This window comes from Mixophyes fleayi, chromosome 2 (assembly GCF_038048845.1).
Source record: "Mixophyes fleayi isolate aMixFle1 chromosome 2, aMixFle1.hap1, whole genome shotgun sequence".
In the NCBI taxonomy this organism is placed as follows: domain Eukaryota; kingdom Metazoa; phylum Chordata; class Amphibia; order Anura; family Limnodynastidae; genus Mixophyes; species Mixophyes fleayi.
In genome coordinates, this window is record NC_134403.1 from 367,417,324 (window position 1) to 367,487,149 (window position 69,826).

The 69,826-nt window shown below is 41.8% G+C and overlaps 1 protein-coding gene across 1 annotated transcript; it reads right to left on the reverse strand.

Annotated features, from left to right (window-relative positions):
- Positions 1-9,616: 9,616 nt before the first annotated feature.
- Positions 9,617-36,000, reverse strand: TMEM39A (transmembrane protein 39A). The gene is made up of 9 exons (XM_075197372.1): positions 35,707-36,000; positions 18,855-19,042; positions 17,725-17,947; positions 17,196-17,279; positions 16,092-16,246; positions 15,176-15,524; positions 12,117-12,304; positions 10,942-11,062; positions 9,617-10,307 (listed from the first exon to the last, which is right to left on the reverse strand). Exons 2-9 carry the CDS (start codon positions 18,965-18,967, stop codon positions 10,074-10,076), a joined length of 1,467 nt encoding a protein of 488 aa, XP_075053473.1. The 5' UTR covers positions 18,968-19,042; positions 35,707-36,000; the 3' UTR covers positions 9,617-10,073.
- Between the last annotated feature and the right edge of the window lie 33,826 nt (positions 36,001-69,826).

Below are 69,826 nucleotides of genomic sequence, written 5' to 3' on the forward strand. Positions count from 1 at the left end.
TCTACCGTTCCTCTCCTGATCTCTCTCCCTCCCTCCTCTCCAGGGTGTCCGCCTGCCTCTCTGCCATCTCCTCCTGGATGTCCTCTAAATTTCTCAAACTTAATCTTGCTAAAACCGAACTTATTGTCTTTCCTCCCGCTCATTCCCCTGCCCTTCCGACCTCTCTATCACTGTACTCAACTCCTTTCTTTCCCCTGTTCCTCAACTTCGCTGCCTCGGTGTCATCCTCGACTCCTCTCTCTCCTTTGCCCCTCACATTCTCTCTCTTGCTAAATCTTACCGCTTCCAGCTGCGCAACATCGCACGCATTCGGCCCTTCCTCTCCCAAGATGCCACTAAAGCTCTTGTCCACTCTCTTATCATCTCCCGCTTAGACTACTGCAACCTTCTCCTTACTGGCCTCCCCCGCTCTCATCTCGCTCCCCTTCGCTCCGTACTCAATGCTGCCGCTCGGCTCATTTTCCTCTCTCGCGCTCCTCCTCTGTCTCCCCCCTCTACCAATCCCTTCACTGGATTCCCTTCCCCTACAGAATCGTATTCAAGCTCCTTACACTTACCTTCAAGGCCCTCTCCAACTCCACTGCTCCCTACATCTCCAGCCTCATCTCCATTCATGCTCCATCCCGCCCTCTGCGTTCGGCCAATGACTGACGCCTCTCTTCCCCCTGGTCACCTCCTCCCATGCTCGCATCCAAGACTTCTTCTGTGCTGCCCCCCTCCGTGGAACCAGCTCCCCCGCTCCATCAGAACTTCACCCAACTTGTCCAGCTTTAAACGGGCCTTAAAAACCCACCTCTTCCTTATAGCCTTCCAGTCCCCCACTTAACTGCCCTCCTTCCAGTCTCCCACCTACCTCCCTCCTCGTCGCTCTCCTCTCCCCCCTCTCCGTCCTTGCCTCCGCTCTCCCCCTTTCCTCCTCCTACCCTTGCGTCTCTGTCCGTCCTACCCTCCCCTTAGATTGTACGCTCCTTCGAGCAGGGCCTCCTCTCCTCCTGTTCTCCACAACCTTAACTCTGCTCTCCGGCTCCTTGTCTCTTCCGTGAGGCCCTTCTACCCCTCTCTCGACCGCCGGGGCCTCTCACCTTCCATCTAGCTGTACTTTGAGCTTCCGAGTTACTGTGCTTTTTGTTAACTGTTCCGTGCTGTCTCACCCTGTACCGTGTTTCTGTCTGTCCGTGTACGGCGCTACGGAGACCTAGTGGCGCCCTATAAATAAATACTAATAATAATAATAATACATGTCTAATTATAATTGTTAATACATTATACCATAAGACAATCTTCCAGGGTCAATATAAACAAAGTGTCATTAATATAACGATGAATATGATTTCTCCCGCACAAGTTGGCATAGCCGGGATAACTTCATTGTATTTGAGATGCCTTTAAACTTGGGAGCTCTGTAAAATTGTAGTTAATGTTGCAACAATACAGAACGGACTTTTCCTGGCAACTGGTGATGTCATCATGGTGTTCTTCCTGTGGTTGGCTGAACTATATAAAATTAGCATTAACATCTGCAGAATTAAGCTGCACGTCAATATAAAGTAAACTAATATTATTTAATGCAAAATATCAGTCATTAGTATCTGAGACAGATGCTTCTATCTGTTGTAGGCTCCATATATGTTACACAGAGCTGTCCCCATTTGTTTATCATCAGACTTAAGCATTCCTCAGCGGCTAAGGCCTTACCATATCTACTTCCTATACTCCACCAGTGACCGTTACAGAAGTGGACACTGGAGTTTGATGTGCTTTATAAATAGACGCTTCTATAGTGTCATCCTGCAATACTCAGGGAATACTCAGCTTCTCTGTCACAGGGAAGCGTTTCAGCTGTGAGAATGCTGAATGCAGCGTTATCATAGCTCCAGCGCTACGGTGTAACAAGGAAGCAGAGCTTTTCTTCACTGCAAGGGGTCATGGGAGCTCCCAGGAAGCCACATTGTACGGGCTGGGGGTCCTAGACGCCTGTGTGACACTAGCTTTTGAGTTGCCGAATGCAGAACCTACCGGTTGGCGATATTTGCTCACATTGTAATACCCGGAAATGCGCAGATCACGCAACACTCAGTCGGGACTTCACATGTAACGGAATTGCCCCCATACACAGAATTGAAACTAAAATGATAATGGTGACCAAACACCCTGTAAGAAGCAATCATACAGTTCTTTAGGGGTTAATACATACCTCCCAGTATCAGCCCAGAGGTAAACCGGACAAATTTTGCGCGTTAAATGCAAAAAGGGGTTAAGTTTGCTAAATAGACCATGAGATACTTAAGTTATTGGGGTATTAAGAGGTACAATATAGAATAAATTGCAAAAGATGAAAAATTAGGGTGTTACTTTATATAAAGGAAACTTGTATTATCTATTGTCTGCAGTGACTATAAAGTGAAGTAAATTCAGTCTAATAAACCCTTTAACACATCATACAGCACTGATTCTATTTACACTTAATCCTGTAAAACAGCGCCACCCAGTGTTCATCCACAGATATGCTTGTCACAGGATTACGCAAAATGTAAGTATGTCAAATCATGACACAATACTCAAAAGGTAAGTCTCTAACTACAAAACAAATAATATAGTAAAGCACTATCTCATAGTGTTTATAACAATGTCTTAAAGGCTTAAAAATGTCTTACAGAAAATGTTTTGGCCATAGTAAATTGGTCCTTTATAATAAAAAAAAAAAAAAAAAAATTGTTAAAATTCAGTTCATGTTATTCTGAAAGGCCCCTCTTTTAAAGCCATAAAACATTTGAAATCATGTTCATTGCTATACCAAATGAGCTTAAGTCATCAATATACATCTTATATAACTTATTCATATACGGTGTGACATCATCATAAATAAACTTCTGCTCCCAAAATCCCATAAAGGTTGGCATTGCTTGGAACAAATATTGAACCCATCGCTGTGCCAAAACATGTGAAACCATGACCTGGTGGAATATTGCAGGCTTAGAGATATATGTTATAGAATGTAGGACATCATTTATCACCCCTGGTGACTTGTTCATCCCACTGCTTTGATGAAGCGTGTCTGCCTGCGGTGGGTTACAGTACAAGTAGTGTTTCTGACGTTGTCCTGGTGATGTTTTCTGTACATGCCTACACACAAGCAGTTACACATTCTTCACACCATTGCTTCCAACCAGTACAGACTGTATGCGCTATGGTAATGAGTATACTAATAGGATGCAGCAACATTTATCCACAAGGAAGTCACTTATCTGACGCCAGGTTGAGGGTGATGGAAACCATCTCAGTCAGCAATCCAGAATATCCCACAACTGCTCGTCAATGCCATGTTCATCAAACCATTAGGTGACCACACGTGCACTGTAGACGGGGCTACAGTCATCCTGGAAGACAATGCTTCTATCAGGAAACATGCTGTACCATTGTTGATTAGCATTGACCTTACCTTCTAAGGGAATGACCCAAACATTGCAAAAAACTACAGCCCACATCATCACAGAACAACACTGTTGGAAACCCAACATTCAGGGCTGTAGAGTTCTTTAGGTGGACCCCACACATTCACTGTTTGTCAAGAATATGGAGAAGAATGATTTATCGGACCATATCACCTCCCTCCACTCCTAAGAAGTTCTGTACTTATGCAATGCTGAACTCCCAAAATGTTAATTGCCAGGTGTGATGAGCAGTTTATATCCAGAATCCAAGACTTCTCCCGCGCTGCCCCCCTTCACTGGAACGACCTCTCTCACCCAATCTGTGCTCCTTCAAGCGGGCACTTAAAACTCACCTGTTCCTTAAGGCCTACCAACCATCCAGGGGGGGGGGGCTTAATATAGTGTGGGAGGTAGGCTATTTAATGGTGCAGGTGGGGGTTAATTATTTAATGGGTACTATTTTATTTGTGGGGTGATGGGGCAATTTAATTTATTGGTGGGGCTATTTAATATTGGGTCCTATTAATTTAAGGTGAAATGGTTTGGGACTACTTTTAATTGCATATGTGACTGATTTTGGGGAAGAGGGCTATTTATTAATTGTAAATATTTGATTTATTGCTGGGACTGTTTGGAGAGAGGAAAAAGCATTATGTAATAAAATGGGAATACTATTAATTTAATATTGGGGCTGGTTGGAGGGAAAGAAAACTATTTAGCAAATGTGAATATTATTATTTTAATGTGGCTGGAGGGAGGCCTAATTAAAAAAACATGGGTGCTATATTGATTTAACACTGGGACTGGTTGGAGTTTTCTAAATTTGATGTACCCATTTTTTTCCCCAAATAGGGCCTCCAATATTCCAGGATCCAGACAACCAGCAAATGAGTTAAAGTAACCAGCAGCCACAAGTGGTGACAGTGACAAGAACAGGTAGGAGAGAGCAGGACAGTCTGTCAACTGCCCTGAATCTGGTGGGACAGTCCCGAATTTGGGTGACTGTTTTGCTTAGGACAGTTGGGAGGTATGTCCCACTTCACCGTGTACTGCTTGTGAAGGCAGAACTGTGTGCACCTAACAATAGTGCACAGTATTGCCTGTGTATTTGTCTAAACTGATAACCATGTTACATCATAGGGGGTTACCCTGTCTAAACACTGGGGTAGAGTCCACGTCAGGGCCGTCTTTTCCACTGGGCAGTTGCCCGGGGGCCCCACGGGCAAGGGGGTCCCATAGGCAGGGTTCTTAATTAGAATAAATAATCCTGCAAAAAAAAATAAATCCTGCAAAAAAACCACAACTTACCTTTTGCGGCCACGTCCGGTAGTGATCCGGCTCCCTCCCTGTTCCTCTCCTCCGTGCTGCACTCGCATTGTATGTCGGACGTGATGTCATTACGCCCGACATTTTCTTTGAGAACCGCAGCATGGAGGAGCCACGGTCCGAGAAACCACGGAGAAGCAAGCGACAGCGAGGATTCATAAGAGCAGAAGACACAGAATAAGAAAAAAAGAGAAGGGGATGTAATTGGAGAACAGGGTGATTGAAAGGTAAGTGAAGAGGGGGGGGATTTCATTTTTTTGTTGCTGTACTTCAAGAGTCACTGAGCGAGTACATCTAAAAGAAAAGGTGATTTTATGGGCCCCCGGGCACTGCTTTGCCCGGGGGCCCATAGTGTTGTTAAGATGGCCCTGGTCCACGCCCCTGTATGCATTAGTCTTCGACTGAAGTAATCCGCTACATGCAACACTGAGAGGCTTCAGGTTTTCCTCCAGCCCAAGGTATGAAATTCACTACTTTCACCATCATGGTTCTACTTCTGGTAACTCCCTAGCGATTTCTGAAGGCCACATTCATCCTGTTGTCTGAAAATATGCCGAGGTGCTTCCCTTTTCATTGAAGATTAAAGTGCTGAACTGATATCCACACTTCTCTATGGTCATGAGAAAATCCCCTTTGCTGATTGCTGTTAAGATAGAATTCACAGATTCTATGTAAAAGTGTCTGACACGGACAAACCTGTTGAGCTTCCTCAAATCCAGAACAGTGCGAAATGGCGACTTTCTGAAGAGGAAGAGCCTGGAATAAAAACTTGTGCCCTCTGGATCTGACCAAATAAGTTAAATTGTTTGGGCCTCCTTTAAAGTTTCCAGACTGTTGTCTAAAGCTTCTTTCTCTGCTGAGGTTGATGGAGTTTTGGATGAGACAAAGCAGTTTCAACATGAATATCTGGAATCCAATGTCAAAAACCCACTGATCTGCGATTGTGTGATACTGCATTCCCTGTGCGAGTAGAGTAATAGAGTTCTAGTATATTCGGGAGTTCTTTATTTTTTTTAATAAAAATCTTGTGTTCTGGTGCAAGATAGTTTATACCCATGTTAGTGGTCCGGGTTAAAAGGGGAAGGCTATAGAATAAGCCTGGTGGGGTCGTTCAGCGCTGTAATCACTGTTGGTATAGTACAGGAGCATTTTGCACAGTTTGGCACTGACTTAGAGCCAGCAGAACCGATACACTGACAGCCAGTATTTCACAGGATAGTGCTGTTTCTGCATGCAAGGAGGTACAGCCTAGCATAAATATATTTTCTTCTTTAGCTATAACGCACAGAGCACTGAGAAAAATCAGGAAAGCTCAGGCCTCTCTGAGAGCAATCACCATCATACTGGCTAGACAATTTGGTTCACTCCGCTTCTGCGGAGCCAAACTATCCCAAACATCAGGAATTTGAGCTCCCAAGGCAGAATCTTCCCACATGTAAAAAGTCTTTACTAGCAGATGGAGAATAACAAGTCCATAATAAAGGACTGGAGGCTGAAGGAAAAGGTTATAGACACACTAATATATTCTAGGAAGATCTTGACGGCTGAAAACTTTGCAGGCACGGCTCAACAAAAACAGGATTCAGAGGAGAGATATTTAAACTACAGTCACTTCGGAATTTCTGCAGGATGGTGTTGACAGATACTTAAGGCGTAATGCGATTAGCACCTTCCTGCATAAAGATCAAGGGCTAGATTTACTAAACTGCGGGTTTGAAAAAGTGGAGATGTTGTATAGCAACCAATCAGATTCTAGTTATCATTTATTTAATGCATTCTGCAAAATGATAGCTAGAATCTGTTTGGTTGCTACAGGCAACATCTCCACTTTTTCAAACCCTCAGTTTAGTAAATATACCTCCAAGTCTGCTTAGAATCTAAGACCTAAGCAGGTTAATGCTCCCTAAGCGGGATCTCAACATAACCTAGGAATAGCTTCTACTCCAGCCCGTTTGACACGCTCAAGGAAACAGAGCTGAAGACTGTTTCATATAAGGCTTTATCTCTCTTGTGGTCTGTACATCAGCAAAGAACTCTGAACAGCAGCTAAACATCCTTAAATCTCCTTTCAAGAGAAAGCTGTTCTAAGGAATGTTCCACAGTGCAGGCGGAAAGTTCTGTCTACAAGTAATATTTTGCCTAATTTTTCTCCAACAGCAGAGGAAAGTAAGAAGTTAAGGTCTTTGGGTCTCGACAGGTGCCTAAAAAAAAAAATAAATATTGTTTTTCTGGAATATAAAGAAGCATAAATGAAATGAACCATCAATACGTGAAATGATCTCGCAGGAAGAACCTCTCCTCTGGCCCTAAAAGCTAAGAATGTCGGCTAAATTTAACTCTGGCTATCGCAGCTTCATGGGTAGAAAGTGACACGGTGAACACACAGGACGCAGAATGATGCACGTTTTGGGAGTAACATCCTTTTAAGCAACCTTAACAGCTAAATCTTATCTGACCAAACAAATTCTGGCTACTTCGCATGGTGTGCTGTCCAAGGAGAGGAAAAATAATGTATGCAGGTATGATTTTTCTTTTCCTTCGTAAAGACAGCACAATACTCCCCACCCAATAAAATGTTTAAGTTGCTTTCTTTAGATTATTTACTGGGAAGCAATGAGGCACCCCAACCTCCAGCTAGGGACTAGTAAATAAAAAATAACAGCTCGAACGAGCAGTGAAGATAGCAAGGCATGCTGGGAAGAAGAAAAACCGTAAAGCAGCAGCAGTTGCAAGAAGAGGTAAAGGAGCATTGAGGAGAGGACATAGATTTAAACAAGGGCTACGGCGATGATGAGACCAGTGCTATATAGACAGAGGTGAGTGACATAACAGGGGGTACAATGAGCTAAGCTGCTGAGAGGTCTGAACAGAGGAGCAAAGAGCGAGAGAGAAAGTCTGATAAGTACCAATGTTTCTTATATTGTTCATGCGCTTGGCCTGAGCCATATTTGTTAGTTAGTTAGATAGGGTTTGGTGGGTAGCCCTGAAGGACTGATATATTATTACAAGGGTGAGGATAGGGATCGCTAGCTAGAGTGATTGGACTGAATCAAATCAAGAGAAAGCATCGAAACTCTTCTGTTATTCATGTAATATTTTTATTTTATTTCTTTATTGGATGTCACCGTTTGTCATGTCTGCAAAAGAAAGTCAGTAAACTGGAGGAAAACGGACATTATTGTGGATGTTACCAAAGCCCAAAAACTCAACCGCTCACAAGTGAGTGTGACTTAGCCGGGAATAGCCCATAAAGTTATTGGTGTGAGTTCTAAGGTCAGGAGTTGAGTGGATTGTGACATTGTCTGACACTTCAGCCTGCAAACTGCTTTATATTGGAGCCAAAAAGGAAAAGGGCCTATATTCAAACTATCTTATGATAAAGCTGTTTAACCATATAGATACACTGTATATGTATACGCTTCTTCAGGACTGTAGCGCTATTTTAAGTGTTTATAGATGTTTAAATACAGATATCTGTCTGAATCACTTTAGATTTATACCAATATTTTAGTCTAACAAGTATTCTAGAAGTGGTAATAGAGGTGCCTCTACTTTATGATATGTCAGAGACCTGTTTCAGGTGTTATATAAGAAATGTTGTAGTGTGCGTTTTGTTACGGTTATGCCATTGTCTTGTTCACACTATAATAGTCTAATTTTATATCAAATTGAAAAAAAAGCTTTCACCTCAGCAATAAATGTCCCGTTGTGGCTTCTAAATTCAGTTCATTGTGATTACATTTTATGTGTGTGCCTGAGGTCCAGAAAAGGGGGGGGGGGGGGGGGGGGGGGCGGAGGGCTCCTTAATCCAGGACAATAGCCAATGAAAACCCTGGGTGTGATTTGTCTAAGGTGCAGTGGCGACATAGGACGACATGTGTCAAGAGTCTAATATGTTATGCACCTATGTAAAGGTGACCGTGTCCATTTAAATCCTCTCTTTACATTTGCATGTTCATTCATTGGGGCATATTCAATTAGCTTTTTGATTCGCGGTAACGCGCCGGAACAGCCGCGAAACGTAATACACGGTACCGCAATAACGTGGATTTTCGTTCGCAGCCCATAGGGTTGCGAACGAAAATCCGCGTTAATGCGGTACCGTAATACCCGCAAGAACGCGCACTTTTCGCGGCAACGCGCGTTACCGCGAATCAAAAAGCTAATTGAATATGCCCCATTGAGTGAATTAAGACAACTAACCCCGAAAGTTAAACCACCCCCCCCTCCCAAAAAAAAAGTGGCATCCAGCAACATAGTGAGAAGTCACTGTCCTCTAGTAACCGCTGTCTTAGGCAAGGACGTGATTAAACAGGCTCCCTAAAAGGGAAGTCAAGTGCGCACAAGAGAAATGCCTCCCCCTTAAAAGGGTTTTCTACCTCCAGATCATTTTAACTTTTTGGTTTGTATAGGACATTGATGATTGAATGCAATTAGTCGCGGAGTGTCTCTGGCACCTTCGAGAGGTACAATTCCGGTACCCATAGAGGTTCCTCAATTGTCAGCAATGTGCACAGGTGTTTGTCAGTGCGCCACATCGCCTCCAATTGAATTTCCCCCAAGTAATTATCATTAAATACATTGCCGTTTCCTTCCGTACTTTCCACTGGCTATGACCATTGCCATGGTATAAGACACACAGCTTCTCCCTGGATACAAGTGTTTGCGCTGCAGAGAGGAAAGCAGAGCTGTGTCGTATCTGAGGACAACGAATATATAACTCTAAAAGTTGTGAGGACGCACACAAGTCTGAAATTTACACTGAATTCTAGCGTTTTACATCTCTATTTCTGAAGAACACCTCTATTGAGGCATTTTATTTACTTGCTCCTCTCAAACAGAGAATACCAACACAAATATGAAAATGAAATATTTTTTTTTTTTTTTATTGTTCTTGTCAATACTATCAAGCTCTGCGATCATTAACACAGGCGAGTGGCACTGGAATCTGGTGAACAGAAGGACAGCCGCCAGGGGGCGCTAGAAACACCTCGTCGTCCTACCCCCTTTTTAAGATGGTACAAGGGGCTGTATAGGACCTGCACATATACCCATACTGTATACGTATACGATAATACCTGCGCTATCAAACCGAAGACATTTTGGTATGCCGGTGGCAGCTCTGTCCAACAGGTGAACACAAGAGAAAAAAAAAAAAAAAAAAATAGTATACAAAATATAAAATATCTTAAATATTTATAAACATTGGCAGAAAAAAATAGAACTGTATGAAAATAGTTTTTTTTCTTGTTTTCCCCCCTCCTCTGCGGTTACGCTGTTCCCCGATCTGTCCGGTTTGGCAGGGCTTCCTCGGAGTCAGTGGGGCTTCAGTCCAGAGCTGTTGAGGGGATAAGAATAAGCCCGTCCCAATACTATTCTGTCCCGTAACAGTTTGAACAAGACGTAGTAGTTGCAGAACAAGATGAGCGCCATGGAGAGGGTGTGGTTCCATTTCTCTGCGCGGAGCAGGGAGTAGAGCTGGTAGAGCACCAGGCCGCCCTCCAACGCCACCAGCACATTCAGTAACCGTAACGGCCGGTGAAACAGGAACTGCGGGGAGAAAAGAGAAAAGACGTCTTTCAGAATGACCACGGTTGGCATTTCCCGGCACAATCCCCACCCGCTGAATGATTGTCGCTGCCAAAAACAAACCAGAGGGGGGGGATTAATTTCACGGCCCGGACACTTTCAGCTTGGATCGGGGGGCGAGTCAACTACCTATAAATCTGCCGCTCAGGAATAGCTAAGAGCTTCATATATTTTACGTTTTGTAGATGTTTAGCCCATTAGGCGGTGTCAGTCTTCATTAGGAAGTATCCTAACGACTCAGGAACTGACAACGTTACTCAGTCATGAAATACGTGACACGAACATTCTAAAAATCGAGAATTCCACCCAAAATAACATTTTCACATTGAAAACATATCCAGGAGTTATGCTGCCCTCTGACCATCGGCATGTGAACTCTGACCTCCTTTAAAGGAGAACCCAAATCCGCTGTACAAAGGATGGCTGTAGCTCTCAAGAGGCTAAAAGCTATCATAAAAACGGTACTGAAGAGATAATTCGTGTTTTACATGTGAAAATTTTATTTCAGGAGAACAGTCCAAATAAAACTTGCATAGAACGGTGTCAGAAAAAGGTGGATGGTATCCAGCAGATCTACTGGGTAGGTTGTACTTACATAAAATCTGGCGTGGGAGAAGTCTGAAGGCACTGCTACATTATATGGCCCCATGGCTTTGTATAAACTGCGATTGTGTCGTACCAGGACGCCCTGTGGCCAGACTGTGCCGTCCGACCAGCTGGGGGGACAAGAAGACCACATGTAAGACGGAATCCTCATACAAGCATAGTGCAATGAAGAAATATATTCTCCTTTCTGCTGAGCTTACCTATACGGTGGCTTTACCTTCTGATTAAGTTGCCGATTCCAATAAAACATCACAGTATGTGTTTACTTTTTTCTATTAATGCTACAGTTAACATTTCATTAAAAAGGGGGACAGGTTACCCTAAAAACATGCATTATTATAACCCTTCCACCAGCAGTAGTCCAAGACAAAATTATAACACTCTGCGCCCCCCCCCCCCATTTCCTTATTGCTGTGGTTTCCGAGGGAATAACTAATATTATATTTCTTTGTTTTTTTTTTTACACAATTAATTCAAGCCATTATTTACTTCTTAAGCTTACAAAGGATAGCAGTTAGGTGTACTTTATTAGATTGGTTTGGTGTATGTTTGGGCCAAATTGTACAATAAATCTAAAATGTCTTTTTTAAAACAAAAAACCCCCAACTTTTTTACCAATTTACTTTAACTGGTAAAGCATATTTTAACATGCAATACCAGGAGATTGGATGCTACAGCTTATGTCAGAGCAAGTAAACACTAGGGGCGCTGTGGCAGAGGCGATCTGGATTTCCCGTGTTCAACACTACAGTAGGAATCTGCAGGGAGCACTCAGGAAACACTGGTGACCAGAGCAAAGGGAGAAAGATGTTTCTCAGACTCTGCCACAAATTATGTCTGACGTGCCTCACGTCTCGGTGATATCACCAATTCCTGGTGAATTATGGTAAATAACACAAAAGGCCTGTCCGCACAGCAGAGGTCTCTCAGCGGAATAAAAATAATAAAAGACTATCAATACGTTGGTCTCTGAGCAGTCTAAATGTGGCTACTCGATAAACCAAAACTTTATCCTTTCCTTGATAATTTGGCCACTAGGGGGCACCAATATATGGGAGCCTAGGACATTACTAACACGCGGGATATATAAAGTTATACATCATTATTCTGATTTTTTTCTTCTTTTTTTTAAAAAATAAATAAATATATAAAAAGGACTCTCACATGTGCTGCGGAGCATTGCTGTAAGCCCCGTGCTCCAATTTCTGCCACTTGCCGAGGTGGGACGCAGACCTATGGAGCAAGTCACAATACTTGGATGGCAACAGCTGTGTGGTTAGCATGACGAAGGCATTGATCCACACCATGATGAGGTGCTCACACGACCAGCGCATGTCATAATACTGAGTGCTCTAAAAGACAAGATACCGTGGTCAGGCAACATGATATAGATAGATATTTATTTGTTAACAGATGTACAACTATATATGGAGAAAAACAAAATCAGAAACATGTAGGAATATTGGAGAACCTCTGTTCCATGGGGGACACATTTATCAATGCATCACAGATTTCCTGTGTCCAACACTACAGAAGTAATCTGCAGGGAGCACTCAGAATTATTTACGGCATAAGACACGAATGTAGTTGATTGAATGAGAGATGAGTAACTCCACAACTACAGGGGATTTCAAGGGTGGAACACATATGGCTTTAGAGTTGGGGTAAGCAAGGGGGTTTATAAGAAAGGTGTTAGCAGATTAAAGTCCTATTTTAAATTTAGTGAGAACTTTGAGAATATAACGAGATAAGAATGACTATAGTTCCCTTATACCCATTTACCCCAAATGAAATCATGATTTGTAAGCATTATTATATCTTTTTTCTGTGTTACAAAAAATATATGTACAGCAGGTGAAATACGTATAGAACACCACATCAACATTTTTCTCACTAAATATATATTTAAAGTGGCTATTTTAGCAAATTTTACACCAAAATTGTCAGCAACAACCCTTGCAAACCACACATGCAAAGACATCAAACCACAGATGTCTATAATTTAAGTTTTGTGTAATAATGTGAAATGACACAGGGAAAAAGTATTGAACACATGATGAAAGTGAGGTGCAAAAAGACATGGAAAGCCAAGACACCAGCTGAAATCTATCAGTAGTAATTAGAAAGCAATCCTGGCAGCTGGTTCAGCCATAACTGATGGCCTATAAAAAGGTGTCACACAAGAAACATCTCATGATGGGTAAAAGCATAGAGCTCTCTCTCAAGACCTTCGCTACCTTATTGCTGCAAAACAAACATACTGATAGCATTGGTTACAGAAGGATCTCTAAACTGCACTGAGCTCTGTTGGGGCCATAATACGGAAGTGTAAAGAACATAATTTCACCATAAACCGGCCACGACCAGGTTCACCGCGCAGGATTTCTTACAAAGGAGTGAAAAAAATGATCAGAAGAGTTGTCCAAGAACCAAGGACCACTTGTGGAGAGCTTCAGAAAGACCTGGAATTAGCAGGTTCAATTGTTTCAAAGAAAACGATAAATAATGTGTACTTAACCGCCATGGCCTGTATGTACGCTCACCACACAAGACTCCTTTGCTGAAGAAAAAACATGTTCAAGCTTGTTTAAAGTTTGCTGCACAACATTTGGACAAGAATGTGAAATACTGGGAGAATATAGTGTGGTCAGATAAGAGCCAAATTGAACTCTTTGGATGCCATAATACACACCATGTTTGGAGAAGTGGCGCTGCACATCACCCCAAAAACACCAACACCACAAAAACACCATACCAACGGTGAAGTTTTGGAGGTGGGAACATCATGGAGTGGGGCTGTTTTTCTGCACACGGTACTGGCAGACTGCATATAATTGAAGGAAGGATGAATGGAAAAATGTACTGAGACATCTGCTGCCATCTACCAGGATGCTGAAGATGAAACGAGGGTGAACATTTCAGCGAGACAATGATCCCAAACACACAGCCAAGGACACTCTCAATTGGTTTCAGAGAAAGAAAATAAAGCTGCTAGAATGGCCCAGCCAATCACCTGACTTGAATCCAATTTTGAAAATCTATGGAAAGAACTAAAGATCAGAGTTCATAGAAGAAGCCCACGGAACCTTCAAGATTTGAAGACTATTTGCGTTGATGAATGGGGCAAAACCCCACCTGAGCAATGTATGCGACTAGTTTCTCCATACAGGAGGCGTCTTGAAGCTGTCATTACCAACAAAACAAAGGCTTTTGTACAAAGTGTTAAATAAATTTCAGGAAGCGTGTTCAATACTTTTTCCCTGTGTCATTTCACATTGTTACACAAAACAAAACTTAAATTATGGACTATCTATGGTTAGATTTCTTTGCATTTGTGGATTGCAAGGGTTGTTGCTGACAATTGGTATACATTTCATTACTATAGCCACATAAAATATATATTTACCGAGAAAAATATTCAATACTTATTTCACCCTCTGTATTTAAAGTTATCTACCTATCTGCAGTTCTAGGATTAACGGTTTTCAAATTGCATTAAAATTGTTTCAACAATGCAAAACAAAATATCAGTAATACAAGTCTGTCATCCAAGTCCTATTCTAGTGAATAGTGAAAAAGAGCGATTATAGAGCTCAGACAATTATCTTCTGAAACTCACTTAGCTGCAATCGCAAGCACACAACTAGATAGGTTAAAAATATCAAAAAAATCACCTTATCGACTGAATGTTGGTTCCACATAACGCAATACATATTAAGCGGACCAACTCACACCAAAATACTCTCCCAGCTGTAGCAGTTGTTAGACAAGTAGGGACACGTTGGATAGAGAGGGGAACTACAATAAGTAGTTAATAAGTATTGTCCCCTGTCACAAGTATTTAATGAACATAAAGTGAAATCTCGGGTCATTGAATCTCTCAGTGTATTAGCTGCTTGGGGAGTACTTGCCTTTTAAATCAGAGTGCAGGTATGACTCAACCTAGTTAAACAAACGTAGCAATGATCGTGCTGAAATCCAGACTGATTCATGTTTATAGTTAGTGTAGGACATGGTGCGAGTTTCTCAGCTTAATAACTATTGCAAACTGCAGCCATTTAGGGTACACTCAGTCCCTAACCCCCTGCACATAGAATAAGAGGCTGTGCTCTGGTAGAAGTGAGAGGAGCTTTGTAGGTATAAGCAGAGAGCCTGGGAGAATTCTAGGTAAGTTGCAGAAGTTTATAGTACTTATAGTTTAGCGGTTGATAACACAGACGTACTTTTACAAAGCACAGAGGCAGAATAGCCACATAATAGGCACTAAAGAGGGAGTTGAAGAGAACTTCCTTGATCCTGCGGTTGAAGTCCGCTTTCAGACACTCCACTTCGTTGCGTATGAGGTCCGGGGAGAGCGGGCAGCTGTGTGAGGGGATGGGTGGGGGAGAGTGAAACTGTTCCCTCAGAGACTCGCGCAGGAGGGAGAGGAAGTCTTTGGGTCTGACCAGGCCGGTCACGCCGTTAGCACCGTCCTCCACTAAGGAGTCCTGTACGAGGTATCCGCAGTCCGTGGGCAGAGGTTGGGACCGGTTGTCTTGGTGGAAGCAGCAGAGAGGTACATATACTCCGAACCTGGGGAGAGGGGCAAAGACGGGGGCAAGATTAGCAGCGGAATAAATACAGCAGCAGGCAGCGTCTCAAAGTACAGGGTGCAGGAATACGGCTCTCAAATAAGGAACACTAAATGTAGAATACATGGTGCCTTATGCAAGACAACGGTGACAAACGGTAACATTCACCAATATAATGTATGCAATATATTATATATATATTCCAGCGGCAGATGTTACAGATAAATTCATTGGGGAGGGGGAATTTTCTGCGTCATTTACTCCACCCCGCTACACTCCACCCCGCTACACTCCACCCTAGATTCAAGGTCTTGGCAGGTGTGTAGGGAAAACAATCTACGCCCATAATAATAGTTTAGATGTCAAATATTTGCAACCATGTTAAAAACCATTTAGATTTATAGACAAGAAGCTTTTCATACTGGATAAAGCTGTATTACAGTGGCCCTCCGTCCGTCTCTGTATAATCTATAGGGAGCAGGAGAGCATTATACTCCTATATCGATCTTTAATTCTACGCCCTTACGGCATTTGCTGCGTGCGCACAGAGGAGGAAGCGGTAACTCACGGGTAGCCCAGGAACAGGAGGTTCAGAACCGAATGGTTGCGGAACAGGCTGACGAGGGTCCAGCAGAAGACCCACCCGCACAGCGTGAGCAGGACCAGGCGGGCGGCGATCAGAGCGCTGTAATGGACCATGGACGCCGAACCTACCTGAGAGGCCTGAAGGAGAGAAGCAGAGATTACAGCGCGTTAAACCTGGAGAGAAGTCATTAAACACATGACGGGGGTTCTGTGCCTGTGGAACGTGGGAGTAACCTTTCGCTTTACGCTGCCAATTGAGTGACCATTGTCCAATCAGAAGCGGCAGATTACTTCTGGGTTCCAAATACAGAATGTCTGGTCAATCGAGCTTAAGTCTGCACAAACCTCCCTTTGGGGGCTCTGTTAAGAGAATGTTGATGACAATGGTGTGGTTTGCACCTGCTTGTCTATAAAAGGGGGCAGCCTCTGTTTAATGGGACCACATTCTATTAAGTGGAGACTGCAAATAATGATTAGAAAATGTATTAATGTTGGGGATAAAGAAAATTATCTTCAAAAATGAGGGATATTTCTGCAAAAAGTTCCGTAACACAACAAAAAAAACATAATAAAAGGCAAATCAGACGATTTTAAAAAATGTCAAATATAGCTTTATTTTTATGTTCCTACAGACATTTACGATTAGCAAAGTAATTTGGTTTAAAAAAATAAATAAATAAATAAAAAATAAACAAATCTATACTGGATTGTAGGATATCATGACAATTATCTATCTTTATATGCTAGGACTTCATGAACGTTTGGATGCGATAACTACATGCAAGTAAAAAAAAAAAAAAAAAGTCTGACTTCTACAATCCCTCCGTATTCTGTTTATTAAAGCAAAGTTCTAATAGAAAATCAGTGTTACAATTAACATCGCATTATGCTTCATAAAAGATCCTAACTGAGTATCCTTTAAGGGAAACTTGAGTATATATCGAAACTCATACAACCTATTTATGTTCCAATTTAAACAGATTTATGATACGTGTCCCTTTAAACATGCTCCATATAAACACACATTTCTTTATCTGTAGTCTACAGCCCAAGAAATACCAAGGTAAGACCAGGAGGAGCGACTAACCTGTGAAATGAGAGCCCAGACCAAGCGTCGCGCTAACATCACAGTGATGAAAGCCGCCAGGTGATAATCAATGAGATGGAAATTCTGCAAGAACAACATAGATATTAATATGACATTATCAATGAAACAATGAGGAAAACAGGGAGATAATTAAGGTGTTCTATAGAAACAATATGCAAAAAAAAAACAAAAAACAAAAGCAACGTCTATTTAAGAGAATAGATGCCTGGGCAAGGGAAAGCCCTATACTGCACTGTAGAGCTTTAACTAGGACAAAACAGGCTGTCTAGAGGAAGAAATTCTGTATCCACACTTTATGTTCAGTAGGTAAAACATTGAGCCAAAGGCCGGCAGTCTAGATAGTATTACCCAGAAGTGCATTCTCTTGAATAGGTGTTTCCATAATATATTAAAATAAAACCGGATCAACAAATGTTAAATGTCAGAATAAAGAGACTAAAATTGTTTGCAAATAACAAGAATCCAAGGCATCCACCTAGTGCATGTTTTAGAGATAAGGACGGCTCACCAGAGAGGTGCACGAGGACGGATGATTGTACGGGTACCACCACACCGTCTTATATATGTTGATGTACTGGATAAACAGGGAGACCAGAAGGTAGATGAAGAAGAGGAACTCGAAGAGAAGACTCCCGTCCAGGGGCAGTTCTGGAATGCAGCAGTGACGTACCGGCTCGGGGGTAATCAAGGCAGTTATCGGAGGGGCGGATAGGCCAACGGCACTACCATTCCTGGAAGACAAACATACGATAATATGCACGCCAAATACGTGTGCGTGGTTACAGGACAAAAGAACAATAAAACAAAAACGATTGTCCTCCAATCTCAGAATAATAGAGACTGGAGGACAGGAATAAAGATAAAAAAAAAAAACGCCTTTTCTTTTAACACTTTGAAAAGTGTTAACAAAAACTAAAAAGGGGCTGCCCCACAACACTAAAATTTAGTTTTTAGTTGTACAACTTAGTTGTGCCCAAAGGTGGTGTATAATGTAATAAGTTGAAGGTGTTTAAATACATACACCAAAATCCAAACAACTAAAACACTTTGGGGGGGAGGGGGTATTTAATTGTTAGCGAGTTTTTTTTACCCCCCCCCCCGCCACTTATAAAAAAAAAAAAACATATAAAAAAAATGTAATTATTTATTTTTGTGTTTATTTTATTTCATTATTTTTCACAAGAAAATCAGCTTACACAAGTTAGACATTAGTGATAAACATAAGTTTAACTTCTTTCCACGTTATTACAGGATTTCAAAAACTTTTCAGAGGCTTTTTATTTTTAACACACCCCAAAGAGGTGCGAGATAAAACAGCATATTGGCCTGTTTGACCCGCCACGCGTTAAAAAACAATTGAATAGCTTTTAACGCAGCTGCCTCTCGCACACCCTATACTTTCAATAGACCTTTTACTAGAGCGCGAGAGGACAGTTTCATGAAAAAAAACCTGAGCGTTAAAAATGGAACTGAATCGCTCGAAAATTATAAAAAAAAAAACCAGCGTTAAAAAAAACAAAACAACAACTTGCTGAAAATTGATTACCCCCTTTGTGTTACATGTAATACATACACCCGCTACTGTGTAACACTGTAGTCTCGGAGCATGTAATTAGCGGCAGGCCCACCTGGTCTCACCTGTTTCTCAGCCCTGTGCCATTGCCACAAGTCCCGCCAACCAAAGTCTGCAGAGGAGGCAAAGCTGAACGGCTCAACTGCTGCCGGCTTGGACCCCTTCTTCCACCGGGCATGACAATGTGCCAGTCCGCGTCCACCAGTCAGCTCCGCTCCGAGGCCTGGAATACAGCGTGCAGGTGTTTTCAGCTCTGTTGAGAGGAGAAAGGAAACATTACAATGGATGAATACTAGGCCGCAGCATAGGATGGACCATTCGTAATACAGAGATGGACACGTAACACATGTCCCCTAGCTTTGTATAAAGAGACAGGGACTGTAGGTGATATCCTGGAGGATCCAGAGGCGGGGACAGGAAACTGCCGATGGTCCTCGACTGTAGAATCACTGCATGCAGCATTCACGCTGAACGCTGCATTCATGATAACCTGGGAGTGCTGAACATTTCAGAACTTTCCCTGGGCACTCCAGGCAGAAGGAAGTGCCGATTCTAATCTCCCCTGATAGACAGCACTTGTAGATGCATAAAAATAGATTCAACAATAACTGGCTTGTCTATTCATTACAAGAAAATCCAGGTTACACTGGATCTATTTGTGTTGGAAACTTGGGAGAGCTAATAGGGGCATATTCGATTAGGTTTCCGGTCAGCAAAGTCAATCCACGGTACCGAAATAACGTGGATTTTCATACGCACCCCATAGGGTTGCGTAGGAAAATCTGCGTTATTGCGGTACCATATTACCGTCAATACTGCGCACTTTTCCAGTCCGCCGTAATGCACATTACTGTGAAACCTAATTGAATATGCCCCATAGAGTCTTTGTGTCACTCTGTTAAAAAATTTTTTGGGGGGGACACAGAGGGGGATACTCAATTACGATTCACGGCTGTGTGTATAAAGCGTCATTATGGTAGCGCAACATCGTGGATTTTTGTGCCGGAACCCGTGCGGCAGCGTGTAATCGCAGCCGCGAATTGTAATTGAATATGCTCCCAGAGAGTGGTGTTTGGAGGTAGACTCCATTGAGAACAGGTTTAGAATTTCCCCCAGGGAATTTTGGCCCTGGGGCAAAATGCCCTGGAGCCAAAATAATGTGTCTCTGACAGATTTATACAGGGATTGGACGGAAGTTTCCATTACAGAAGCTGGTATTTGTGATTCTTTAATCTAATCTTTCCACCTCATAAAGATAAGGTAAGGCAGGTGCGGTATTAACAGTTAATATACATGTACTGGAGACATTGTCATGAATTAATAATTAACTAGAAGCACAGTGAACCGATAAGCAGCAATCTCATGAATTCATGGTTCAGCCCACAAGACAGCCCCCTCCGATTTAAGGAGGTAACAGCTGCACCTTAAACTCCTCAAACTTCCCGTTCGGAAGTTGTTCATCTGGAAGTTCGTGTTAATCATACAATGAGATCACATAAACTGGAGCAAATAAAACACTAATTAATTGTAAAACAAAGAGGCTGGTCTTTGTACTATTTAATCCCTTTAATTTATATGCAAAATGCTACATAGCCTAAAATACAAGTTAACCTAATATGAAGAAGCATCTTGCCACATACATAAATGTATTTGCAAAGGTCCAAACACTCACAGAATTCATAACATTTCCCAATTCACGAAAACATTCCAGTCAAATCAAGTTCTCATTCTTTAAGATCAGCTATTTTAGGCTATAAGGTGGCTTCCTGTAGCGTCCTTTAATGGATTTAAAGACAGGAAATTCTGAAGTGTGCATCTAACAATCCTCCCCCCCCCTATCATTCACAGATTACGTGTCAAACAAAAAGCAATTATTGAAATATACGGTGATGGTTTTCAGCAGCACTTCTATTTGAAACCTTTATAATTTTAGACTGAATCTCCCTTGCCAGGAAAGATAGTCAAGAACAGGACGTGAATCACACGCGCGTTTGGGAAGGGAAAGAATATTAACCCCAAATATAACCAGACGCATAAGAAAAGACAATCCATGTTTGACCAGAGATGAGGACTACTCATTAAACTAGACTTAGGCGTGTCTGGCAGGATTTGCTGAGACTTGTAGTTCAGATTCTAGAAGCCTCTACCATAGAACCAATTCTACACTAGTTAAGGACCTTCTGGAACTTTAGAAAACATTCGAAGAACATGAACGTGACACAGAAAGTACATTTTGTAATCAAAGTTATAGATCCCTCCACTGGCTTCAGCACCCTAGGAATGCCTTAAAGGCGGCACTATCAACAATGCCCTGATACACAACCCTTTTTCAATATAAAGCAGCGTCTTGTTGGAGTAATAACACGTCACATTAGTGTTTTATTCCCATCTTACTGATCTGAATAATGTCTCACCATGAGACCTGGACAGGGGTATAGTCTCTCTCCCTCTACTCACTCCGGAGATCTACTAAAGACTCTCTTGGCTCTAGACTCCACTATCGGATAATTAGCGATAAAACAGCCATGCCGTAGCCGCTGAATTGCTGCAGAATGATCAGATTTAAGATCACCCGCGACCATGTCCTTCGTCCACAAACTAAACAAATCACAGATGCAAAAGTTAATGCTGGCGCAGAAAAACAATCTTTTTTTTTTTTAATTTGCTAGAAGGAAAGGCTCATATGCAATGTGTATTTATTAAAGTTGACATTTTGCAGTCATCGGAGGCTCATTTAAATAACAAAGACAGTATTAAAAAGGTTATGGAAACAGGAAGCAGTTGTGCCACCAGCACAGAGCAATCCATTGTCTAAATTATAATCCTTTGTTTTATTTGTATCAACTGATTAGACAACAGACAAAATCCAATGTTAACACTTCGTGTCGTACTGCAGTTATCAATTTAAGTTATCAAATGTCTGAACGACCTGGTCGGGAAGATTGGATCTGTTTTGGACACTGCACAGATTTTCTTTCCATGAACAGTTGAGTTGCCAGACTAATTGAATAATGTCTGATCAGCTCCGTGATAAAGGCCTCAACTTGACATCACCGAACAATGCTGGGATAACACAAAGCGCAAAGCGGCTTTTATAATAAACTAGGGAGGACAGGATCAATGGCTGCAATCGTCAGTATTGATAACACGGAGTTTAGGGTGACGTATCGGATTGGTTTTCACTTTAAGAAGTACAGCCGGCATAACTGCATTCATCACCCCACTGTGTGAGAGAAGTCATAGAAATATGGCAATGGTAAGTTTCAATGAACAACAAAAGAAATGGTGTAGGATCTCCGTTTAACCATCACTGAATCAATTATGTTGTGCAAGTGGGATTACCCAGTATATAGAGTTCATTTGGATCTATAAGACGTGTGGCTCTCACTCTTAGGGGCCACATTAGTCTAGGATTAATGCGGCATTAGTACTATTACCTGTAATACAGTAATTTTAACCTGGATTTTTACTCGCACCCCCGAGAGGAGTGAGCAAAAAAAATCAACTTTAAAATGACCGTACTAAGAAAAAAAATACTGTGCATTTTTGCTGTTCAAACAAACGCAGCCAAATCTAATTGGCCCCTTAAATAGAAACGTCAAATCAATTTTGGAAGACAGAGGAGTATATGAGTGGGGGAGCGGTACAATAATGAGTGTCTGCAGGCAACAGTGAAGCAGGGTGGAGGTTCCTTGCAAGTTTGGGGCTGCGTTTCAGTCAATGAAGTTGGGGATTTGGTCAGGATTAATGGTGTCCTCAATGCTGAGAATACAGGCAGGTACTTATCCATCATGTGATACCATCAGGGAGGCATCTGATTGGCTCCAAATTTATTCTGCAGCATGACAAGGATCACAAACATACAGCCAATGTCATTAAGAACTATCTTCATCATAAAGAAGAACAAGGAGTCCTGGAAATATTGATATGGCCCCCACAGAGCCCTGATCTCAACATCATTGAGTCTGTCTGGGATTACATCCCTACATACAGGCTACATCCACAGAAGATCTGTGGTTAGTTCTCCAAGATGTTTGGAACAACCTCCCTGCGGAGTTCCTTCAAAAAACGTATGCAAGTGTACCTAGAAGGATTGATGCTGTTTTGAGGACTAAGGGTGGTCACGCCAAATATTGACCTGATTTAGATTTCTCTTCTGTTCATACGCTTTGCATTTTGTTAAAAAAATGTGTGGATGTTTGCAAGAGGCTGCCCTTATATACATGTTTTACAGCGTGTCTGAGGCTGTAGCCAGCATATTCTATCCACGCTCCTGCTCGTCACTGCTCATTCCTGGCACCAACACGCTTAAACCTGGCACGGCTGCTTGGCACACGTATGTGAAATTCATCACTGCTCCCTGGAGAGAGGAGGTTTCCGTTTTTCTTACTCTTGTCCTCGTAAAAAGTTTTCTTTATTTTCCATTGCAGTGAAGGACGTCGTACCCTGGACCAGTAGGTGGAAAGATTGGACCGGAACTAAAGAGATGTCCCAGCGGCACTCACAGAAATTGTCCTCGCCTCAACCCGAAACTCTTTTTCGCTATCAGCAGTACTTTACTCACACTTTATTTTGTTATAAAAGTTTATTATTTATTTTCGCCAAGGCAGAGTTCTGTTTCACAGATGGAGCACTTATAACTTAGACCAGTGGTTCCCAAACTTTTTTTAGTTCGCAGCACCCTTAAAGTCTCCATAATTTTTTCAAGGCACCCCTCCAAAATAATTACCGAGCAGTCCTGTTTTATAAGTGGTCAAAAAAACGTAATAAAGTATTTAGGTCAGGACAGAGATACTTATTTAGTTGTATGCAAAAATAATACACATAAATAAAAGGGAAAATAATATTTTTATATTTTTTTTCCAATTACATTTCTGTCAAAGAATAATTTACAGCTAACACACACTGTGCTCCTGCACCCACCTCCCTCTGACTCCCATCTCCCTCTGATTTAAAAAAAAAAGAAAAAAAAAAAAAAAAAAAAAGACATGCAACCATGGATTTCGTGATAATATGACCATGAGGGGGCACTGTTCTGTTTAAGATAACAGTAGGACAGCTCTCTCATACAGAAATGCATTATTTATAGATTATGTGCTTTGTAAATTAAATAACTTCAGCACCGCAGAGTCATAGAAAAACAATGTATAAATAAATGATGCGTTGAAATAATATATCCCTTTAAATTTTCGACACTCAGCTGAAGTTGCATTAAAGTACAATAGAGGATTTACACATCATTACTCACTATCAGTACTATACACAGAACTACATGTAAGATCAAAGCGGTATTATGTAAGTGGGCAGCTTGGTCCTTAGCGTTTGTGTTACTGTTACGCAAGCGTGCAAAACAATTATATCCTTTATAAAACAAAGAGTATGAAAGGGCAAGTGCCCGATTCTCAGACAGTAATCACTAGTTTATCAGTTACATAATACATCTAAAAAATGTACAACCTCAACACATGATTAGTAAGGGCATCTTCACCAACCACCTTCATGCCTCAAGATTTATTTTTAAAGATCAAGTAAAAAGTCAGTTTGTAATTAAAAAAAATATTGAAAGCTGAAGAATATACATAACAGTAGGGATTGTATTCCACTGAATAGGTCTATTTTTCATTAGATTGGGTTGTTAGGAGGGAGGTGCTTATGTATCCCACACAGTGCAGAAATGCACTGTGTGGATTGGTGGATTCTCGCATTGGGCAGGGATATCCCAGCAGCTCAAATGACTGCATTCTCGACTTGTTAACTTGTATCACTGTCCTAAAGATGTGAGTGGGGCTTGAGCTGTCTTGGTCTCTGCAATTCTCCCTCCCACCCCCTGTACCTCATTATAGTGAAGTCTTACCCCTTCAGGTGGAGGGGAAATGTATCGCACACCATGCAATTTTTTTCCTTTGGTCCAGACAGTCTTTGAAGGCAGCACTGTAATTTGAAGTATTTGTGTCGGGTAGGCTGTTATTTCGTGCCCTGGAACAAACTATATGTGTGACACACAGAAATGTAACATGTTTATTTATATGGTGTCTGGTTAACATGCAGTTGTGTCTAGATGACAGATCCGCTCTTAATGCGAACACTGCCAGTTCTGGGTATCAGCAAGGGACGGTCCCACGCAACGGGCAGATGGCACAAGATGTGTGCACGATGCCTCTGCAAGCTGGCATACACAGACCTGCACCCTGACACTGCCTGCAGAGGATGTGTGAAATGTGCGAGTAAGAAAAGAGGATATGAAGCAAAGATGTAACCAGTCTACATGAAATGCACGAGAGCCTAAAATACAACGCTTATCTTCTATACGCACCGTGTATCCTGTGTGCGGCTGCTGGACGACGGCGCAGATGGCTAAAAAAGGCGAATAATGAAGAGTGCCTGGAAATATGCAACATAACAAGGGTACAGATATGGGGGCACTATTATCCAGAATACTTTGTTTTAGCCCCTAATTTAGAGCACCGTGCCTACTTTTCTGCCATATTCCTCACATCATTCCTGTGGTCATTAAATTGTTTAACAGAGCTCCTCACGGTGACTGTAGGGAGAACTGCTCAGTGACCAGGTCTGTGTATGAGAGGATACACAAGCTGCAGCAGTTTTCTGGCTTTCAGAACTCACTACAAAAACAGGTTCCAGAAGTGTACTGAGAATTACATCCAACATACACACCAGGAAGTGGTACTATGGAACTGTCCATACAAGTGGAATTACTACAGATACTGAGAATTCCATTCAACATACACACCAGGAAGTGGTACTATGGAACTGTCCATCCAAGTGGAATTACTACAGATACTGAGAATTACATCCAACATACACACCAGGAAGTGGTACTATGGAACTGTCCATTCAAGTGGAATTACTACATATACTGAGAATTACATCCAACATACACACCAGGAAGTGGTACTATGGAACTGTCCATTCAAGTGGAATTACTACAGATACTGAGAATTCCATTCAACATACACACCAGGAAGTGGTACTATGGAACAGTCCATACAAGTGGAATTACTACAGATACTGAGAATTCCATCCAACATACACACCAGGAAGTGGTACTATGGAACGGTCCATACAAGTGGAATTACTACAGATACTGAGAATTCCATCCGACATACACACCAGGAAGTGGTACTATGGAACGGTCCATACAAGTGGAATTACTACAGATACTAAGAATTCCATCCAACATACACACCAGAAAGTGGTACTATGGAACGGTTCATACAAGTGGAATTACTACAGATACTGAGAATTCCATCCAACATACACACCAGGAAGTGGTACTATGGAACGGTCCATACAAGTGGAATTACTACAGATACTGAGAATTCCATCCAACATACACACCAGGAAGTGGTACTATGGAACGGCCCATACAAGTGGAATTACTACAGATACTGAGAATTACATCCAACATACACACCAGGAAGTGGTACTATGGAACGGTCCATACAAGTGGAATTACTACAGATACTGAGAATTCCATCAAACATACACACCAGGAAGTGGTACTAAGGAACGGTCCATACAAGTAGGATTACTACAGATACTGAGAATTCCATCCAATATACAGAACAAGAAACGTATTGTGCAGCTGGTCACTACCTAAATAAACATTTATTAATATAGCGCCAGCATATTCCGTAGTGCTTTACAACTGGGGACAGTAATAAAACAATACTGGGTAATACAGACAGAGAGGTAAGAGGGCCCTGCCCACAAGCTTACAATCTATAGGACAATGGGAGTTGGATACATGAAGTTAAGTGTTACATATTGCATATTGGTCCAGCTACAGTGCAAAGGTAAAAATAAATGTTGTCCCTGTTGTAATATGGACTACACTATACCTTCCTCTGGGGACAATTAGTATCAGTAGCTGCTGTTTCATCTTATTAATCCAACAAAGGTTCTTTGCACCAGCCCAGGTTAATGAGCGAACACCCATCACAGAGACAGGGCAGCCATTGTCTTATAAAGCTTATTACATATATATTCCTTAAGAAGGGGATCATTTCTCTTTAAGTGATGGGAGGTGGCAAACGAACCATTAAAGCTAATACAGCTCTGGAACAAGCAACTTCCAAGACAAAGACACAAGAAAGACAAAATGCAGATTGTGAGACACCAGAAAACCACATCAACTCCAACAGAAAATGCCAACTGAACAGGGTCTCCAAATGTAACTAAAAGACATTGTCGCTGTAGATCAGAGCTTACGGCTCTCTGGGTGCTATGAATAGCATGCTGAGACCTGTAGTTCCTTCTCAGTTCAAGAGCCAACCTAACCCTACATTAGATGAAGGCCTTCTGCATTGCCATCTGAAATACTGAACTCTTATTTCTTACCAACCTCGTTCATGTCTATTCTATCACTAGCTGTGCAGTGTAAGGTGTAGTCACTGACGGATCCAGTCCTTGGAAATCCTCTCGTCTTAGTGCGGATTACAGCCTGTCCGGCTGGTTAATAAAGTGTTGGTGAACTTTAAGGAAACCGTCCGCTCATCTGCTTCCGAGACGCTCACTCACTACAAGCGCTGGCTAAAGACAAAATGAGATAGTTCTCAGGGACACCAAACAGGATCAATTCACAAAAATAGATCAATCTGAGAGAGTTGGCTCGTTCACACTAATATTCCACAAGCTTGTTCATACTATAGCATACGGTAATGACCCCTGCTCCTGTCTGATGTCCGACGGTGTTCAGTGTGCACTATATCGTGAACAGGGGAGACACAGTGAAAGCAACAGACCTTATACAGAAGCACAGGGAAAATCCTATGACCAAGCCTTTGGATTTGTAAACGAGGGGCGGCGTCCTGCAGAAACATGCTGTACTAGCGGTGTTCAGGGACAATGGGAAGTCTGGAGTGTGGGAGGAAACCCAGACAAACTCCACGCGGTCAGGCTGGGAATCAAACGCATGACCTTAGCGCTCGGAAGCAGAAACGCTAAACACTGCGCCACCCTGGCGCCCTTTTCAATGAGATCCGCAGAATGAAGCTTTCAACTGTTCTTCCAGATCTCTATGTTGAACTTAGATTATTGTGCACACCGCAGACCGCATTATCAGGGGCTAGGGTCACTCACGTATTAAAATCCATGTTAGGACAAGAAAAAAGTAACAATTTGATTAGATTATCAATTCGGAGATCTATGTTTCAGATACAGTTTAAGAATTGGCCTCCTGAAAGAACCAGTGATTCAGGGTCTGGCCTTTGCAGTTGGCCTTGATCGCGTTTCAGCTGCAACATTCATCATGTCTTCAGATTTGTTTTTCTGCATAAAATTTTGTTGCAGTCGTTTTACTTTTCCTACCCCAAGACCTAACAACATTGCTGTTCTAAAATTAAATAATTAGTCGCTGACACGGATCATTTTTCAAACTCACCTCTCGAGTAGAAGCGGGCACGGGATAAAGAATTGTCAAGGGCCCCATAATTCTTATTGGTGGCCCTGCATCACTACAAACACTACGCACACACACATGATTTTACCATAGCCGCAGAGGAAGAAGAATAGTCATATTTACCCAAATCCCTGCTCTGACATAACTCCTGTTTGCACTGCACCAACGTCTTTCAATCCCTGTATGTTATTAGTATCAATAGTTGGGGGCTGGAGGGTTCTGCTGCGGGTACAAGCAAAAATACAGACAGACATTCTCAGTTCTTTACAGAGGGAACCCACTCACAGACAAGTTAGTCTCGCTATCATACACACAAATAGCGGCAGAGTATCAGAGGTAAGCGTGGGAGAGAATGTTTACAAAGCAGAAAGATTGTAAGATTGTTGTGTGTCAAGGTGGGAAATTGTGATTCTTTGAGGAGTTTGAACGGAGGAGCAGTGGGAAAAATTAAGAGTTTGATGCTAAAAGCAACAAGCAGTGAAGCAAGTGAGAGAAAACACACTAAACGAAGATCAACCTGGTTACGGAAAAAGATAAGAAGTGCTGTAAAAGCAATTAAAAAAAACAAATATGTTTTTAATAGACACAAACAGATGGAGAACAGTGTCTCTGGTACAGCAGAACAAGGGTAAGAAAGAAATCAGATGTGGTTCAGGCTGAGAGAGAGTCGCAGTCCGTGATTAACGGGGAATAAACCTTTATAGATGAATCAGGGAAAGGAGAAAAACAAAAATGAGGAATATTAAGACCAAAGACGGAGGGAAAGAGTCTATTGCGGGGAGATATATGGATGATCTTTACACCCTTAAGTGTTTCTTGTCCGTAATTGCAGTAGAAGGAGAAGAGTCCTCGTTTACGTAGCGGTAATACTGATATAAAGAAGGTGGACTGGAGTCCAGTTACAGACAGAACTTTCTTAACGGAAAGTGGACAACGGGGCCAGATGTGATACCTCAAAACTAAACAGCCTATACGGGGTGTTGGTCACTCCAGTAAATGAACTACTCACCCGCTTTTCAATGTACACACTAAATATTAATTGTACGCAAAAATAAAATGGTTTAATTGTTGGTTGCCTTGTAGGCGCTTTAGGAGGAACCATCCTGCAGCCATAACCATAACTTGTATTTGCAGAAATAAAATCACAAGAAATGTATTTCCTTTAAAATGTAACAGTGAATATGAAACGAAAATATTTTAAAACTGCGCTGCCATTGACGTAAAAGATTTTTGCTAAGGTGCCGCCGCAGTTAGCCAGGTCGCCATTGCCTTCTAAGTACCTATCATTTGTTTTTTTGTTCGGCACTTTAAAATGACGGAGTCAGAGGTGCATGAACAAAGCACAAGCCGCAATCTCTACGGGGGGTGGGGGCCACTTAGCAAAAGATTTAACCAACGTGACTTTACACATAGCCGGAGACCCACAGCAAGCAAACGGTTAAAAATACCATACCCGGACTTGCCGTTGACAAGTTCTTACCCACTGCCATGGATGGATGAAGTTGGGCATCACGGAGAGCTGTGTGGACGCGAGAACTATTTATTTTATTACATAATTGCTGGGATGGTTAATGCCAAAGCAAACAACGTATTCACTTGACTAACATGTTTATTTGCTCGTACCACATGCGCTGTGTCTTGGGCAGCAATGTTTCGCCAAAGAGGGAAAAATGTTGTGTTCATAAAGTTTCCCCTGGGTTCCCCTAACATTTTAGAGACACAAAAATGACTTCATGGTTTAAAAGGCCCAAACTCAACCTTTCACCCTGAAGATAAAACACATTGCTGCAGCTCAGTTTCAAAAGTAAAGTGGTATGAAACAATGACTCATCTCCATCTGAATCCATATTATATCTTTAGAACACAGTCATAAGTGGATCACATACAGGACAAAAAGGTTCTCTTGCAGAGCACTTCATGTCAGTTAGCTTGTTGTGACATCACTCCCCCTACGTATAAATTATAAACCTGCGGTTGCTACAGAGGACATTATGAGAGACGTTCTCATAATCTGTCTTCACCCGGTTGCAAAACAATGGTTGATAAAGAAGCACCAACCTCCTCACACATCAGGTTTTTTTTTCAGTTATATAATTCAGCTTCTTCCTTTTTTTTTATATTAAAACGTGATGAAGACAACTTTAAAAATGCACGCAAGTCTACAGATATTTTTTAAGGATTTAAAGTAGTTCTAAAAGAGTATTCGGTGCTGACTGGAAGCTGCCATGAGCAGGTATCTTAAAGAGACAGTAAAAAGGTACATATATCCTACGAGCAAACAAATATGCTTGCTTGATAATACGACTGAAATACCGAATACCTAATGGCATACCTCTAGCATGCTGTACGCAGAATCTCACTTCCGACAGTTGAAATCGCTCAGAAGGGTGGACCTTCTCTACCTCTATCACTCAGAAATGGCAAGCGATAAAGTTTAAAGAGCAACTGTGGCTGGAAGGCTTATAAATAACTTATTTGCGGCTGGATCACATAGAAATAATTTACTGTAGAAATTTATTTCAATTAGTGGTGCAGGCTCCAATTTATATCATTGCATATGTACCGATTTTGATATTAATGTGTTATATCTGTGGATTAGAAATGTACTGAATTCAGCAATAGTCATATGTTTGAGGAAATCTGTGTGTAGCTTCCAGAGGAAATCCTCATTAAGGCTAATTAGACCTTTTTCATTAAAAGTGACAAAAACCTGTTTAGCCTGAAGGTCCAGCAGGAGGCCGTCACCTGTGTTCCAATCTTATTAAAGAGACAGGAACCTGTCTGAACAATGTAGATTCAGGATACAAGTATTAGAATATAACAGATTAATGTAAATTAAAGCTGAAATTGTGTTAGCTCCACGGCTAAAGGATATATTACATCCTAATGGTAATTATTGAATGTGATTTATCAGTCGTTGCGGCGCCATCTAGCATCAGGGGGCGGTGTTACCCCCTGCTAACAGTTGTGCCAGAATCTGTATAAAAAGAGTTCTGTTTGACCATGTATCATCATTCCATCTGTGACTCTTGAAAAATCGGTAGTACCACAAACTGGTGTTTTACTGTCCTCATTAGGACACTTGAGCTAATAAAACATCACTGCTTCAAGATCCTGCTTTCATGACTACTTACCTGCTGCAATTCCTGTGACCACATATTAGACCAATCTAATCCGTTATCCGGCTGTTCTGAGGTTGAACCCAGCATTCCAGTGCCACCGCTCTGCCCACTACCCTGCAGCTCTGGCCAATGTGAAAGGCCAGAGGGAACCATCCACAGCAAACATGATCGGAAGGCAAGACGTCATCGATACCAGCCCAGGTATACACTAGCAGCGAGAGTTACCCAGAAGGTCATGGTTCTAGGTGCCGCTAAGTAGCCAATCGTGGCAGCAGCAAAAGCCCCTCCTACTGCGGTTAGAAGGCGCATTTGGGATAAAACAAAGAGGACAGTGGCAAGGCAAGCCCAGCCAGTCCTCAAAAACACAACAGACAGGGTGGCATAGCAAGTCCATCCTGTTGCAGCAACAAACAATAAAAAACAAAAAAAAACAAAAAAAAAACAAACAAAACTAACGTTTCTTAGATGATAGAGTGAACCAACAGCTTTCAGCCCATAAGAAACTGAAAAGTGGGTGGATTTAAACCATATGGGTATGGTCTGAGAGGACTCGCGCATGAACCTGAAAGTAGGTTAAAAAAAAAAAAAACACACACACAAAAAAATAAAATAAAATGCATATTGCGATCATTTCTGCTTTTGACTACTCTCAATCTTGTTTTCCTTGTCAGGAGGTTTTCACAGTTTGTGATTGATGGCAGAAGAGGTTTTGCTTTCAAAAAGAGCAGCAGCAGGAATTCAGAATGAAATTATATAGCTTTTGTTTTTTAAAAATCCATGTTTCCTATAGAAAATGTAAAATGTTGGGCTCACATGTCCTTTAAAACAGAGTTGGACAAGACTCGCGAGTTGGTCAACATCAAAATGCCCAAAGTTTGCTCCTAGCTTCTAATTTTATTTAGATAAATGTCGATTGGTGCAGATCCTTCCCTAACTTCTGATAAAGAGCTGACTGGCGCCAGAATCCTACATTATTTTCTCCACAATGTTAACAGCTTTAGACAAGAGTAGGGGAAAATATCTGAAAACTGACGCACAGGTAATGGGACAATATGGTGCCGTAACCAATAGCAACTGATAGCTGCCATTTTTCTTGCACAGAAATACCAATGACCTTGACACCTGGTTTAATATTGCACCATGATGCCTTGACATGTACCAACATGCCCCAGTGCCTCACACAGCAGAGGGACCCATGTATCTGTCAGACGCAGAGCAGCTGAAGACTGGAGGCGGACTGAAACAATATTTAAGGCACTTCCTGCTTCAGCGACGTCAAGGGACATTGGTTTGGCCTCCCCAAATGGCTGCCTTTGTAATTTGTAGGTGACAAGCGCACTTTAAAGTTAATTTATAAGTTCACTACATATGAAATAAAAAAATAAAAAAATTAAGTCTTTTGGGTGTTATACCCAGGTTACTCAATATTTATTGATATTTCGGGTTCCGTGTTTAATATAACACTTGTACTTCTCCAGCAACTTGTGCTGTCTTTGACTGAAGTTAATGTAGTTACAACACCACCATATAAAGTAAAATCAACATATCAAGAGCAAGTAAAAGTTTGTTTTGATCCCGAGAAACCTTCTAACGAAAAGCCTGGAATGGACCGAAACAGCGCCGTGGCCACAGATTGAAAGAAACACAATGAAATTATACGGCAACGTGACTAATCCTGAAACCAGGTGTAATCCACACAACTCCTCATGCTGAAGAGAACGAGAGGATGACAGTGTTTCATTAGAGCCTATGGCAGAAATGAACATCCTGCGTTTCAGCTACTGAACTACTATTCCCAGCATGCCCTGCAAGCTTTGACAATTATTTTACATTTATGTCTCTTAATTCCTGTTTCTCAGACTCATCTGAACAATAATTTTCACCGATGGTTACACTTACGGTATCATTAGTCTACAGACAGAAACCATCTTCACACAGGAAGCCATCATATATTTATAGATCCCAGGAGAGACTCTAGGCACCCCAACTTTACAGGTATCAGGAAAATCCCCCCAACAAAAAAATATATATAGAGCTGATGCGCATGCGCAGCAGCTCCATTTGGGTGATGCCGAACTGTACAGCAGCCGCAGTGCTGTATTGTAGTACAATACAGTACGGCTGCTGTGTGGGGACAATGCATAGCGCCCGTTCGTTCGCGGAGGGGTTTCTGGAGAACCAGAAACCCCCCTGCGAGCGCCCCTGAAGAGTGTGTACGCTCTCACCTTCATGTTTTTACCGTACCAAAACACATAGCATCTGTTGATTTGGTTTTTCCAAACTTCCTAAAAAATCACGATCAACGATGGAACAATGTCAGGCAAATGTGGAAGTGTGCACGCACTCACGTCCGCCTGTCTAACAATTTTGCCGATAGTTCCTCCGTGTATATCTGTAGAGTGTACAGAGTCACAATCTTTCAGCAGATGATTAGGAGACATGAAAATCACAGATCTGAAGGTAAAGAATGTATAGTACATAATATGAATCGGCATGCTCATCGGGACTTTCAGTCGTTGGTGAAATTGTTACAGAAAGTGCACGTGTGGTAAGATTGCTGTGTAGCCAGCTTTAGGCAAAGATGCTGAATCCCAGTCCTCAAAAGCTTCCAACAGGTCATATTTTCAGGATTTCTGTCTGCAGAATAACCTGCACGAGTTAAAGAAATCCTGAAACCATGAACTGTTGGTATCTCTTGAGGACTGAATTTGGGCAGTTCTGCAGCAAGATGACAAATTCAGTAGAAAAGGAAAAGCCTAGAGCCAGAAAAGGCCTAGAGCCAGTAAATAGATGATCAGGTATTAATTATTAATACATACTTAGAAGTTATTACATAAGGCAGGAATGTAAGAGATAAAACACTATATAACAGGCTCAGCTGTAACTACTGAACTACAAATCCCAGCCAACACACAGCAAAGCATGCTGGGAGTTGAAGAACAGCTGGAGAGAGATGTGTAAAGTTTAGGTACAGAAACTTTCAAAGCGCTATTCTGAATCGCTTATACTAGAATCAGCCAAGGATGGGGCAGAAAAATTGAATACAGATCACATGGGAATGAGATTTAAAGGCACTGACTCAAACAGAAATTACAAACTTAAAACGCCTGCAATATTAAAAACTAGAGCGATCATTGCATGGTGGACATCCGTACAAAATACTCAGACGAGCGGTTATAAGTTTCTCAGCTTTTTAGGCTGAGGAACTGTATATTCCTAATATATGTTCCTAGAGGCTACTCAACACTCAATATTAGCTTAATAAACTACTCAATGTTATACCGTTTTCTGATTACCTTAATTTGTGCATACTAATGTCACTTATGACAGTAAAGGGTATAAATACCCTAGCTGGCAGTGTGTATAGACACACAAACACTTATGTACAAACCAGTTTCACCGAAGAGCTGAGTGTTTGTAAAGACACGCTACACTGCTAGGGTGAAATGCGTTGGTTCAATTAGTTGCCAACACTCCAATGATTTACTTACAGTAAAAAATGCACATATAGCAATAAGTAAAAATAGGACATTCTATTATACTATACATAAGATGAGCCACACTAGTAGTTGAGGCCTGTGTGATGTTAGAAATCCTTTATTTACAATCCTCAAAACCCCCTTTGAGATTGCAGGACCCTATTATCATTTTTAAATACATTTTTGCATAGTATAGTTGCTTTGCATTGTGTCAGTAAAAAATAAACACTCGTTGACAGCAACTTTCTGTGATAACAGTGTAAAAAAAATATTTTCAACAGTTGTCACACTGCAGCACTGAGGATTTAATAAGACACGTTTACAAGTCTGCAAGACCTTTTAAGGTGTGAGGAAATGGACAGTCACACCGAAAAACCCCCAAATTTACTTAAGTTAATTGGACTTGTCTACCTCTACGTATTAAAGTCGCAATGATAAACCAACTGTGTCGTGCATGGGACCATACACTCATCCAATAACACCCCAACGTTAATCCCCCACCAACCCAATATTTCATCTACACGACAATTTCATGTTTTCACAAACTTTTCTTTGCAGCTTAATCTTGGTGCATTACATTAATGCATTATCAATATCTTTATCACGTGCATAGGCAATAATAAATGTGCATTTAGGATACTTTACAGACACTTTCTGACATTAGTCCCTGGGCAAGTAACATACAACTCCAGTCCAGCAGCTGCATTCACAATGCAATGCCAGGAGCTACAGAAAGAAGGTCCCTTTCCAGATGCATATGATGCATATGTTCTTCCTATTGCAATGTAAATGCACAGCTGCAATAATGAAATATATATATATATTGCAGTGCAATGACAGGGTGCCATATATGCTCCACACAGTCATGCATTAGAGGTGTGGGGGTGTTACTCACACATGCACAGGCAGGAGGGGGGGCAGCAGCTCAGGCATCAGATGAACCCCTTCTCTTCCTCAGCAGCTGAGGGCTGGGCTGGCTGTCAGGCTCGGTGGTGCTGCTGGTGCATGTTGAGCCCGTGCAGGGCGCACGCTGTGGGGTGCAGGGGATACGACCAACCCTCTGCAGCAACAGCCTCCGTCACCCCCCCAAAAAAAACAAAACTATCTTCTTCCCTTCACTCTCTGCAGCTGCCCAGGAGAGACGTGGCAGAGCGAGCTGATGGCGTCATCACACCGCGACGAGCCGCGCATGCGCCTCGCACAGGAAAGTCTAACTGCTCCCGGCGCGGCGAGTACCAGCCGCCATCTTGGTGGTGGCAACATCTGGATTACTTGCTTTTCAGGTTACTTATTAACCAGACGTGGCTTTCCAGCAGTTGTGGAGCTAGAAATGATTGATGCTGAAATTTGTAGTTCCACATTAGCTGGACTACATCAGCAGTTAAGATAAATCTGACATATTCATCATCCAGATGCACTGAGTTATTATACAGTTTTTAGATATAATAACAAAAATACCCAGCAAGTGACAGATTACAGTTTATGGGCACATTTATGTAAACCATTATAAAGGAAAACATAGCACCCAATCAGATTCTCCCTGTCCTTTTTGTTTTTCTAGGATGCTTGAGAAACTTAAAAGTAAACATTTAATTGGTTGTTATGGGCAACACTATCATTTCTCTGTTGCACCAGGCTTAACCCCCCCCCCCCCCCCCATAGAAACACAAAGAAGCACAGTTACAAAGGTTCCTCCTTTGTGAAGTCATGCAACTACTTTTGATGGGAGATTCTTTACAGCGCATCTATGTTTGCACCAAATACAGAAACAGATTTAATTTTGCAGGATGGGATTAATTCAATATAAATTAAAAGGTGGGAAAGAAGCACTAATGGAGGTATTCTCCGGTTTGCAGGAGGGTGTTCACACTTTCTCACTTCCTGTGAAAGGCCTTGAATTCTCCACCACTGCAGAGATTGTTTCTAGTCCATATACTTATATATGGGACAGATTTTGTAACTAATATTTACATGAAATTGAATTTCTAGGTACACTTTGAATTGTAATAAAAATCTGATAAAAGTGCCATATGGCCCCACACTTCTATGATTAATGTAAACCCTACTTGCCAACTTTTATAACCTCGCCTTGCGCACATCCCGAAGGGCTGGTCAGTTGATAAGTGCAGGAGAGGAGGTGGTGATCCTGTCACAGTTTTCCTCCCACCCCCCCTCCGCTATTTAACACCGAGATCCAAGGCATTGCATAGCATTAAGCCTAGACTACATCAGGATCCGAGAGGATGCCTACTTGTCCTGGAGGACTCCCTGAAATTCCTGGTCCTCCTGTAAATTCCGGGAGAATAGGCAAGCATGATGTAAATGTAGCTAATTTGAACATAACTTATTATGACAGAATTATAGGAATAGAGTGCAATAACGATACTCAGCCTGTTGTGAAGAGTGCTCCTGGTGGATCTAGGCTGCTACTACAAGCGCTCCTTGTGGCCCCAGCTAGCTGGTGGGTACAGGAAACCAGTGCCAGAGGACAACCCAGATACATGAGTGTTTAATACAGTTTACATGTGGGCAGACATTGAAATTGGGCGCCAGGCCATCTCAGTTCAAAACACCTCTCCTTTGTTCCCCACATTGACTCTATATCTAAATCATGTTACATACATGTAAAAAAAAACATTTTCAGAATTTGCACATATCTCACACAACACACTGCAAAAACCTTAATTCATGCACTTATCATCTCCCGCATTGACTATTGCAATTCCCTCCTTACTGGTCTTCCCCAAAACAGACTCAAACCCCTACAATCTATTTTGCACTCAGTGGCAAGATTGATTTTCCTTGCAATCGTTATTCCTCTGCTGAATCACTCTGTATGTCTCTACATTGGTTGCCTGATTTCTACCGAATCCAATATAAAATACATTTACTAACCTACAAGGCCATCAACAAAGCTGCACCAACATACATCTCCACTCTTGTCTCAAAATATCTCCCAACTCGGCAACTCCGGTCTGCACAAGATCTGCGTCTCTCATCCACTCTCATCACATCCTCCCATTCCCAGTTACAGGACTTTTTTCGGGCTGCACCCACTCTATGGAATTCTCTCCCTCGCACAATAAGACTTTCCTCTGGTCTACAAACTTTCTCTGAAAACCCACCTCTTCAGACAAGCTTATAATATTCCTCAACCACCTCACTACATTACCCTATTACCACCCGTTACACAATTTCACACAAGACAACTACCCCCTGACCAACATTGTTGTGTGACGGGATCATTTAGCTTATGAATCACTTTTACCTTTGCAATCTGGCTGGGCCGAAATGCAAAATGTAGACTTAACCTCATGTATCAAACTCCCATTGCCCCATAGATTGTAAGTTTGCGAGCAGGGCCTTCTCACCTCTTTCTCTGTTTTACCCAGTTTGTTTATTATTTTACTGTGTTTGTCCCCAATTGTAAAGCGCTACGGAATATGTTGGCGCTTTATAAATAAATGATGATGATGATCAACAGGAAATGTATCCTTTATTTAACTCTTCTTTCTCCAGCACAATAAGCCATAACAGTTGCAAGAATATTCACCATTACACACCAGTCTCCTCCTGCACAGTGCTTATCCACTCACCACACTCCTGCACGATACTTATAAACTCGCAGCATGTTACATACCTGCAGCTGCTGCTGGAAGCAGTAGTTCCACAGACAGATACCACAGGTCGCATCACACAGGCTGTCCAGACGGCCTCCTCACAGATCCTCCATCCCAATATCCAGGGACTCTCTCCTTTCATGAAGCGCAATCATCCCCTTATCCGCTCTTATACCATGTAGCCTCCAGCTTCCATTCCAACCACACTCCCAAATATCTTCGTTGCATCAAGCAGCAAACCTATGTTATAGTATGGAGGGCTTTCTAAGGCGGCTACTCCATGTGAATAGCTGGAGGAAGGGAATTTCCAGACTTTTCTTACCAAGTGGTGCCAACACTCTGTCTGCTGTGGTCATTTCTCTTCTGGGGTACCTCTGAATCTTGCTGGTTCTCTTATGCTGTGGCCCGTCAACTGTTTGGGGCTCTCCCCCTCTCTCTCATTAAACTGGTCCCCGTGACAGCTGCCACACATCTACTTCAAATATATTGATGGCACTTCAGGCTCTGCGGATACCCCCCTGGCGGTGGTACTCTTATCCCCGATGACGGACAGCGTGACATGAGTTACCCCGACATTTTCAGTGCGAAGAGTGGGATCCCCGACATAGTGTCCATATCACCTGTTTAAAAAAATTACTTCTGAGGCTTTAACATGCAGACAGCAGGGACCGACGTTAATTTCAACGCCCACACTAATCTTCCTGCACTTAAAGACGCAATGGAAACCGGCTCCGCCTCTACAATGTTTCGTAGGAAGGCTTCTATAATGCAGAGGCGGAGCCTGTTTCCATTGCGCCTTTAAGTGCAGGAAGATTAGTGTCGTCATTTAAAGTAACGTCGATAAAAATAAAACCCAATTAAAAATAAAGTTGTTTTTTTTCTCAATGTCTTTTTTTTTTTTAACAGAATTATTTTTATTGGGGTATTTAAATGGTAAGGGAAGGGGTACAGAAAAAATAAAGGGAATGGGAAGGGGTACATAGTGGGAAGCAGACACAATGCGATATATATATAATCAGAATATGGAATGGCATAAGTACAAAAGGATTAATATATCAGGCAAACATCCGGCAGATAAATATGTTAAATACTCTAGGAACAAGCTACTGTAAGCTTTATGAAGGGGCTTTGAAAGGATGAACCTTTATCTTAATGACTATATGTATTTGGTGACAATAACTGAATATTTTTTTTTCTGTCCCTTCTGCTGACTTTATATTACACATATTGTATGTATCCGTCAATGTGTTATATCTTTCTCAATGTGGCAAGTGTCATATATGCAGAGCTTACCTAGACCATATTTAACAAGAGACGTTTCTTCAGATTCATAATTCGGGCATACAGACGTGCGCATGCCCAAATTATGTACATTTAAAAAAACGCACCTAATGTTCACTTTGCGTATCTAATGAATCAGTCCCAGAATAAATATATATATAGCCCCCTACTCTCTTGGTAGCTTTATCTACATTAACAGTTTATACTACAGTACAGTTCTGAATTGCTTGGCGATATTGTCACAATACTTGATCTCCTACTGGCTCTCTACCTGTGCCAACAGGCAAATAGTACACCCAGGCTTAACCAAGTACCTGTCAGGATCTGCCTGCAAGCCTTGCATTGCATGCTGCTTTGCCTGGCAGCTCCTGCCTTTTGGACTTTGTTATTATATATGTATTGTGGCAGTACCTCTGTTCACCAGAGGTGCTGCTGTTGCGCCTTCCTTGTGTGTATTAGGGTTAACCTGTTCACTAATTATTCCTTGCACCTGGGTGTGTCCTTCTTATACTTGTCTCTCCCAGCATTCATTGCTGGTTATTGTTACATCCTGTTATTACTTTGTTGTTCCTGCCTTCTGCTATGCTTCTGGTTACTTGCTGCTTGGGATCTCTCCATACCACCTGCTACCCTGCATTAGCTGTGTACCTGGTGTTTTTTGCAAGTTGATATTACCTCCTGCTTCCTGCATCAGCTTTGTACCTGGTATTTACTACAAGCCCATGATTACCTACTGTTTGTACACTTCAGCAAATAAACATTGAATGTTTTTCACCATATGTGTGGCTCCTAGCTGTATTTCTGCATTTAACCGTGACAGGACCACTCCATCACCAGTAGCAGACTATCAGACTTTTGGTGGGGTAACCTTCTCATCCTTACCTGGTACAGTTAATGTGTATACAAATAGCACACCAAGATAATGTCTTAAACACAATATAAAGTGTAAGTATTCTCAAATAGTCCACCCCAGATCTCTGATTGCTGGCACAAGGTTCCTGATCACAGTTCCAAGTGCTTCTCCTGCCAGCAAGGCAGAGAGGAAGCATGATTGCCCTCCAGTTGTCGGACGGCACACACAAGGATGAAGACACTTGACCTTTCCGCTAGATCAGGGTTGCTGTGAATGGATCCCCCCTCGCCTATCACACTGGCCAGAGCTGCAGGTAGCAGAGCGTTGGTACTGGAAAGCTGGGTCCCAACCTCAGAACAGTCGGATAACGGATTAGATTGGTTTAATCTGTAGATGACAGGAATTGTTGCAGGTAAGTAGGCGTCTTGAAGCAGTGGTGTTTTATTAGCTCAAGTTACACTCCAAGTTACATACGCCAAAAGTTATCGATGGAATGATACATTAGATAGTAAAACAGTGCTCTTTTTATACAGATTCTGACAAATGTTGGCAGGGGAGCCCAGCCTACTGATTCAAGCTGGCACCAAAACATCTGCTATATCACATTCACTAATTACAATTAAGATGTAATATATCCTCTAACCTTGGAGCTAGTATAGTGTGATGAAGGGGAGCCAGGTGAAGGGGGCAAAAGCAGCATGGAGGGCGCAGTGTGAACATAAGGCATGGCGATGATGAAGGGGCACATTATTGTAATATTAGAGCTGGAGGAAGGCCTAATTATTAATCGTGGATGGTATTGATTTAACGCAAGGGTTGTTAGGAATTATCTAAATGTAGCAATTTTTTTCCAAATACGGCCCCCAGCATTCCAGGATCCAGACAAGCCGCAACTAAAGAAACCAGCAGCCACATGTGGTGAAAGTGAGAAGAACAGGTAGGAGAGAGCAGGACAGTATGTGAAATGTTGTGATTCTAGTAGGGACAATGTCAATTTTTGGTGAGTGTTCTGCCCAATGTAAGGTGCAGGCCAAGACTGAACTCTTTGTGTACACACTGCATTCTTTCTATACTACACTGTGGTGCTAGATGTCCTGAAAGTCAGGAGTGCTTGGACATATGTGACGCTCCGGCGAATTGAGAGCCTAGTGATTTTGATGTGTTAGCCACGCCCCAATGGTGCATTTGCCACGCTCCCAAATGCATGATCACATATCCAATACATTTTGCATTTTTTTTTAGCATACACAACATACTCTTTATCCTCTTTAAGCTCCTCACACTCGCCTACAAGGCCCTCGCCAACTCCACTGCGCCCTACATCTCCACCCTCCTCTCTATTCATGCTCCATCCCGCCCTCTCCGTTCTGCCTCTGACCGTCGCCTCTCTTCCCCCCTTATAACCTCCTCCCACGCGCGTATCCAAGACTTCGCCCGCGCTGCCCCCCTCCACTGGAACAAGCTCCCTCCCTCCATCAGAACTTCCCCTAATCTGTCCAGCTTCAAACGGGCCCTAAAAACCCACCTTTTTCTTAAAGCCTTTCTGTCTCCCACTTAACTTCCTTACCTTATCTTCTGCCTCTGTCCCCCTACTCTCCCTCTCTCCCCTGCGTCTCTCTGTCTGTCCACCCCTCCCCTTAGATTGTACGCTCCTTTGAGCAGGGCCATCTCTCCTCCTGTTTCCACCACTTCTAACTCTGCTCTCCAGCTACTTAGCCCTCCTCCTCGAGGGTCCTCCACCCCACGTCCACTCTCGCTCCCTCCTCCCCCCTGGGGGTCTCCCTGTCTTCCGCGCCCTCCTTCTTGGGCCCCGTCATTTGCGGATCCTCCCTCCCCCTTCCCCGCCCTCTCTAGCTGTGCATTGAGTGTACTGAGTTGCTGTGTTTACTGTACTGTGCTGTCTCCCATTGTATTGTGATTTTGTTTGTCTCTGTACGGCGCTGCGGATGCCTTGTGGCGCCTTATAAATAAATATTAATAATAATAATAATAATAAGGGGGGCCCCATGAATTTATTGTACCGGGGCCCTGAATTCCTCTTGGCAGCCCTGCAGGTAAGACGACATGACTTCAGTAATGGAGACAGAAATGTAAAAGACACTTCAGTCTCTAGAGATTCATTAGCTGCTTCTCTTTAACGCATAGTTGCCTACTCTCCTGGAATATCTGAGAGACTCCCGCATTTCTGGGAGACCTCCTGGTTCTCACCCACGCAATTGATAAGTGGCAGGGGGTGGGGCTTCATGAGGAAAATTATGCGTCATCTTAGCCCCGCAAAAAGTTGAGATTCGTCAAACCCCCCCTCTACGCCCACCTCCCCCGAGGTGGGCGTAGGGGGCGGGGCATACTTGCCAACGAGGAAAAGTTGGCAAGTATGCTTTTAACAAAAACGATGATCCCAACTGTCATCCCGGAAACATCACAGACTGGCTTGTATACCCTGCTTGGATTTCTCCAAGGGCCTGAGCCATTAAGGAGAGTAAAGCATAAAAAAAGGAGTAACTTTGCACCTGGGCCAAACCATTTTGCATTGGAGGGGGAGCTAAATTTAAAATGTGGGGACAGATTTATATTTGGGGTAGGGCATGTCCTAAATTAACTTTAAATTTCAGTGTAAAAATAAAGCTAAAGTATCTGTGTGCTAGATGAAAAAAAACAGCCAGTATTTAACTTATGTGCAAAATAATAAACTAGGTTGAACCCCTTGTATTGTAACATGGTTTGTCCCAGAGAACATTTACTCCTTTTTTTTTTGCCTTAGTTTCCTTAATGAATCAGGCCCCAAGTGTTTTCTGTCATTTGGTGGTAAGACAATTCACTTGTCCCATGAGTGTGTCCTCTGGTCCTGCTAGATTGGGATTTGCTTTACACTATTTTATTCTAAACTATTTTGTTAGATAAAACTGTGATTGATCTGCACAAGGAACCATTCCCATCAAATTAGATGAATTCTTGTTGAATATATTATGAAAACAAATACTTTCAATGCTATATTAACTACCCATCGTAGTAGCATTGCATATAAAGCTCTTATCTACTTATTAATGTATATGTCAAGGTTGCATCCATATGATAGTTACATTTTATGCTATCTTAAATCAAAAAATTTTTATTGTAAGCTTTAAGCCGTCTTCTGTCATTTCATAGAAGTTTTGGCATATAGTTTGGCTCCTCGGATTTTTCTTGTACTGATATAAAAATATGTCAGACAGGCACAAAGGAAGGCAGAAACAAAGCACTATATTTAGTACAAGGTTTAGAACAAGTACAAGCCCCCCAAAAATTAGATTATTTCTGCCAGCTCTCTGATCTAATAACTTAGAACGTAGAACGCCTATGACTTAATTACCCAATTGCGCACACTCTGCTCTCTGATAGCTAAAAGAGTTAACATTTCCCACACTGGTATTTAATTTTTTGGGGGTAATATTTTTTTGATGGAGATATTTAAGGGACTACAAACAGCAAATGAAGAATAATTGAAGACATCCCAGTCCATCAACCGATAAAAATACAGCTGATTGTAAAAACATACAATACACAACAGACTGGAGAGAGGAGTAACCATAAAGATATATAAAATAGGTGGAATAAATGGTGAGCAAAGTAGGGGGGGGATTAGGGAGGAGGGGGGTAATGGTGGAGAGAGAAGACTCCTCATAGTGTAAAAGTCGCATTACAAGAGGAAGAATGCCCAATGGGAAAACATACAGTATGCCTCTTCTCCACTGTCTGCCCACACTGATTGCCACTAGAAAATGGCTAGCCAGAATCCATGAGGGAACGGTAAGACGGAGATTCCTTAAATTCGAGCCACATTGCCGTGTAGTCAGTGACTTTCTTTTGGTCAGAAATGGTTATGTCGTCCATAAGCCTGTAAATGTCTATCCGTCTAAACCATTCCTGCATGTCGGGGCACAGTAGACCGCCGGTTAACCAGGACAACTGCTATGGCAGCGTTGCACAAATGTCGGAGTAAAGATGTTTTATCATTGAGAAATTGTAACTTTCGAAAGGCTAAACAACCAGACATCTGACCCTAACGAGACCGACCCACCCTTGATTTCCTCTGGGACTGTTCTCATCTTACGCCAGTACGACACTGTTGCAGGGCAGGAACACAAAATATGAAGAGGGGATTCCGACCCAGAACCACATCTCCAGCATGACCCCGAGACACCTGGGTGCATCTTGCTTAATTGGGAGGGACACTGTACCAACGAGAAAGAACTTTGTACCGTGTCTCCGCCACAGATAGGCGAGAGGAGCTCACCATGATATTTAGGAAAGCTCTGGCCCAGAATTGTTCGGAGATAGGCCTCCCTAACTCTCTATCCCAAGTGCCGCACACTGGAATTTTAAGGGTTAACACAGTCAAGCAATCAGCCTCTTCTAACTAGGCAGTGAATTCGTTTTGAGTAATAAGGACAGCACTTATCACATTTTAAATTTAATATACAAAAAAGTGCCATGCTAACAAATTATAAAAAAAACAATTAATAAAATGTGACATACACATAAAGCAAAAGATGTAAAATAAAAGAATAAAGTTTTAGAGTAGAAAGTTATGTACGAGTTGTATAATCAGTGCCAAGAGAAATTGGATTGGAAGATGGACAGCTTATCAATGGTGATTGATTTCCCAAAAGTCTGACAATATCTTGATAGTGATCTCCTTTTTTTAAAGAAACTATATAAAATATCTTTACTGGGGAGCGTCGCACATACCCAATTTTATTATCAATAAAGCCAATACAAATTTACCAATTTACAAAACATGCATATGTCAAGTGGATTAGTTATTATTATTATTATTGTAGATTTGTAAGGTGTCGCAGTGCTAGAGGACCCTGCTCATTAGAGAGCTTGCTTTCTAAGTGGAAGAGGGTACAGCCGAAACAAAAGGAGCGAGTGTGGCTCAGAGTGGAGATTGGGACCGTTGTGAGGGTGTATTAGTGTGGGTATTGTTAGATTTGTAGAATAAGCTCTAATAAAGATATGGTTTTCAGAGAGTATCTAAAGATTTGAAGGCTGCGGGAAAGTCTGATTGCGCGTGGTAGGGAATTCCATAAATGGGGAGCAGCAGAGGAGAAGTCTTGTAGGAGTGAGAGGTGATTACCAGAGACAAGACAAGGGAGAGCATTTTGATATGAGATTTGAGGTATATGAAGGGGTAGTGTTGTTGAGGGCTTTGTAGGTAAGGGTGAGTAATTTTTATTGGATTCTGGAGGACACAGGGAACCAGTGTTGAGATTTGCAAAGAGGTGCAGCAGATGTGGAGCGGTAAGAAAGGAAGATCAGTCTAGCAGCAGCATTTAGGATGGATTGCAGTGTGGATATATGGGTGTCGGTAATGCCAGATAGCAGGAGGTTGCAGTAGTCAAGACGGGAGAGTTTTGGTAGCATGTTGAGTAAGAAATGGGCATATTCCGGCAATGTTTTTAATATTGAATCGACAGGTTTGAGAGAGTCTGAATGTGAGGAATAAAGCAGAGGGCGGAGTCAAGTGTGACACCAAGGCGGCGGGCGTGGGAGACTGTCGAAATTGTGGTGTTATTAACAGTGAGGGAGATTTAAGGGCATGTGATGATTCTGGCAAGAGAGAAGATAATAAACTCTGTTTTGAATGCGTTGAGCTTTAGTTACCATTGGGACATCCATGTGGAGATAGCTAAAAGACATTAGGTTACACGAGATAGCACAGAAGGAAAGATGTCAGGGGAAGAGATATAGATATGGGTGCTATCAGCGTAGAAGTGGTACTGGAGGCCGAGTGAGCAAGTTAGTGCCCCGAGAGAAGAGGTGTACAATGAAGAAGTAAAGTGCCAAGAACAGAACCTTGTGGAACCCCAACAGATAGTGGGAGTGGAGCGAAGGATGTGCTAGAGGTGGAAACACTAAAGGAGCGGTCGATAGGTAGGAAGTGAACCAGAGAAGAACTGGGTCACGATGGCCAATAGAGTGAAGGGTGTTGATCATTTCCTCTCATTCCCTGAGTGACAGACAGCTTTATTTGACACGTGGGTTGATCTTTCTTATGCTATTTATGAATATGTGGTTGATCACTAATTATATTGATCGCAAGTAGTATTTTGGAAATAGAATTATATTTGGCTAAAATATAGCACACCATCATGTGGTCTCCTTGTGTAAGACCTTAGAGTCTATTCAGGTGCCAAAAAACACTCCAGTACCAGGACATAGCTGGTCCACCAAATATTGATTTAATTTAGATTTCTCTTCTGATCATTCACTGTGCATTTTGTTAATTGATAAAAAATTAACACTTCTATTTTTGAAAATACTTTGCAGCATTGTGCCAGCTCCTTTGTATAGGGAAATCACATGGGCATGAAAATGTATTTATTCAAGTGCGGATGAGTGAGAATCAGGGACAACAGAACTGGGTGATACTAAAATTTCCTCACTGTTTTTGCACATGATGAGTAAAAAGAAACTTGATGCTTACATGGATGCATGTCTGAGTCTTCAAAATTATCCTGGCCTTGTTAGGTACCAAATTTCCTCAGCTCACTGTCAGAGTAAGGGTTAAATCTGTAAAGCTATACTTCATGACTGCCCAGGGGAGAGTGTATCATGTTCATGGGGGTAATTATCAAAGGACAACTGCTCTTAATTTCGGTATAGCATACATACATACATACATATACAAAGAACATATAGTAAGTTTACAGTCTGTATTAATCTTGACTTTAAATAACAATTGACAGTCTACAAGATTGGAAACGTGTAGTAAATAATGGAAGGATGGTTTGACTTTGAATTGCGTCCTTTTGACCACAAGTGGTCCACCTTTCAGCAGCAGTGAACTAGTGTCTTAGGAGATGATCATGGATGGTCTACCTTGGTTCTGGTCTAGAGGCCAGCAGTAGGAAAGCTCAGGGTATCATGTGCCCCAAGAGTTGTGAACTAGGGGTGGCAGAAAAATAATGTGTGTGTGACCCCCTAGATGATTTACAGGTCTTAGCATTTCACTCACACTTCATTTCATTTGCCCTGGCCTTCTGGCTAGGCAGGCACAATTTTACAAAGCCAACCGGAGGAGGTGGCTGTCATGACATTGCACTAGTTTTTGAAACTTTTCACATGGATTAACTCTAATGGGATCAGCTCCCCTAGCCTAGAATAGGTAGTGTGGCCCTAAACCCACCTCCCTGCCCTTCTGGAGGTGTCCACTGGTGGGAGCTGAAGATATATACTTCACTTGGGTGAAGCTTTGGTGAATCCCAACATAATGGCACCATCCCCTCAACTTTGGAGAGGAGTCAGAAGACCCTTGCACCCATCAAAGCATTTTGGCCCTTGGGGACGAGGATGAAGACTGCACACTTGTGTCCTGTTTTTGTGTTATTTTGGGCACAGGTTTAAATTTTTTTTTTTTTTTTTTCTAATACATATTTATTTTAGTTTTTAGCCCTTTTTTTAGAAAAATATTTTTGTCCACATTATTAAACTGAAAGCCCATGCGCATATTTTTAGAGATTGGCCCAGCAAAGCGGTAAGTTAACCCTTACCACTCTGGGCTGTCCCAGCAATATTTTTGTGGTACAATTGCATAAAGTGATTTTATATTTCCAATAAAAATGAAAATAAGCCTTACAGCCCCAGTGAAAGGCTTATTGATAAATAAACCCCTTAGTGTTGGATATAAAGATACTTCTTGAATGTACACTGTACACTGTCTTCCCTTACATCTATACCCCTATTTATGCATGGCAATACTTTATTTGCCCTTGCAGCTGCTGCTTGACATTGAGCACTATTGCTAAGTCTACTGTCTACGAGCACTCCCAAATCCTTTTCCATTATAGATTCTCCTAAATAAATTCCATTTAATATATAGATTGCGTTCTTGTTTTTGATCCCTAAGTGCATAACCTTACATTTATCTGTGTTAAACCTCATATTCCATTTGGCCGCTCAATCTTCCAGTTTATTTAAGTCCCTCTGTAGAGAAACTACATCTTGCTCTGATTTTATTACCTTACAGAGTTTAGTATCATGTGCAAAAATAGAAACTTTACTCTCTAAACCATCACCAAGGTCATTAATATATTAAAAAGGAGTGGCCCCAGCACGGAACCTTTTGACCAAACTTTTGAGAAAAACTTTTGACCAATTAGAAAATGTTCAATTTATCACAACTCTCTGTTCCCTATTCTCTAATCACTTTTTGATTCAAGTACAAATGTTGTTTTCTAGATCCAGTTCCCTTATTTTGTAATCGGGAATTGAACTCATGACCCCAGTGCTGTGAGGCAGAAGTGCTAACCACTGAACCACCGTGCTGCCCATAATGTCTCCAAAACAAAGATAAACAATTATCATAAACATGTAAATTACAGGCTTATGGACATATCAGGTGATATCGATTCTATGTCTCAGAACATCACTTGCTAATACATTTGTATTTTCTGTGCATTTGGCAAACAACCATTTGTTATTTTTTATGTACCTCTGAATACCTTGTTACCAGCTCTTGAACATACTTTGTTACATAGAGCCATACTGAGAGAACTAGGAATCCCCCTAACAGCCCCGTCTCTTATCAATGCTCTTATTATATGAGAAGCTAACAATAATGTTAAGCTCAACAAAATTGAATGAGTCATCTAAGTCTTCTCATGGTTCCATGGCTGTAGCATTTACCTGATCTCAGAAGCTATGCACAGCTGAGCTCAGTCTCTCTATGGATGGGTGAGCTCCAAATGACTTTTATTACATTGTCATGATCACCATTACATTGTCGTGATAATTGATTCTGTGGCTTGATATCAGCTAGCTAGTTTCCTGGTTCCAATCATCTTTAACAGTGGGAGTACAGCAGTTGGACAGAATTAACCCTTGCTTGAGCTAGCCATGATCAGCCTAATTCAGTACAAATTAAAGCTGATGTACTGTAGCGTTTTCCTGCCAAGAACACTGTTGTTCTGTGTGGATCCACGAACACCTTGATATCGCAGCACGGTGGCTCAGTGGGTAGCACTTCTGCCTCACAGCACTGGGGTCATGAGTTCAATTCCCGACCATGGCCTTATCTGTGAGGAGTTTGTATGTTCTCCGTGGGTTTCCTCCGGGTGCTCCGGTTTCCTCCCACACTCCAAAAACAGACTGGTAGGTTAATTGGCTGCTATCAAAATTGACCCTAGTCTCTCTCTCTCTCTCTCTCTCTCTCTCTCTCTGTGTGTATGTTAGGGAATTTAGACTGTAAGCTCCAATGGGGCAGGGACTGATGTGAATGAGTTCTCTGTATAGCGCTGCAGAAATAGTGGCGCTATATAGATAGCTGCTGATGATGATATCGCACCATCAGCTAAATCTATATTGCCTGTGATCGGGATGAATTGCGATGACGTCTGATCAGAACTTATCTGCTAGTAGACATTATTAAGGTTTACCTTAGCTCTGTTAATCTATTTGGGCATGCCGTTCATCTATGTGGGGCTCCAAAGACTATAACTTTATATAAAATCTTTACATTTAGGGGGGAATTCAATTCCCCCGAATTAGCATGGCGTTAAAGTTATTACGGTAATTTCAACCCGGTTTTCTGCACGCACCTCTGTTGAAACTACTGTAATAACGGTAATTAAGCGCATTTTTACCGTAATAACTGTAATAATGCGCAGGCCGAGTTACTTTTACCCGTAACGCGGCCAATTGAATTCCCCCCTAAGACATACATTTTTGTTATAGGATTCTGTAAGGCATCTAATAAATGCATTTTTTACATATTAATATTCATACCACTAGAATTGCTGCTTATTGTGTGCGTACAAAATCTTTGTAGGATGTTTTATGCCTGTAATTTTGTGAGTTATTAATACAATGTGATACATTTTTAATTTGATTTATCTTTATTGGGACTTGTTGATTAGGTGACATACAGCCAATATATCTTGAGAGCTCTTTAATTTTCTTTGTTGAGTTAGCAACCAAGTTTCTTTTGCCATTGATAAAGGAGCAATTTAATTATTAATAATTTGCAATGATTTATGATTAAAGACAATTTGTGTATATGATAAAAGGGATGAAAAGCTTATATATAATACAATACTTTAGCATATGTATCCTACTTGACCTAACTAGAGCGGGTATAATTGTAATGCGAGCCTAAAAGCACATACAGTATATCTACATCATTTATACATGATTGGTGCTTTCTGCAACAATTGTGCCTATATTATAGTATTTTGTGGGTAGTTTTTCAAAATAATTTTTTTGCTACTTTCATTTGTAGGCGAGAAAGAATATTATATCTGCTATATTATATCAAGACTAACAGCAAATTTGTTTTTCGCTATCAAAACAAACTTGTCTTGTGCTTATGACCTGGTTGTGTGTATGCATAGGGGGTATATGTATGCATGATGTAAACCTGGCATACATATGATACATGTACGTAGCTGGACACATCTTCAGATGTCTCTGACTCACCATATGGGCTGTTTTTGCACATTTTTTTGAGCCCAGTATGCATCCAGCTCAGCATCAGGCCTGTATGTATAAAATCATATATTGTAAATTCATATATAATTCCCTGTAATCTTAAGATTCTTTAACTCTGACATTAGAGATAAGTGGATGTTTGCACATTCCTATACAATGTTGTACTAGACTACTAGACATAGATAAAACCACTTGGAACATATTGCTCTATTACTTTGCTAGCGTAATTAAGCAATATATCTGTATCATGTAAGCCTTAGGAGTAGGGCTGATGCCACATACTGATCACATGTTTAATACTTAGATAGAATACTACTGCCATCTATTGTCTAAAGTTAGTATTTGTTTCCTAATTATCTCTTATGGTACTCGAGAAGCTATATAAAGAGTGTAGACTAGGGAGTTCATGGGAGTCCCTCTGGTGGATGAAGAGAGATTTTCTCTTCATCCACTGAAAAGAACAAGACTGAGAGCCTCAGCCACTGAAGAGACAAGGCTCTGGACTGACCTGGAAGTGACATGCATTACAAATATGTCAGTTTCTTGTTCTTTTCAATGGACCATGCATTTCAGTGGGTGCAGAAAGCCCATAGAATGCATTGCTGATGGAAATGAATGGAATAAATAAATACAAAGTAAAAATAAAAAAAAATATTAAAACAGAATTTTTGCATTGCTGCCAGCCCGATTGCATTGATGGGGTTGGAGGTCAGTACCTGCTCAGTCAATCACAAATGGCCAGCATGTAATGATGTTTTTGTGATTGGCTGACCTTTACACATTCATTTCTACTGGCAATGCATTTCAGTGGAATGAAATTTCCATTGCCTATTCAAATAAATGAGAATAAATGTCTGTTTTGCTCAGCAAAAATAAATCAATAAATCAATCTTTAATAGATTGGAGAGTTTAGCTAAATAGTTATCGATTTATTTATGGCAATTTTATTTTCTGATCAAAATCGCTCACTGATGGATCTCCTCAGTTTCCCCATTCAGAGGAGAAAGGGTTATTGGAATACCAAGATGGTCATTTATACTGTGACAGTTGCGTGCCTGCGGGGTAGCCTTTTGGGGGGTGCCAATACCGCGTTGGTGATTAAAGGAGGCGCATTGTGTACCTGCCATTGGATTGCTGAAGCGTGGGACAACATTACATATTTATTATGTTTTAATAAATAAGATCAATTTTGAAAGGATAATGCGCCTAGATCAGGCTTTTCTTTTATTATATTTTTTGAGTGTTCTCTATCCACCATTATTCCTATGAAGAGAATATTAAGAAAAGGGGAAATGATAAGGTAAATAGATCTATTTTTTGTATCGGCTGTATATTGAATTAGTTATTATTCTTTTGAAGTGATTTAGGCTGCTGTGGTTTTATCGACAGGCTCACAATTACACATGCGGACACACAGACTCACATGTACACATACTATGACAATAGCACACTAACACACAATAAATGTACAGTATTTGGAGATGCGAATAGTACGCTACGGAGTGGAAGGGCGTATTTAACCACAACACATGCAAACACTTCTACACACATGTACACTTACACATTCACTTGTAAATAGCTCACCTTAAAATAGTTCCAACACACACTCGTTTATAACCAAATTAATTAGAGTTTATAGTTAAATATATTAATGTTAAATGCACTTTATTGAGATCTAAGGTTCAGGATACAGGGAACATATAATGTTTGGTATCATTCTAATCCCCTATTTATCCTCAGAGATCCGTTTCATTCGGCCAAGAGATCGCACCTTGCGTATGGGAGTTATGGATGATAGGAAATTAATGATCAGAATGGTATTGTGTGTGTAATGCAAACAAACCAGTTTGAACCAGCTTTTTGGTGGGAAGATACGTATGCAGCTGTTGGAGAGCTGACCCCCACCCTTGGAGGGCATCGTTTGAACTGACCTATTACCTGCATTATACCAGACTGTCCTGAAGCCTGAACCAATGGAAACATGCCAAATCATCTCTACTGTTTCAATGTAACACCAACTGTATATAAACTGAGCTCTGGGACCATCATACAGTCTTCTTGACCACAGACTTCAGGATTGAATGACTGTATGCTGGATCCAGGGTGCCTGTGTATGTAATCGGCTGTACTTATTTTATTAATTGTTACTCTGTTACTTTTTGCTATTAAATCGCTTTGTGAGTTGGAGCCACACTATTCGAATTGGACAATTTTCATTGAATATCGACTAGACCAGGGGTAGGAAACCTTAAACACCCGAAGAGCCATTTGGACCCGTTTTCCAGAGTAAAAAATACCTCTGGAGCCACAAAACCCTTATTATGTAGCCCCATCTTGTAGGTCCCTTTTATATTATGCAGCCCCCTCTTATAGGTCCTATTGTTTATAATGTAGCCCCCTCTTGTAGGTCCATTTTTTATAATCTAGCCCCCTCTTGTAGGTGCCTTTTTTATTATGCAGTCCCCAAGAAAATATTTTTTTTATTTAGTTACCTTCACTCAGGTGGTGTCCCGGTCCTGGATCTTCTCTTCTCTGCTCCTCCCCCGCCGCAGCTCTCTGTGAACTGAATGATGCTAATGCGACCTTAGGGTCACGACAGCGTCATTCAGCCAGCAGGGAGCTGCAGCTGGGGAGGAGTGCTCTCTCCTCTGCCGGCTTCCATTACTTTTTTAGATTTATACATGGCAAAGGGGGTGACAGAGCGCTGTCACCACCTTTGCCACTGACACCCGGACGAGCCGCAGCAGATGGCTGCCGGAGCCACATGCGGCTCCGGAGCCGCGGGTTGCCGACCCTTGGACTAGACGGACATAACACCGTATATACAGAACGTACCTACACCCGTATTCAACAAGAGACATTCCTTCAGATCCGCTTGTAGTTGAATACGACATGCATACGCAAGAATTACGTTCGTTTTGCGTGCCTTGATGAATCAGGACTCACACTGACCCCAGACTCACATTGACACACAGAAGCGCAATGACACATTAACAGTGACACTTTGACATAAGCCCCCCCCCCCCTCCTCTTCAGTTTATTGCTGCTCTGCATTGGACCGATCCCCCGAGCTCCTGCTACGGCCACAGCAAAGGTTGAGTCACAGGATAATGGCTCTGACTTTCTTACTACACAGATTGCGTTATTTAATTCTGTCCTGTGGCTTTAAATGAAAAAATCGGAAAAAAAACTTTAACTGTTACGTCATATTGGGAAAAGGTACATTAACCATCCTTAGTATTTAATCAGCAGATTCTGATGTCAGAACATGCAAATATTATTTACAGATATGTCAATGGGCTAGGCCTATTGACATGTATTGCATTAAAATAGTTTTACCAACTGCATTTTTCACTTTTATCCACAAGATGGAGCCATTGCAGTTTTGTGTTAGGCAACTCTAGCAACATTGTAGCAAGTCAGACAATCTCAGGTTTACAAAGTATTTTGTCATTGGTAAACTAAGGGGCGTATAAACGAGCGCTCAAAAAATCTTAGCGTTAATACGGTAATTACTTGCGGAATTTCAGCTCGCCGCTCAATTCCGCGAGTAAACTACCGTATTAACGCTTTTCGCGCGCAATATTACCGTATAAACAGTAATATTTTTTGAGCGCTCGTTTATCAGCGTTACCGCTAACAATTGAATACGCCCCTATATATTTAGACAGAGGTAGTGGGACTAGCGTTGGGGATCACTTTCAGAACTGAACTGATTTACATTTTACCATTTCTAGTACCCAAAGATTTGCTGTCCTGTACCTGAATGTTATATATTGTAATCAATTAGTTTATGTAATATTAATCTTCTATTGGATAAATATATGCATGCCAATCCTTGTAGTCTTTTGTTGAATAAAGTGAGACAAAATAAAATACCAAATGTAACTTATCCGTGCTCCATTGATTAGAGGGTCCCACAGTGAGTCTAATGGTCGCAAGCCTTTTCCTGCTTTGATGGCCTCGGTAATTGTTGTCAAAGCCCTTCACCCGAACTTCTCATTGTCATTCGATCACAAGGGAGGGGCCTTGACAACTCTGGTGGTAGGGTGAACTGGCTCACAAAGCAGGAGAGAGGATCCCGAGCTCAGGACTGTTAGATACGTTGGGGAACACGCAGATTAGCTGGAACACAGGTAATAAACATTTGGCGTTTTATCGCAATTGACATTACATCTAATTTTTGTTGTTCTGAGTAGATAACCTCCGTCCCAATCCACCAAACTGCTTCCTTGATCCACTCAAACACGTCCACTTCCCCACCCAATCACACTCACTCTTTGGCGGACCTCTGCCCGTAAGTTGTGTCTGATTCAAGGAATTTGGGACAGTTGAGAGGTACACAGTTCTTCTTCATATAATCTTGCTCCCGCCCACTTGATGACATTTTACATTTATTTTTATTGAAGCATCATATGTCACAACGACATACAAGATTACACATGAGAAATTAAAGAAATCAGAAGCATTATACAAAGGCTTACAACAGAATTGCCTGTCCTCCCAAGACCGTACATAGGGAAGAAAAGGTTTCATCGTGAGTCCAACGTTGGTTTATAATTCACACATTATGGCAGTGTGACAAGGGAGGGTGTAATGAGGTGGTCCATCTAGGGTGAGGATTACTCATATCTAGTTATAAAAAAGAAGGTTATTGGTCAGGAGGGGGGGGGGGGGGGAGGATTGAGAAGAGATTTAAATGTTATTGAAAAGGCGTTTGGGGTTAGAAGCCTGAGCATAGATAAGAGATTGGAAGTATGTTTGTTTTGCAGTGTCCAGAGCATTTCGATAGGAGCGGTAGACAGAAGTATATGTGAAGAAGTCATTAGAGCAGAGCCGTAGCTTAGAATTCTAGTGCACTGGGCGAGAAAGACAAATGCCGCCCCCTAGCCCTCAATTTTAACCAAATTAACCTAAAATATTCCTAAATTGCGCCCCCCTTCAGCGTTGCGCCCTGGGCGTTCGCCCCTGTCGCACAGCCCTAGTTTACGGCCCTGCATTAGAGGTGCGAGATTTATGCCAGTGACGTTCTGCTTTGCGGGAAAGTTTTTGAAGATTTGGCGTTGCTGTAGTGTGCCACGGTTGACATTGAAGTCGACGTTTAGTATGTAGTGTCCCTGGAGCCACTTGATCAAGGGCCGTTGCTAAGGTTTGGTGAAAATGAGGTACTGCCATCTCAGGGGAGGAGAATGTAGAGATAGGGGAGAGAAGGTGTTGGAGCAGGGGCGGACCCAGACATTTGCCCTACCCGGGGCGATTTTAGGGGGAGTGATTTAGGCCCCGCCCCCTTTCTGTGTTCTAAGGCTGCCGGCGGCTGCACAGTATGTGCAGGTCCGTTCAGCAGTGAAAGTGTGCTGTCCCGCTGCTCTGATTGTGTTTAAAACACAATCAGAGCAGCCGGGCAGCATACTGTCACTGCTGAACGGACCTGCACAGTGTGCAGCCGTCAGCAGCAAGCCCCTGCTGGGGGGGGGGCGATCGCCCTGATCGCCCCCCACCCCCCACCCCCCCCCCCCCCCCCCCCCCCTGGATCCGCCACTGTGTTGGAGAGAGGTGGAAAATTGTTGACGATTAATAGAATTAAGATTTCTGCGGGTATGGGGAGGTTTGGTAGAGTTAGACAGTGGGGGTGATTGTGTAGCTGATAAGGTGATGGTCCGAGAGGGGGAAGGGTGTGTTAAGAAAATTAGAAACTGAGCATAGTCTAGAGAAAACAAGATCAAGGCAGTGGGCATTCTTATGAGTAGATGATTCAATCCATTGGGAGAGGTCAAGTGAGGAGGTTATAGAGAGTAGTTTGGATGCAGCTTTGGAAGGTGGGTTATCACGCAACACGTAGAGAGAGTGGATTAAAAATGCGAACAGCATGTACTTCAAAAGATGTGAACGTGAGTGATGGGACATTTGGTAGAACTGTGAACGTACACTCGGGGGAGAGGAGTAGTCCAACCCCACCTCGTTGTCTGCCTTCAGGTCATAATGGTGACCTTAAGAACATCCCCTGTGGTGACAGCACCGGAATAGCACAAATAATCTGCTGTTTTGCAGTGAATTTCATAAGAATTCTCACAGATAGCCTCAGGTTTACCAGAGTCAGTGTTAAAACAGTTGATGGGTTGTACAGAAACTAACGGGGCTTATTGAAAGGTGTTGCTGTTTTATGTGGGGCTGTTTAGTGCCTAGATCTTAATACTCAATAGCCACTTAATGCAATATTTGAATATGTCTGTCATGAGTATAGTTATAATTAGAAATATGTCCACCCATCATTATGCTGCCATGTCTCCCCCCTCACACATTACGCTGCCATGCCTCCCCCCCACATACATTATGCTACCATGTCCCCCCCCACACATACATCATGCTGCATCCCCCCCCTCGCACAGACATATATTATGCTGCCATGTCCCCCCCCCCACACACATGGGATGGCACCTGTGACGTGGTTCGCGTCCCATGTGATTCTCTCGAAAGCCACACACAGGGGAAGGAGGAGGGGGGACGGATCTACAGATCCGCGGCCAAAGAAGACAGGTGGCTGGTCCCGAAGTAGGGGCCAGCCACCAAGAAGGAGTCCGGCCCAAAACAGACTTTGTCTGCATGTGCCCCCCTGCCCAGCCCGCCCCTGTATACAGTTCTCCTGCATGGGCACTTACTTGCAAGAAATGCACGGATATGCGGTGATGACACAAACTGCATCATCAAGCTCCGCCCACATCAGTGAACAATGAGTGGGCAACGGCTTGATGACGCAATTAGCGTCATCATATAATCTTGCTCCGCCAACTTGATGACATTTTATTTATTTTTATTGAAGCATCATATGTCATATGTCACAACGACATACAAGATTACACATGAGAAATTAAAGAAATCAAAAGCATTATACAAAGGCTTACAGCAGAATTGCCTGTCCTCCAAGGACCGTACATAGGGAAGAAAAGATTTCATCATGAGTCCACAGTTGGTTTATAATTCACTCTTTATGGAAGTTTGACAATGGAGGGTGTAATGAGGTGGTCCATCTAGGGTGAGGGTTTACTAATATCTAGTTATAAAAAGGAAGGTTATTGGTCAGGATTAAAGTGGAGGGTCTCCTGCTATATTTCCAAGATCCAGTCATATGGTGTTTTGTAGGCATCTCTGAATGACTTTTATATAGTTAGGTGAGGTAACCATATAACAGGAACACCTTTCAATAAGCCACATTAGTTTCTATACAATCCTACCTATAACCCTGTGAAAGCCAAACGTGGTGAAACGCATTAGTTAGAGACAATTTAGCACCATCTTCAATACAAAGTATGTACGAATGTCCAGCAAGGAGTAAGCGCCGTGACACAGTAAATCAACAAAAATGCAATATTGTTTTATTTATCAGGTACTGTTCTAAAATGGAATCTAGATCTATTTTTAATATCATCATCACCACCATTTATTTATATAGCGCCACAGAGAACTCATTCACATCAGTCCCTGCCCCAATGGAGCTTACAGTCTACATTCCCTAACACACACACACACCACACGGGTCAATTTGATAGCAGCCAATTAACCTACCAGTAGGTTTTTGGAGTGTGGGAGGAAACTGGAGCACCTGTAGGAAACCCACGCAGGCACGGGGAGAACATACAAACTCCACACAGATAAGGCCATGGTTGGGAATTGAACTCATGATCCCAGTGCTGTGAGGCAGAAGTGCTAACCACTTAGCCACCGTGCTGCCCCCAATATATTTTCATGACAGAAGTATTCAAATATTGCATCAGACTATAGATGGTAAAGTTTCATACTGCTAACATGTTTTTTTTTTTCATATTCTTGCACATAATGGTGACCTTAAGAACATCCCCTGTGGTGACAGAACCAGTATAGCACAAATAATCTGCTGTTTTGCAGTTAATTTCATAAGAATGCTTAAAGATAGCCTCAGGTTTACCAGAGTCAGTGTTAAAACAGTTTCTGGGTTGTACAGAAACTAAAGTGGCTTATTAAAAGGTGTTGCTGTTTTATGTTTTATGTGGGGCTGTTTAATGCCTAGATCGTTTTAATCAATAGCCACTTAATGCAATATTTGAATACGTCTGTCATGAATATAGTTAAAATTAGAGATATGTCCACCCATCATTCATATTGGATGGAACACATGTAGATTCCATTTTAGAACAGTACCTGATAATAAAACAATATTGCATTTTTGTTCATTTACTGTTTATATGCTCATTATGTAATCAGGAATCATTTTATTTTTTTAATGATAAAGACTTTTACAATTCTTTCCAAATGGAATCAATATAGTCGTCACGAACCGTGATCTGCTCCTGTACTAAATATGTACGAGGAAGGAGTAGATATAGTCACACGCATCCCAATACTACCTATATTCCTGAGGAAGCCAAGCAGAGGTGAAACGTGTTGGGTAGAGACAATTTAGTACCATCTTCAATAAGAAGCATATTGTTGACGCAATATAAATAAATCTCAATGATGATGATGATAACTGCGCAGCCCCTTCAAATGACCCTTTATCCCCCCACTCCCGGAATCCCGCACCCACACTGGCAGCCAAATTACACCTCACACTAAATAAGGATAGCGCTTTCTACTAGACGAAAATGTTTGGTACACCATTACTAATTCATAATTAAACCAGTGCAGAGGTGGACAATATGTGCCTCTCTACCTCTTGTAGAACTACAAGTCCCAGCAACTCATAACAACAGCTGACTGCCACCCGTTGCCTTTCTCTACATTGCATGCTAATTTTAAATGGACCCTAGATCACTGACGTAAAAAAAATATATAACTATAATTTTCTGCCTAAATCTCTTTTGCCCTTCACCAACATGGCGGCGGCGGCTACACGCCCATACTTCCTGACTCCGCCCAGGGACATGTGTAATACTCTGTAGGCTTTTGCCTGCTGCTGGGGAGGGAGTAGCCGGCGCTCTTTCCTCGGAGGACCCGAAGCTCTATGGTGGATAACGGGACAGAGGCAATGGAGGCGCAGTAACTAGGAGATAGGTGAGAGCTCTCATATATAAGCACAAGGCGGGGGCGCCCCCCAGTGTACACTGGCTGTATGCACAGGGTGATTTCTTACTTATGTGTTACCCCTTCTCTTAGATCTGCTACCAGAATAACAGGGAGAGGAGTCATCAGCCATTGGGCAATAATAAGACAAAGCTGCAACAATTGGGACATCAGAGGCTGTCCGACAACCAGGGTTGTCAGGTCAGACACATAGGTGCTGTTATGTCCCAGTCACCCCCCCTCCCCAGAAATCTGTAACTACTTATTTTTCCTACAATTCAGGCTCCATATGACCCTCAATGAACAGAGTTAATAACCTATTGTGGATGTTAATGCCAGAGAGGTGGGTTGGGACCTTCCAGGTTCTGTGTTTGGGGTCCAGTGTCAGCCTATTGGTTACTGCCACGTTTATGGGGTACCACAGCAGTGTCGCACTGCAACTTTGGTTCTCCGCTAAGAAAAGGTTGTGCTCCTCTGTGGCACCCATACGCAGGGCCACCTTAACAACATTATGGGCCCCCGGGCAAAGCAGTGCAGTGGGGCCCCTACCTCTATATATGTGCATCATATATATATATATATATATATATATATATATATATATATATATATATATATGATATAAGATATATTTGCAGGATTTTTTTTTGCTAGATTATTTATTTGACTTAAGAGCCCTGTCTATGGGGCCCCCTTGCCTGTGGGGCCCCCGGGCACCTGCCCATCATGCCAAATGGAAAAGATGGCCCTGCCCATACGGAAGCATGGGGTTGTTAGATTCTGTAAAAGGTTTGTGTATTCGCAAAGGCGTGAGGAGAGTGAAGGAAGTTAATTGAATTTGTATATATTGTTTATTTATCAAGCACCATAACAGTCTGTGTAGTGTATCCAGCACGAAGCAGAAGCATTTAATGGGCTTCTCCACTGTAGAGGTAAAGCGCAAACGGATCAGAGAAAATGTTTGCACAATGTTGATCGTCACCTTTTTTTTCTTTCTCCTGTAAACTCTCTTATCTTTGTAGTGTAGTGCCGCACAGATGTTTTTCCAGCTTCAGAAGCGCTCACGCCTAATTTTTATTGCCGTTTTATTGCAGCGTTTCATCATCTCACAGTTTATAAAGAGGGCTGTGACTGGATCACTTCTAAATAACTTATGGTAGAAATTTATTTAAAGGAAATAGCGCAGGGCGCTTGTTTATATAGTTGCAAAGGTACTTATTTTTGATATTGTGTGTATTTTGGTAAAATAAATATCTTTATTTCTGAGACCAGGGGAATATATTTGTTTTGTTTTAACTTTGCTAGAGGAAATGCATTATTCCTGAGGTATATATCTGATACAATAAGCATTTGTTGAGGAAGTCTTTTGTGTATTTTGTTGTAGAGAAATGGCTTGTTTGGGGTTTTGTAACTTTTCTTTGGGAATTCTCAAGTGGAGGAAATGTGTATTCTACAACTGTCTGAAGAAAGGACCCATGTTCATCTCATGTTAATTAGGTCTTTTGATGTGTGTTGTCCAAACACACCTGGAGGCACAGGAAGGTTTGATTAGACTTGTTGTTAGATTTCCTTTGTGTCTAAAACAAGATGCAGGAAATCACATCAAGTTTTAGGATGTCACAGATAAGTGTAAATATGGTTAGCTTTGCATTGCATGTAAATCCATGTTTGAGTAAACATATTGCATCCTGATTCTAAAAATAGCTCAGACCGCAGAGGGCTGGCTTACCATGTGAGGCTGTGTACAAAACTGTATAAAAAGCACTGTTTTGTATTGAAAATTGTTCTTGTTTCATCTGACCTGATCACTGGTACTTTGTGTGAGCAAATAAACATCACTTGCTTCAAAGCCCTGCTTGGAAACTTGTCCATTTTTGTGACCTACAGATTAGACCCACAAATGTGATCTGTTCCCGGCTGTTCCTGAGGTTTGGACCCAGCTTTCCTAGTACCACCACTCTGCCCGCTACCCAGCAGCTCTGGCCAGTGTGATAGGCCAGGGGGGACCCATCCACAGCTTCCCTGATCCATAGTAAGAGGTCAGGGGTACCAGCCCAGGTACACCAGTAACAGGGTACACTAGCAGCGTCAGTTACCCAGAAGAAACCCGGTACTGGATGCCAGAAAGGAGTTCAGTGGTGGCAGCAATTGTTAGCTCCTTCTACTGCGGTTAGAGGGCGCATTTGGGATAACGAAAGGGAACGGTGGCAAAGTAAGCCCAGCCGATTCCCAGCAACAAAAGACAGGGTGGCATAGGTGGTCCATCCTGTCACAGAGGCCTGTGGGAAACCACTCCCTTTGTCACAGTGCATTCTGCAATGTAATATATAATAACTTGAGTAAAGTTTGCGTCTTCTGGGGCGGTCAGATGACCTGATTCATTAAGGGATGTAAATATACGTGTCATGATACGTGCCACCTTTTGAGTTAAATTACACTACGTATGCCAATAAATTGACTATCCATCAAGTGAGCACAAGCGCGTCTAATTCATCTTCGAGCACAAAGGACCCTTACTAGAGCCTACAGTTTCATGGTCTGGAGAGGAAGGGGTGTATGCGCGTAGTCAATGTACAGTAAGGGTTGTGCCAAGCAGCCGCGCCTGTTTCAAGCTTTGGGCATCTCTTGGGTACGTGTTTTTTCGATTGTATCACTTGCACCAGCTACAGGTCTTGTGTAAGTGCTGAGTGATAGTGATGACGCTTGTGTATGCTGGAACATGTGCTTGTGTCAGGAGCATCTGTAAAAATGTATTTTATGTACAGCAGACATTAATAACATCCTCATAAATGTATTTCATGGAACCCTCCCCCCTTTTTTAAAAAAATGTTTTCTTATTAATAACTTTATTATTAACAGGTGACAATAACTTAATACAAAATAAGCAAGTATATACAGTGTATATGTGTGTGTGTGTATGTGTGTGTGTATATATATATACACAAGTTAACCCGTGCATGATACTCATACATTCTAGTCAAATTAAGCTCCTTAAGGTGTTAAAAAGGTTCTTGTCATGCATTTGGGCCATAGCCCAGGCCTCAACCACCAACCACTCCCCACTGTCACCCCCGGCAACCACCAACCACTCCCAACTGTCACTTCTCCTTCAAGAAATATATATATATATATATTTTTAAATCTTTATAAACACTTTTAACAATTAACAAATTAAAAACATCTTAGTATACCAAATTTCAGCCCTTTCTGAATTTTTTTCTCCACACACACTAAGAATTTAGTAGGTCAGTGTATAACTCCGCCCAGCAGGTGGCGCTGCAGCTTGGTTTTATTTTTTGCACACACACACACACGCACACGCACACACAGACAGACAGACTAACACACACCACTAGACATTTATATATTAGATATATATATATATATATATTGAATGAATAATAATTTAAATCCAATTATGCTGACACTATATAAATAACTGTTAATAATTGCCATAGACTAAAGAAGTGATCTCTCCCAGCCTGTCGCTGTCATTGAGTGGCTATCTTATTGTGAGAAAATGTGATTGAATCTTCAAGCGCTATTACTGTTCAAACAGAGGTAATGGCTAAATAATAATGAATACTTATATTCAATGGAGATCGAATTCTTCTTTAGTGAGGTTCATTCTCCGTATAATAAATCATGTGAAAAAAACAAAAATCAAAAAACAACATGGCGTGATACCGTTTAATAAGATAAATAATTAATAAACATATGCAACATATTGAAAACATATATTGGTGACAAATCTTCTGAGGTTAATTCCTGCTTCAGGCCGTTCACTTACTATAAATTTAATAAGTGTGCGCTTTGAAACATAAGTGATCAGAAATTCTTCTAAAGAAATTTCTTCCAAACATTAGGTGTGTTCTCTTGGTTTTCACACACCTTCTTGTTTGTACTTGCTAAAAAATCCATATCAATATAGGCGTTGTACACGTATTCCTTTGTGTTCTTTACGATTAATAATAATATCCAGTTTTTACATGAAAAAACAGGATATAGGATATGAGGTTTCAAACCGTCTGCATCAGTTTGTGCCAAATTCTCTTCCAAGTTCATGCCTTTGAATTCAGCCATTCTTCCCCTCTTGAGACCCATTGAAGGTTTGCTGATCTTGGCGAGTTGAAGGGTACCTTTTGGGAGGTGGTAACACTGCTGGTGCACCTTGAAGTCGTGCCCTTGTTAGATTGAGAACTTGAGAAAGAGTAACAACATGCATTCCAAGCTTCGTGGAAGACCTTGTTTGGTGGTTTATAGCTCCACAGTCCTGAGCATCATCATCATCATCATTTATTTATATAGCGCCACTAATTCTGCAGCACTGTACAGAGAACTTATTCACATCCGTTCCTGCCCCATTGTAGCTTACAGTCTAAATTCCCAGACAGAGAGAGAGAGAGACTAGGGTCAATTTGATAGCAGCCAATTAACCTACTAGTATGTTTTTTTTGGAATGTGGGAGGAAACCGGAGCACCCGGAGGAAACCCACGCAAACACGGGGAGAACATACAAACTCCACACAGATAAGGCCATGGTTGGGAATTTAACTCATTACTCCAGTGGTGTGAGGCAGAAGGGCTAACCACTAAGCCACCGTGCTGCCCGAGCAAAAAAAAACGTATGCAGTTGGAGTCTCATAATGTGACTGGTCTGGAAAACAAGCAGACCTTTTTTTTCGGCAGCCACTCCACATTCTTAACTGTTCTCTGCAAGAAGTTCCATTGCCCTTGTCATTGCATGTGAAGTCCTGGCAGAGCTTCTCCTCAAACTCGGGCAGCACCTTCCTTGAGATCCGATGTATCTCTGGAAAAAAAGAGTTAACTTTCCCTATCCATCTTCAATTGAATAAGATCACCTGTGCCAGGGTGTCCTTTACAAGTAAAGTCCAGTGAAGGCTTGGTGGATAAATTGCTGTGGTACAACTGCCGTTTCTCATCTAGATACAAGTGCATCTTCTTCCGTGGAAGGTAAGAGCTGAAGCTTGTTCCATTTGGACTCCTTCAGAGTTTTTAATGCAGCTGGTAAGATCAGCTCATTCTATCCTGCCTTATAGATCTCCTTGATGTTCACACTATAGCAGTGCAGTCCTCCGTCATTGCATGGCATTACACAACACTCAAAATCATTTGTAAGCCATGACCGACCTCCAGGGCCAGCAAGGGAGTTTCACCTTCACAGCGATTACTACATGCAGAAAGTTTGATGGAATGATAAAGTCTTCCATGTTCTCCAAAGGGGTAGCTCTTCCAGCATGTAACTGTAGCCTTCCCATTTCTCAAAGTTATTTTCAGACTGGTTGCTCACAGTATAGGCACTGCTGCTTTTTGTTATACCCTCTGGATCCATCACTTGTTTTCTTGGAAAAATGTGTGGGCGGACAACACCTCAGATTTTCGGCCTTCTGTGTTTAAAACGCTGCTGCCATCAGGTAGAGAATCGATGAGTGTAGAACAAGTCTCTGTTTTGTTTGGATCCGCTTCCCAGCAATGGGTTATCACCACGGCTTTTGCTGGTGTCTGAACCACTCTCCTCTGAAGGGTCAGTTAAATACTCGTCTCTACTGGGCTCCCACTTCTAGACAGCAACTTCTAAATAAAATTTGGTATCTGGCGTTCATGGAAAAAATATTTGCTTACTTAGATAAGTCCCACAAATTGGTTTATTTACAACGGCTCATTTGCTTCTCACTCTTTAAATACTCGTACCCAGGGCGTCTCGGCCCTCTTACTATAAATATAGCCAGTTAATTGGTTAGATTGTTGGATAGTTTCACATTCTGTTCTCTTGTAAGTGCCAGCCGGCCGCAGGGGGCCCCGGGTCAGATCTCTGATATCCCCTTTCCCCATCCTTCATCCCCCCCCCCTCCGAAAAAAAACTACATCACACCTATAATCAACTAGAGATATTTCTCTCTCTACTTTGGCTAGGCCAATAGCCTTAGTGTAAGTCCACCCTATTGTGTATATTTGTCCTGTATCTGGTTATTACATGCTCTGTGTCTGACTTGTAAATTCCAGTTCTTCTGGTCCCAAATGTTTAGAAAAAAACAAAACAGAAAAACCCTGAAACCCCAAAAAGATTAAAGTGACTTGAGACATGCCGTCCCCACTAAGACTGAGGTCCACACAGTGTTGACGTGTAAACAGGTCCCCACAATATAGGAATACAACCACACACGCACACATCCATTATGTCAGTTGTTTCTTCTTTGTTTTGCCGCATTTAAAGGACTTTTCCTTTTTGGGTGGGGGTTAACTGTGCAAAATAGACCGTAGAAAATCTCTGCCCTTCATGTAATCATTTGCTAGATGCATTCTCTGCTGGATTGTATCTAACACTTGCCTTTCCTGAAAATTCATCATGCAGAGTTATGCATTGGACAGAATACAAGGTGAGGTGGTTTAGAAAGTTTTCGGAGGAGCAGTAAGACATTTCTTGCTTGGATAGACTATCTAATTAAAAGGTTATTCCCAGTGACACCAACACAGCATCTCCAAAACGTAAAAATGGTCCTGGTTAAGAGGCGCTTTTTCCCCCCCACCCGGGTCATTAAATAGTTAAAGTATCATTACACTACATAGAGTTAAATGAGAAGGGACTGCACGGTGGGGGGTAAAGGGGGCAAAGGGAATTGGTTGGTGCTGGTCTGAAGGGTATTACACAAATGAAGTTATTTTGCTGACCGTAAAGTTTACAACTAGTTGACAGCAGGTCTGTGTTGTATTAATGGAATGTGGTAGAACCTCCTTTATTGCCATTGAATTATCTTGGTGATCTTCTGAAAATTGTGAATTAATGTTACTGGTATCTGGTAGATAAGTGTGAGTAATGATATGGGGACTCGCACAGGGTGCAGCAGAAGACATGACAGGATGTACGAGGGAGTCAGGAGGATAGGGAGAGAAGTGTTGGTAAGGGCTTTGTAAGAGAGGGTAAGGAGCTGGAACTGAATTCTGAAACGGATAGGGAGCCAATAAAGGGATTTATGCAGAGGAGGAGCAGAAGATGTGCAGTGGGAGAGGAAGATGAGCCTAGCCGCAGCATTCTGTAATGATTGATGGTTAGAAAAGTCAGAAACAAGAAGGCAAGTGATTATATATATATATATATATATACCTATATCTATATACCGGTTGATAGATTTGCAGCATAGTCAAGCAATTTTTGTTTGTTTATTTGCAGTCAGTGACTTGAAGTAAACTTTGGGGAAGCATTGGGTTGGCCGACGAATCTCTTGGGACATGCGCAAGGACCACCCGTGATATTCTCATGGTCAATACCGCATAACCGATATTTGTAATAGGGATCATTGATCACCATGAGCCTCCACATTACACTTGGATGTTCACAGGTAAAAATAAAGTCTGCGTGCCATCCGATAAAGTGTAAAGGCTTTTTATTGTAGTATTTGCCTTGATTGGAACTGATGGGGATGGGGCAAACAATCAGATGGACTCCCACTGTAGGATGAGAATTTCCTACAATTTCCTTGTAGTACTTCTAAGGCGACTGTCCCTATCTCTGGGGCCAGCGCTACCATTAGGTGAACCTAAGCAGTATCCTAGAGCACGAATGGTTCGGGGAAGCCAAAAGTATAGGATGACATAATGTAAGTTTGCGTCATCGTGCAGTTGGGGCAGACATAGATGGCGCGTTTCGTTGACAGAATCTGGGCGGAATCCGTCTGCAAATCATCCGCAAACCTTCACCTCCATAGGAGACTGCTTAGGCTGTCCGATCGTTGGCTCTGGAAATGGGAATAGTTGCCTTAGAGGTACTGCAGCCACAATGAGAGCCATTCAGAAGTTTTGGGACAGTATGTGTAAAATGAAAACCCTCCCAAATTCCTAAATTACAATCACGTTACGGACCATTGCTGTTCTTTCTTTTTTAAAAAAAAAAACAAAACGGCAAAACAAGGTGAAACAAAAAATGGGATGAGTGTGCCTTAAAGTAGTTATTACAGTATATCTCTGTGTACATCGCACACGTCCATATATGCTGAGTAAGTATATGTATTATACAGCATAGAGATAGCTCGCTGTTCTTTACTGTAGGTTAATTTATGGATTATATTTAGTTTATGTACTCAAGGTAATCCTAAATTGAGCAAACTTCATTATTGTGCACAAAGGCTACATAATTATACATTACTGGTATAGGTCTTGTCTTTCTCCTGCCCGGACCTGTGTGTAAAACACAATGGCCATAACTTACTGTATTTAGAGATTTCTGCATGTCTTGCTGACTCCGATAGCAAGTTCCATAGTTTTAGTTGTAGAACAGGTGAATCAAGTACTTTTGTTAATTCAAAGATCAGCACCTTTTTTAAAAAATAAATAAATGTAACGGCTGCAAATCCTCGGTGGCTTTTATGGCTGTATGCAGGGGAGGGCTGGCAGACTTTAACCCTGGGGGGCAAGCACACAGCACTGGCCCATAAGTAGCTGCTCATCCTTAAAGGGTGTTTTTTGGTACAATATATATTTATATAAAAAGAGGCTATTTTGGTGTTCCTTAATCATATATATATATATATATATATATATATATATATATATATAATTTATGCCCAGAGCTGGATTAAGGCTCTGGGGGGCCTGGGCACTTTAGATAGGGCAACCCACTATGATGTTGCATGGTTATAATTTTAGACAAAAACATAGGCAATACTGTGTGCACTTCTGTTAGGTGCACGCAGTTCTGCCTTCACGAGCAGTACACGGTGAAGTGGGACATACCTCCCAACTGTCCTAAGCGAAACAGTCACCCAAATTCGGGACTGTCCCACCAGATTCAGGACAGTTGGCAGACTGTCCTGCTCTCTCCTACCTGCTCTTGTCACTTTCACCACTTGTGGCTGCTGGTTACTTTAGCTCATTTACTGGTTGTCTGGATCCTGGAATATTGGAGGCCCTATTTGGGAAGAAAAATGGGTACATAAAATTTAGAAAACTCCAACCAGTCCCAGTGTTAAATAAATAGCACCCACGTTTTATAATTAGGTCTCCCTCCAGCCAAAACATTAAAATAATAATATTCCCATTTGCTAAATAGTTCTGTTGCCCTCCAACCAACCCTGACATTAGATAGCAAACACATTTAATATATAAACCTATTTCCCTCCCTCCAAACAGCCCCAGCAATAATTTTAAATAGCATTTACATTTAAAAAATATTACCATTTCCCACAACAATCACAGGCATTAAATAATACATAATCACATTTAATAAATAGACCTCATTTTACACAAAACAGCCCACAATCAATAAATAGCTCCCAAACCACCCCAGCATTAAATTAAAGGTCCAATTACCCTATTATTAATTCATAGGCCCCACTATTAAATTAAATTGCCCCACTATCACCCCACAAATAAAATAGCACCCAATAATTAGCCCCACCTGCACTCCACAATTAAATAAATAGCCTACCTCCCACATTATATTAAGACCCCCCCCTCCCTCCCACACTACATTCATGTACTGCCCCCCCCCCCCCACACACTACATTCATGGCCCCCCCCACACACACTACATTCATGTACTGGCCCCCCCACACACACTACATTCATGTACTGGCCCCCCCACACACACTACATTCATGTACTGGCCCCCCCCACACACTACATTCATGTACTGCCCCCCCCCCACACACTACATTCATGTACTGGCCCCCCCCACACACACTACATTCATGTACTGGCCCCCCCCACACACACTACATTCATGTACTGGCCCCCCCAAAAAC

Bases quoted from the DNA above. Each gene is read 5' to 3' on its own strand.
- TMEM39A (XM_075197372.1), bottom strand. From the start codon at position 18,967: ATGCCCGGTGGAAGAAGGGGTCCAAGCCGGCAGCAGTTGAGCCGTTCA. The intron at 17,948-18,854 runs GTGAGACCAGGT...TTTGTCTTCCAG, and splicing joins GGCACAGGGCTGAGAAACAG to GAATGGTAGTGCCGTTGGCC. The intron at 11,063-12,116 runs GTGAGAGTCCTT...TTGTCCCCCCAG, and splicing joins AGCAATGCTCCGCAGCACAT to CTGGTCGGACGGCACAGTCT.